At 38.0% G+C, this 72,089-nt stretch overlaps 1 protein-coding gene across 3 annotated transcripts; it reads left to right on the top strand.

Moving 5' to 3' along the window:
• The first annotated feature begins 25,619 nt into the window (after positions 1-25,619).
• Positions 25,620-65,619, top strand: LOC128203554 (uncharacterized). Of its 3 annotated transcripts, none has more exons than XM_052905014.1 (5): positions 25,620-25,635; positions 50,274-50,859; positions 53,222-53,380; positions 59,077-59,134; positions 62,297-65,619. In XM_052905014.1, the coding sequence occupies exons 2-5, from the start codon at positions 50,302-50,304 to the stop codon at positions 64,573-64,575; spliced, it is 3,054 nt and encodes a 1,017-aa protein (XP_052760974.1). In that variant the 5' UTR covers positions 25,620-25,635; positions 50,274-50,301; the 3' UTR covers positions 64,576-65,619. The 3 variants fall into 3 exon arrangements, with proteins under 3 accessions (XP_052760974.1, XP_052760972.1, XP_052760973.1); XM_052905012.1 differs by lacking the exon at positions 25,620-25,635 and adding an exon at positions 27,368-27,422; XM_052905013.1 differs by lacking the exon at positions 25,620-25,635 and adding an exon at positions 48,528-48,634.
• The last annotated feature ends 6,470 nt before the right edge of the window (positions 65,620-72,089 follow it).

The following is a 72,089-nucleotide window of genomic DNA, read 5'->3' as shown; positions in this document are numbered from 1 at the left end:
AACACAATTTATAATATGTTAAACAAACTTATTAAAAAAAAATCCCTGTTTAACGAATTTATCAAAACAAGAATTATGAGCAGCACTTGCTTATCTATAGAAATTTGTTAAGGCGTCATATAGAAAGAATCAAATGCAAAATTCAATTTTATAATCTAAAATCATACTCTCTTAATGTAATTGATCAGGCCTCCAACCGCCCAAAATGTCAATTTTGAAGCGTTGACAACAAACTAGTTAAATTATTGTTCAAAAAAGGTATTGTCTGCATTTCTTTAGTAATAATAAATTAAAAATAGAGCATGAATATGTTTGACTATTTGTTTACCTTTTAAAGCTGCACTCTCACAGATTTAACGTTTTGACAACTTTTTTTATATTTTTTTTGTCTTGGAGCAAGCCAATTTTGGCGAAAATCCACGGAAACCAGTGATACAAGACTGGTGAACAAAATTTAAATCGCAGGTTTTTATATTTAAGCTCAAAATTGATGTTTTATGCATTTTTCTTAAACCGTTAGTAACGGGTTAAGCTATAAAACATTATTTATTGAAAGGAAATATGAAATTCTACGATCTGATTTTTTGTCAACAATCTTATATCAGTACATAGTTTGCAGATAATTATGCAAACAATTGTTTTTTCCAAGACAAAAAAAAGTTGTATAAATAGCATATCTGTGAGAGTGTAGCTTTAAAGGAAAAAACGGATTTTTTATGTATTATTTTCACAAATTTTGTACAAGTATCTCATTACTTTTCAAAATAATACCTTCCGCGCCCAGGGGTCAGTAACAATGACTGTATAAAACAATTCAAGAAATAAAGTTAATCAAGTGTTCGTATCTACCACAGCATTAAAATAACAACTATATGAACAACACCAGGTATGGACTGAACTAAGCGCAAATGACTCAATTTAAAGCTTGTTATGACAATGACCTTGGATGTAGGGCCAGAAATGTTTTGTGCGACACATCCACATACTTTTGTGATAACTTTGGCGGTTTATTCTTAAATCCAAACGTGAATGACGAACTATGTCTATGGAGCGTATACAAAATGTTCAGCATGGCTTAAAACATAAATAAATAAGTTCAAAGGATTGCTGTAACCTTGACCTGGGCCATGGGTCTTGTGCACGACATGTCTTTATACAATGGTGATAATTTATTTCATATATTTTTAATATCCAATTATGAATGATTACGATTTGGACAGATGTAGTCTATGAACATCAATGCAGCGAAAAATTGTTATATTATTGCTGTGACAATGACGTTTGAAGGTAGGGAAACGGGTATTGAGCGCGACACGTCCTCCTACATTGGTGGTTCCTTATGTCAAATGAACTTTATTTGAAATCAGGAATGCCAAATATATGGACCGGACACGAAATAAGGACAGGATTGGATGGACGGACGGGCCTCAAGGCGAGCGTGACCCCTATATATCCCTTGAATCACATTATTACGCGAGTGTATAATAAACTGTAAAAAAACCCTTTTAATATACCGCAATTTCACCTTTGACGGCAATGAGCAATGGTTAACATTTTGTTTTGACAAAAAAGGTGTGAAGTTTTCAGATGAGCCATATTATGAAGTACTACGACTTTTCATAAACATGATATTTGAACAGTGCATACAGAATAAATTCACAGATTAACACAAAGAAAACTCGAAACGAACAATGAAATAAACAATTGAACAATGTTTGTTTATGTTTCTGCGGTTTGCCCTAAACATGGAAATATTGTTAAATGATTACGACAGTTTAAATAAACTATATTTGAAGTATCGGGTCCCATTCTCTTTTTTTTTCGAAATGCAATGAAAGATACACAATTCTGAACATTAAAGCAGAAACAAAACAAAAATAAAAATAAATAAATAAAATACATTCATGAACGATTCAATTCACAAATGGAAGATGGAACATAAAGCAAGTAATACATGAACCTTGTGTACTAATGTCTGTAATAAACACGTTGCAAGACAAGCGTGAACTAGAATTGTGTCCACGATATGGATCTCCCCAAATTGCCCCTATGTCAATTCTCTAAACGAGAGCAAACTGATATTATATTATAAAGAGATGAGCATAACCATCATTAAATAATGACAAATGCTGACTTAACACCATTGCCCGTATCAAAACTAATCTAATGGAACATTTACAACAATGAACAACTGCTTTTTTCAGCTGAGTTTAAAGACCACTAATAACGCTTTTATCTCAAAAGTATGAAATCACCAAACAAAGGATGAAATCAATGAAAACATATAAACTGATCTTTTTGACAGTATAGGATTTCATAATATTTGTGGTGACAAAATCACTTAAATAGAAACGTTGACTCAGATGTTTTATGAAAATGATCCCTGGAGTGAAGTCCTCACCCTAACAACTTCCCCCCAACGATTTAATGGCTCTCGGAACAAAAGTTGTGCAGTTATGTGCCATACAGAATAGAAAGTACGAATTATGCAGAAAAGGGCCACATTATTTAACAAAAGATGACCAGCTGCATAACCACCAGATGCACAACTTTAACGACTTTCTACAAATGTTTGATGACTAAATGTGAACGTGTTTTCCCGTAATGATCGACAAAGGTTGCGAACGGAATAACACACCCAAGCAAGGACGGTCAAGAGGAAATATGTTGGGGGGGGGGGCATAAAACACACGGTTCAAATATTTTGCTATATGTACTGTAAGGGGGCATTAACGGTTGCTAACATTACATACAATGACCACTTTCCAAGTCAGTTCCTGAATGACACTGAAGTGAATGATGGAAATAATGAAATAATGGAAATTATTTTTAACATTTGAAATGAAAATTACAATAGAAATAATATCAAACAAAGGGTAACTAGGCCAAAAATCTCATTTGTATGTTTCTGTTATATCCAAGTTATCAAACATGACAATAATTTACGAGCGAGCAAAAAAAAAAATGAATATACTTTTTTAAATTTAATCAAAATATATCGGCTGTTTAGCGGTTAACCGGATCTGATTTTGTCCTGACTCGAGGAATTTTGCTGGCGAAGAATGTAAAGCATGAAAATACCTTCCAAAATTCGACATCGCGTGTTTAAATTCTAGGTAAAAGAACTTCAGAAAATAGAGGAAATTCAGAACTAAGCAAAAAAATGCGCTGCAAAATAGTATGTGCGGGCGCAAAAAAAGTTTTTTTTTAATATTTATTCGTTTCTCGAATTTTAGGTGCGGCAGATCTGACGAACAAATGCTCAATTTGTTGTGACATTATGTATAACACATATAAATTCAAAAGATTTGCGCTCGCTGGGTGGAGAATGAAGCTAAACAAGTATAGCAATCACGCTGAAAACTAATTTTACCAGAACGGCCGTCAGCGTGTACACGGATTGGATTCTTCCCAGTATCAATGCTCTGAAAAGGAAAGTTGTTGCTATTAAAGGTGCTGTCTCACAGATGATAAATTAGCGAAAAAAAAGAAAACTTACTAACTGAAGTACCACATAGTTAACAATTTATTTAAGTTCAGCAGTTATTTCGTATTTTCCATTAAAAAAGTTTAGTGGGTATGTCTACCAGGTAAAATTCACTTCTTATGCGTGATTGGCTAGTCGGTTTTATCCAGTGATATTAGCGTGGTAGGTGTATAGATTAATTATGTCATCCGATTGGAGTGAGCCTTAATAGCTCAGACAGGAAGACGATAAATATCAATTTTGGCGACGTGGGTTCGAACCCGGTCTCCGACACAATATTTATTTTACATTTTGGTACTTTTTTTTACAATTATGATATCAAAGCGTAACACATTATATCAGATTATTGTCCTGAGATTCGTTACAGAAAAAAAACTTTTTGGTGTCAATCTGTGACACAGTCCCTTTAAGAGTAAAACACACAATAACATTGTGAGCATTTAACATAAAATTAACAAGGTCCTTTATCGTATAGTGACATATTACTGCTGTAAGATAACCAGATAACGTTTACGCATTTTTATGATAAGATTCGCGTTCATCTATACGTGCTTACTGGTAAATTAGATAAGATTCGTGTTTGATCTATAGCTGCTTACTGGTTGCATAGATAAGATTCGTGTTCCATCTATAAATGTATACTGCTAAACCGGATTAGATTTGTTTATCATGTATAAATGCTAACTGGTTTACTAAATACGATTTGTGTAAGATATATAGATATTTACTGGTTAGCTATATACGATTTGTATAATATCTATTATAAATCCTTACTGATTTACGAGCTAAGATTCGTGTTACATATAATATTTATACGTGCGTATTTGGTAACTAGATAAGATTCGTGTCCAATCTATAAATGCTTACTAGTTAACTGGATCAGATTTTTGTAACATATATAAATGCTTACTAGTAAACTAGATAAGATTCGTTGATCATCTTTATTTGCTGACTCGTTAACATGACAATATACTGGGTTTTTTTCTGGCATTTTGCGCTGATTGTCAGTTGTCCTAACTCACATCTTTCATGAGCTTTTTCGTCTAGCTTTTTATGATTTGCACTCTATTATATAATAAAAAGCTTCTCTACGCCCGAAAAGTTTGTTATCTAGTTAAATGTTTTTGTCTGTAGTCTGATCATTTTAAACCTTTATCATTTTCCATTATTAATATCTTTCTAAAATATGATACTTAGGCTATGCTGTATTCTTTGACAATGTTGAGCGACACTCAAGCAGAGAGATTAATTAGACTGTAAGTTCCTCCACACTAATGAGCATTTACGGGTTTAGAATAATTAAGACATCTATGCTGAGAATTTTTCAAACGAATTTCCATGAAAGTATACAAATGCAAATTGTTTGAGATACAAGCAACATAATAGTTTTCCATGTGACGTGACGTTTATAATATCTCTGAAACCAGGACATTTTGGAATAGACGCAACCATGCATTAAGTCAATTGGTTTACCTGTTAATGAATATCGGTGTCATTAACTTTTCGATATGCTGGTCATTGCTGTTCATCTCAAATCTCTTAAGTTGAATTGCTAGGACATCAGGGCCATTCTCCAAAGCATATCGCTTCGTGTGTGACCGTCCGGATTGGTACTGAGCGCACCACCTGTGTACATATGTTATTAAACCTAGTACACATGTCACGTCGAAATGGTTTCAATACTTCGTATATATAAATATATATATAAATGGCAAACAAGTTTTGTAGTTCACTGAAGCATGTGTGAAGTAGCTGTCTAGAGAGATGTGACGTGTTCTCTTCTACATACTTATGAAGCGTGAGTAAAGTTAGTTAACTTAATATTTAAAAGTTGACAGGTTTTACCGGCGTTTTTGAACACGATATTTTAAGCAACGCGGAAGTAGTTCCGAGATTATACACGGTACTCGCATGTATTTTCACTGTTGGGTATGGAAAAGGAATATGATACGCATATAATAAATAAATATATATGTATTAAGTGTTCAAGTGTAGTACTTACAGATCGTCGTCCGACTGGATAACTTCTTCCTTTTCGAACTCGGACCAGCACAAGGTAACTGTTACATGCCCCCGTCTTGGAAGTTCCAACGTTATGACAGACATGGTTTCTTCTATGCGTCTCTCCTATTGAAAGTGAAGTGAAGCCTTGATGGTTTTAGATACATACACATGTATACATGATTTTGATGAACTATTGCAAAGCATAATATAACAATTTTAGTTACTAACAAATTCAGTTATGCTATTATTTAACAATTTGATTGCGAGACAAATCAAAGAGTTATGACCTGTTTAATGGAGAAGCCGGATAGAAAGTTGGAGATAAAAAGAGACAAGTGATAAGAAGGGAGGGAGGGTATGGAAGGAAGAAAACAGAAGGGGAGAGGAGGAATAAAGAGGGCAGGAGAGCCAAAGGGAGACGACGGGGCGGGGGGAGGATCTGACCTGTTCGCAGTTTAGGCATTTCAATACGCTGTGGATTGTACTCGTGAACATTTCGTTTCCCCATTGATTGGCAATGCGTAAGATGTTGTTCAAAAATGCCGCCGCATCTTGTTGCTGGCCGATCACTAGGTCATCGAATCTGCCAACTAATGATCCCTGAAATACATCGCATATACATGGCATAGACAATACATATATCTCTGTTTGAAATAAAATCTAATAGTTTGGACAATTCCGTTAAATTAGGTCATAATAAGTTAATGAAAAAGAAATATTTTTGAAATAAGACAATATAATTGCAGAGGAACATAATATTTCCTTTTCATTTATTAGTATCGTAAGCTCTTGCATTATATTCCTATACATTTATATAATGAATGTCGACTTATTTGCACATTCCAACAAAAGAGCTGCGGAGGAAACGTCACTGCTCGTGTGTTTCATGAAGAAATTGTCATGCAAATAATAATGGTCATGGTTATAAAAAGATTTTGGTGAATTGATATATGTAGCAAGTTTCTTGGATTGCATATTTATAAAGTTATAAACATGGATACTTCTATGCGCCATGACTTATATTATTTTCAACCTATGGCAATGTCTCGGTGTATGGGTAGCATAAAAACATAGGTAATTTTGCAATATTTTTCTGTATCATTCTTATGGCCAACATTCATTATACAATTGTAAACGACTGTAAAAACGGACCTTATTGGTAGGACACCAAGTGTGACACCCTATGGTATTTTCAACTTACCAAGAGTTCGTCGATTTCCAGAATAGTTCCCTTGTCGGATCTCTTCTTGAGGCCCATAATCGTGTTCTCGACCAGCTGTAGCACACAATCCTCGCCTGGTTAATAGTTAAAAACACATGTAGTTCATAATATGTGTTCATTTTTGCACACCACACTTTGTTTATGTGCACAGAATTAAATGAAATATTTTACGTGTATACTTTAATTTTGATGTCATTTACTTGAATATCATTATAAAATGCTATGTACTGCGTCAATGATGTTTCAATTTTAATAGAACATTTTGGCTGGCGATCTCATACCATGTCATACGTCATAAAATACCTGTCGTTCATTTCTCAAAATATACGGCAACATTGAACGCGCCATCTGCCAAGTTGGCGGTCATTGACAACGTTCAATTAACTCTTATGATTGAGAATCAAGAAGCGGAACTGCATATATGATATCATTGTTGTTTAACGTGAAACCAGCCATGTGTTTTGATCAACAATACCTTTCGTTTGTAATATAATTTATCTTAACACGAAAAAGTAGTTTTTTATGAATTTAATAAAATAAAGGTACGCATAATAAGAAAATAAATAATAATTTGGGTCGACACCACCTGCGTTCAAGTTAATATTGATCCAGTTGCAAATACATTGAAAACTGACCCGACCGTCATATATTACCCACACTCGTATAAACTTTTAAAATATCGCCTTAATCCGATTAACTTTTTAAGGTTGGATTTCTTTGAAAAATAACCCGCTCTCAATGTCATTTAGAGTCTCGGTTTCGAGTTTCAATTATGAATATGCTTGTTTTCTATACATCCTACAGAATGTTTTATAATTCGTTTTAGTGTTTTTCAATTTCACCGCCCCCTAATATTCTTTCTGATTTGTTAATAGAATCCTGCTGCACTTTTTGCTAAATGATTCGACCCATCCCCATCTACGTATATAACCTAAAGTTTATACGGTGTTGGGGCTCGTAGGGTCTGTGCCCCATCCAAGTTGGCCGATATTTAAAAGAATATTTCTATTAGATGTCTTTGAGAAAAAAAGTATTGGAATACTCCGAAAATACACTTATTTCGACTTAAACTGAATACATTTCTTTTTCAAGAAGTACCCCAAACCACATACCAACACTTTAGCCATCTTAACTCCATGTCAAAGGATGAAAAATGTGTCAATAATTGGGCTCATAGGTAAAGCGCCACCTCTTACTTTAGTTTCTGTTCTTTCCCAACCAACCTAAGAACCCTTAATTGTACGTCATGTAATCTAGTTTTGAATATCGAGAGATTTCGGCCCACAAAATCCCTTTAGGATTTTTAAACAGCTTTTACACCATTCGGAACAGCTAATTTCCCATCGAAAATAATCTCGGATGTATATCAACGGTTTACACTGTTATAAATCTTTAAATTAAACTGCGCTGCAAGTAAATTGCGAATTAATTCCATTGTTAAAGGAAAATTTATGACATTCGTACCGGAGTCTTAATTATTTACGCATTGTTTTAATGGCAATAAATTAAAACGAGTAATTCCAAATATAAGCTCACACACTTAAATTACTTAATTATACTAAAATGTTTTCTACGAACTACTTCCGATGTCACGGATACATCCCAGGTTGTTGTTTTTTTTACGTCTAAGTGATATGCTTTAACGACAACGTTAAATGTTATTATGTGAAGCTGACGCTTTATCATTGGTCGGCGCCCAGAAGGGCGACTATATTTGATATTACTTTAGAAATATTCCAACTTGGGGACTAGTTCATAAATTGCAGAACGATGCTTTCAGTAGATTCCACGTTGCATGATAAAATATGAAGTTAAGTATGTTTTATAAAACTTAACACTTTAATTGATAATGAAACTTACACGGTACTATTACATCCCGATGACCCGGGAAATATTCTGTGCGAATCCCGGGTCAAGTCAAACTATCCTTCACCCTGGTTAAAATAATATTTTGTCTTACCTTGAAAGGATATATCAGTGATGCCGGAAAGAGCCTGCAGTATCGATATCACCCAGCATGAATTGCTCTTATTTCGTACTCCAGGATACGTTCCTGATTCTGGTTGGCTAGATTTCGTACGCTGCTTTTTAGGCGTCGGAAAGTCTTTTGTTGGGGTATAGTGGAAACTTTTTCTTTTGTTCCTTTTGTTTGGCTTTTCCCAACTTTCCTTTGCATCGTATTGGCATTCGCCATCATTATCCCTGCATTTCGACCGTTTACTGCCTTGTTTCTGAAACTTCGACTTCTGGATATTTTCGTCTAAACCAGATAAATACCCGGTAAGCCTTCCAATTAGGACAACGTGTATTCGCCGAACAAATAATCCAACGCGTAGTTTCTTTTTGCCTTGCAGAGAATCGCATTTTACAATTCTGAACCAGTTTTCAACTGTATTGTTGGTGTCTCTTGTCAGTTGAATGCCTGACTTCATATCGGCTTCTAACATTATCCCTGTCCAAAGCGGAGCCAATGGCATGTATTGTGTATGTAAGAGCGTTATTGCTTCTGCACAGAAATATTCATTCTCGTGTTGTCCTTCTCCTGAGGCCACTTTAACTTCAAACAGTCCAAAGAATGGCGATCTTCTGCGAAGCGATGTCTCATCGTTCGTAAGGGCAGTTGTAAGGCTGTCTGCTTCCACATCGAGGTCAATAGATGAAGCTTCTGTAACGATGTGCCTCAACTTCGAAAGGGAATTCTCCATTTCTGACGACTTTGATGGGCTATTAAATACAGCCACTATCAATTTCCAGATGCTTTGTAACGCAACTAACGACGTGCAGTTTTGCATCAGTGCAAAGCACCTAATTGTCAACTCTTTCATTCCCTTATTCTTGATTATCGCAGAAACACTTCCAACGAATGATTTGATCATGTGTGCTGCACAAATATGTAGGACGGTGACATTCCGTTTCTCATTTTGATTTCGAAGCACTCCAAAACACACTTTAATGTACATTTCCAGGGACATGTGGTTAAAAGCTATTGTCACAGCATGTAGAAGCGCCCAACTGAAATCAATTTCTACTCGTTTTGGCTGAATTGATTTGTTTGAGTATTTAGCCAAAGTGTGCTGAAAACTCATGAGTGCTCTTGTCACCATATGTGGTGTCTGCTCATCCGAAATGAATTCAAAGACAGGTATTGGAGGTGTGCCTGGGTATTTGCCTTTAACTACTAGTGCATAATATAGTGTTCTAGCTGATCTAATGTTCCTAACAACTGACCCTGTGGCGTCGAAATAAAACACACCGTCTCCAGTTTTCACATGTTGTTTGGCAATGTCCAATTGCTCTTCCGTGTACAGAGTGGTCATGAATGGGCAGTAAGATATTTCGTGTATATATCCTTTGATGCGTTTGCTCTTCCTATCTTCATCAAATAAAATGTCCTTGGTTAAGATAAGTTCTGTAAATGGATCATCATGTAAGACGTCATACATCTGGAAGTCGCTTTTTGCCTTTCGAAGAACATCTTTAGATTGGCACCTCGTTATGTTTCCAAATAGAATTTCGTCTTCGTTCATTTCGCCCATCTCTGTATAGTGGAATGTGCTTGGGCCCACATCATTGACAATGCTAGCAACTTTTCGGCGTCTTTCGCCTTTAGGAAATCTTTTTGCAACTTCCCCCTTTTTGTGCTTGATTAAAGGCTTTCTAACGTGTTCGTTTACCTTTACATTTGTGTTTTGCTTCGGCCTTGTTTTGATAACAAAAACGAACTCGGAACAGCCGGGCATCTTGCATGCTGCCTTGGAAGTGAAGTAGTGGTGGTTACGTTTTGAATCTGTTATTACATTATGATACTTGAATGCTATCGCACAGGTCGGAACAATGTGGTGAAATTTATCGAAAAACAATTCTGTCCAGCCTTTTTTCATTTTATTGGCATCTTTCTCAGGACACACCGTTTCCCATTCGTCTTTTGATAATTCAAATGTAAATGACTGTGGGATTTGTGTTGTTAATGTATCGTATGAATTACTGCTTTCCTCGCCATCCGTTCCATTTTCCTCTCTCTGTGGTGTGCGTTTGTCTGATGAAGTATACATCTCTTCATTATGACTTTCATTGAGATCCGGTGGACAGTTGTTATTTATCGAATCTGTTAAGCAAGTGTCGTTTTCTGACGAGTCATCTTGTTCATTCCTTTCTGATACATTTGCGTCAGAGTTTGACATGTCTGCGATATCGTTGTCGTTTATGAAATCATCGCTAGGGTCATGCGTACTTTTAAATGTGTTTGGCGGTGTTAAGTTTGTATGAGGTTCGAAGGTGTTTGGCTGGTTATCTAAAACACTTTTTGTAGTTCTGTCTTTTTTTCTGCTTTGTTTGATAGTTTTGAATACCTGTCGAATGTTTTTTTCTCCGATCAATTTGCTTAGCTCTTTTAGATGATTTCATTGGGGTATTCAATCGTTTGTATCTCTTAGTCGCATACTCCCAAGAGCGTCTTTTTAACCAATGCGGCAACTTTTTGATTCGACCTCTTTTTGACACATTAGGCCTTTGGGTTTGTGCCTTTGGGGCTCTAGTGTCCCAGGACCTTCTTTTGATCCAGGCAGGCCTGTTATATCGTCTGCCTTTGTGTGATACCCCTAAAGGGGATTGTGGTTTAGATATCTTATCTGCTTGATTTCGCCAGTAGGAACGTACTTTGCTTCGGATTCTATAGTTATTTATTCCTAATACGCTCTCGGCTACTATTCCCCATATGGAGTCCGCTTTGGAAATACGTTTGTTACCAACAAGTTTATTTTTTTCCATGAATTTCGCTACATCTTTCTTTTGATCTTCATTCAGAGACATACGTTTTTTTCCTGGTCTACCCATTCTGCATGTGTTCTGTAATGATAATGCGTACATGATTACCGATTAGTACAAAAATTATTTTGATAAATGTATGACACTGTAATATCCGTATATGTTGCATATACGGGAGTAAATGCACTGCAGTACATTTTGAGACTAACAGAATATGCCATTCTGGTGCAGAGTACAGGGGAGTGTCCTTTTATAACGGCAATATATAAGTTACTGTACGTTCTAAGTGTACGGAAACGTAAGGATTCCCGTACACTATGGATATACAGAAATGTATTTTCGACCGTTTACCCATGTCATAAAATTATTGCGAAATATATTATCAAACTAGGTTATATATGTATATAACTATAACTGTACTAACACCTTCCTGTAATAGTACACACACACACACACACACATATATATATATATATATGTGTGTGTGTGTACTATTACAGGAAGGTGTTAGTAAAAGCTGTGTTATGTTGAAACATTAACACTTTGATGCAATTAGTTTTATTTCTGTGTATTTTGTGTAAAAAAGACGCAGTCTATGTGTTACAGAGTACGGCAATGATTGGTGGATTCATTAACGGCTAGGATTCGGGAATGTTTAGTACAAATCTTAATTCCGTGTCTATGATTAATATAACCGTGGGGCATATTCAGCATGAGGGAATGGGTTCACCCCTATACGATAGAACTGAGCTTTAGATTGTCTGTCTGTCTGTCTGTCTGTCTGTCTGTCTGTCTGTCTCTCTCTCACCCTCTCGTTCTCCTCAGACCCTCTCTCTCTCTAAATCTCTCTCTCTCTAAATCTCTCTCTCTCTGTGTCTCTCTCTCTCTGTCTCTCTCTCTCTCACTCCCTCCCTCTCTCTCTCTCTCTCTCTCTCTCTCTCTCTCTCTCTCTCTCTCTCTCTCTCACATATCTCTCTCTTTCACATCTCTCTCTCTATCTCCCTCTCTCACACACACACACATCTCTCTCTCTCTCTCTCACCTCCCATATCTCTCTCACACCACCCACATCTCTCCCATACCTCCTCTATCTCTCTAACACCTCCTGCATCTCTCTCACACCTCCCATATCTCTTTCTCACCTCCTCTACCCCTCTCTCTCTCTCACCTCCCATATCTCTCTCACACCTCCTATATCTCTCTTTCTCACCTCCTCTAGCTTTCTCTCTCTCACCTCCCATATCTCTCTCACACCTCCCATATCTCTCTCTCTCACCTCCTCTAGCTTTCTCTCTCTCACCTCCCATATCTCTCTCACACCACCCACATCTCTCCCATACCTCCTCTATCTCTCTAACACCTCCTGCATCTCTCTCACACCTCCCATATCTCTTTCTCGCCATCTCTACCACTCTCACACCTCCCATATATATCTCTCTCACCTCCTCTATCACTTTCTCACACCTCTCATATATATATATATATATATATATATCTCACCTCCCATATCTCTCTCACCTACTCTATCTTTCTCTCAACTCCTCTATCTCTCACACCTCCCATTTCTCTCTCACACCTCACATATCTCTCTCTCTCACCTCCTCTATTTCTCTCAAACTCTCTCACCTTCCATATCTCTCTCTCACCTCCTCTATTTCTATCTCACCTCCTCTCTCTCTCTCTCTCTCTCTCTCTCTCTCTCTCTCCTCTATCTCTCTCTTACCTCCCATATCTCTCTCCTCCTCTATATCTCTCTCTCTCTCTCACCCCCATATCTCCCTCTCACCTCCCTTATCTCTCCCTCTAACATCCCCTATCTTTTTCGCACCTCCATTATCTTTATATCTACATAACATCGGCTTTGAAGGCAATTTTGAATGCATCATTCTACGCAAGAGGAGGAGATAAATTTGCAACTTAAAATAAATCGCAAAATATCACTTAATTTAGTTCGTATATTTATTAAAGTAACTGTGCACCAGATGATCAATTTGCATGAAAAAAAGAAAATTGTCGAAAACTGTCATAAACTTAAGTATTAATGTGTAAAATGCATTGGAACTCACTAACTGAAGTACCACATAGTTTAACAACTATTTAAGTTTACCATTTATTTCGTATTTTTCCATTAAAAAATACTGGGTATGTCTACCTAGTAGAATTCATTACTTATGCGTGATTGTCTAGTCTATTTTATCACGTAATATTACCAAGTGAGGTCTATAGCTTAATTATGTCACCCTGAAAGAGAATGCCGTCGTAGCTCAGTGGATACGACGCCGGACTGCAGTTTTTTAGCGAACCAGTTTGAACTCGGTCTCAGACACATTTTTTTACATTTTGGTACTTTTTTACAATTATGATATCAAAGAGTACACATTCTATTAAATAATTGTCTTGAGATTCAATACAGAAAACAACGTTTTTGGTGCCAATCTGGTGTACAGTCCCTTTATAACTGCATCCCTATGTAACAATGGAACAGGCAACAGGTTTAACATCATTTCATGTGCACAGAAAAAAATCTGACATTTTTCAATATTTCAAAAAAACTAATATTTTTTTTTTTAGTTTTAGAAATAATTCGACAGCAAAAAAGCCTTACTAACGGTTTAAGAAATATGCATAAAGTAGTTAAAATAATCATTTCTTGAACTTACTTATAAAAACCTGCGATCTTATTTTTGTCAGCATTCTTATATAACTGGTTTCCATGGATTTTCGCAAAAATTGGCTCGTTCCAAGAATAAAACTGAAAAGTTTGTCAAAACGTTCGATCTGTGCGAGTGCAGCTTCAACTGTCCCATATTGAGTATCATTATTTCAAATAAATAGCATTTATATAAGAAAATAGTGCAGTCAAGCATAAGTCACAAATGATTGTCGAGCAAACAAAAAAGCGAAAAAGTTATTGAACAATTTTATTACTATAAATGCCATACCCAAAGTGTAATAAAGTTGTCATGCTGTGATAAGCCGCACGAGGGGCAAAACAACCAATTACTCGTACAGTTGAATACACAATTTCTTGGCACCAATTTTCCAACTTATTTAACATTAATGTTCATAGAGAGACCAAAATGATTTTTTTTATTTATTTTTTTCAAAAAGTGCATTTGAAGAGAAAAAGAAATCTGCATTATAATCCACTGGAGGCTAAGCAATCGGATGTCTATAAATAACCTTAAACAGCAAGACAATTTTAGCTCCTTCTGAATTCAGTGTAACTTTGGGTGAACAACAAAACCCTAAGAAAAGACCCAAATGTAAATGTATCATCAAATCTGGAAATGAAATGTTGAATTGCCAAGAGCTGACCGCTCACATATTGACCGTTTTGACCAAATTGTCACCGATTAAGATTTTGAACAATTTTTTTTAATTCAAGCTTAAGGAACAGAGTATAACATATATTTATTGTTTTAAAGGGGCTGTACTCCGTATGATAAAATAGCGAAAAAAATGAGGAAAACTGACATAAACTTGGCATCGATTTGTACAGTGGATTGAAACTTACTAACTGAAGTACAACATAGTTTACAATTTATTTAAGTTTAGCAGTTATATAGTATTTTTCCGTTAAAAAAGATTACTGGGTATGTCTACCAGGTAGAATTTATTCATTTTGCGTGATTGGCTAGTTGGTGTTATCACGTGATATTAGCGAGGTAGGTGTATAGCTTAATTATGTCACCCAATTAGAGTAAGCTTTCGTAGCACAGTGGATACGATGCTGGACTGTAATTTTGGCGACATGGGTTCGAACCCGATCTCCGTCCCATTTTTTTACATTTTGGTACTTTTTTTACAATAGTGATATCAAAGCGTAACACATTCTATTAGATAAATCTCCTGAGATTCGTTACAGAAAAAAACTCTTTTGGTGTCAATCTGGTGTACAGTCCTTTTAAAATCAAGTCAAGGACTTCAGTTTTAATGCTTCGAGCGTGGCTTTTTAAAATTCTAGATTTAGGTACATAAATTTCGTCATATTTTGTAATTAAATGTTTGTTTTTCTTAAGCTTTTTGCATTTGTATTATTTCTTTCCGGTGAATCGATGTCCGTGCACAAGTTGAACTAATGCCTGAACAATTGACATCGTATTATGAAACTCATACTCGTGGAGAATTTCTTTCTTGATCGAATAGCATAATGTATAAATTGTTGAATGGCATAATAATTAAATCATGCAAAAATTCGTTTTATGAAATGATTAGGTTACGGCAGATCTAGTATGATTACCATTGATAACATTGATTATTCAAACATGCTATTTTCAAATCTTATGAATTCATATACGAATTCGTACTTAGTTTAGTTAAGTTCTATAAAGAAAGTTTTATGACAAAGCCGTATGTATTGTTTTCAGCCATTTACCCACGGTTACTTTCTAAATGGCAAGACCCAAAACTTCTTTCCAAACTCCTTTGTTATGAGAAGAAATTAGTTTTCAAAAGGCTTGGACACACAAATTGAACAACACGACTAATGACGATATCTATGCATCATTTTCACTTTATGTTATGCACCAGTCAATTGTAACCACGCCCCCACCCCTAGGGCCGGGGGTATACCGGGGATGGCCGGGGAAAGGGCCGTGTTTTTACTTTCCAGTTGGCCTCGCAGGGCCGGGTGACCGCGGTGGTTTTGTCATAGCGCCAAATTTAGCGGAGATTGGGCATTATATAGAGTCTCTGGGGTGCGGGGGCATTTGGCCGGGGTTTAACCATCAGTTCGTCCCCGCAGGGCGGAAATTTTACCCGGGGTTGGCTGGACCTACCGAAAGTCAAAGTCCCGTCTATTCCCCGGACCTGGGGGCCGTGGTTACAATTGACTGGTGCATTATTGAAACAGGGGAATTCAAATATATACATTGATGCTTTCTTCTGCAAATTATGTGCAATAGTAAAATGCTGGGATGCCTTTATTTAACTGATAATCGGCAAAATTGCTCATTATCTCAAGGCTGGTAAACAATAAGAAGGATATTTTTTAATCCCGATAAAAATGATACGGTACTTTCCACAAAAGATTCGTTGTTAACTATTGTGAATTATTTTTAGACCATGAATTATTCAGTGTGAGCATACCACGTGATAAATTACATCACAAATGCAACTTCGGAGGGCACATTTTGCTTCGAATAAGGTTTAAAAAAAGATAACATCACTATTTCTTCAGCAATTTAATACGGATCCCAGCCTTCGGTCTTTACCAGAGTTTGACTAAGTTTAGTTTCTTAAAACACTTTAACAAACCTTTAAACAAAACGGCCGTCTAACGGAGCATTATTTTTGGAATAGATTTGTCGAAATAATTGATGAAACTAATCACCTTATCAAACTCAGGTCATAAAACGAAGGCGGTGCTCAGTAAGCTCCAAAACTTTCCTTTATTTTTATTTTAAATGGTGTTGTAAAAGAAGAGTAAGTTTTGTCTTAAGTCTTCAATTTAAGCAAAATGTTGTCTTTCGACATATCATTTAGGTTGCAATTTGTCACGCGGCACAAACAATAACACACACACACTCAAACATACATACGCACGCACGCACATACGCACGCACGCACGCACGCACGCACACACACACACACACACACACACACACTGTTAAGCAAACAAGAATATATATTTTAATTTACAACAGGTTGAATATCTTAAAGTCGTTATATTCAGGACTATGATCAGTACATCTTCATAACATATCACTAACACCTTTCCTTCATAATATGTCTACTACACTCATCTCTATCCTTTATCTAAATGTCTTTACATATCAAACAAATCAAATATATTTAGACTGTTAAATCAATATACACATCTTATCGTAAACGATTTTTGTGAAAATGCCATGCTTTCTGAGTGTGATAATTGAACGTTGCGAACTATATTTATAGTAAACAATGTAAATTCAACGTGGAAGTAACCGTTGAGCTGGGAACCTTGCATTCACTTTTGAATGAATGCTTTACAAGTTGTTGCCTGGACAAGTTAAAGTCAAGATTTTATTCATCAAGGCATATAATATGCATGTGACATAACAAAACAATGAAACACATATTAATTAACATCAAATAAAACAGTTACCAAACATGTCAAACACAAGAAAAAAAGAAACTTAACTAAACAACATCAGTGAAAATATGAAGTAATAAGGCACAATGGAATGGTATTGTAATTATCAATAGATCTTTGGTTAATCGGGGTATGGAGAGTGAGTCATCTGAATTTCAGTATGATGATTTTACAGAACAATGCCAGCTTAATTAATTTAGGTCTATTGTTACAGTTCATAAGTTCATCTAACTTAAAAGAGTTTGGGTGACGAATGTAATAAGGAACAATAAGTTTTTTTTTACGTATGATTGAAAAATGGTTACATTAAAGTAAGTAGTGAAATTCATCACCAATAACATTCTTAGTACATAACTGACATAATCTTTGATTTCTCTCAATGTTCAAATGCCAGCTTTTTCAATTGGCAAAGAATGGTGTGTGGTCCTAAACTTACAAAGTATTTTACAAAGGTTACTAGGCAACAAGTCAAGATAATCTTCAAAACAACGATTACTTTTAAACATTCTATATACAAGACATTTGGAAGAGCTATCAACAGTACTAGTCCAGTTTTGTAAGACACATTGTTTACGAAGAGACATAGGGTAATACCGTGCTAAATAATTTAATTAATAGATTTTTAGTTCTTATACACTGCAATAACGAGGGATGATTGCAAAGTTCGTGTAACTTAATAATAACATTTTCACTTTATTCTAATACATCTGAACGTGTATAACCCACAAGATAAACTTATTAAGAGATAACATATGGAGCGAAATAATAATCGGCCATCAATAGCAATAATAAACGGTATCCTTGGCAATGCAACAGGCCCCAGTCAGCGCACGACAATATGTGTATACTTTTTATTATTATTGCGCCTTAAGAAATGAAATTATTTACTGTTCTAAACGGCGAAAATCACGGAAACCTTTCACGTTCAATTTCAACGTCATGACATCATTTCCGTATAATCCAACGGTGTTTACTACATCCGGTTAGAAAATGGCAGCTTGTTTATTTGAACAGTCAAGGAAACCATGCCAGCGTGCGTCATGACTAAAACTGCAGACGCTGAATTACGGAGCGTTTTATTTTTTTTATCGGAATGGGAATGACACCAGCTGAAACGATTTCAATGATAAAATGAACAATACCGTAGATTTAATAAGTTAAAAACATTGATTGCCGTCAAACTGAATATATCCCCTTAAACGGTGCAAGGGATTCTTACGAAAGAGTTGGGTATGTCGAAAGTGAGTGCGCGCTGTTCTACACAGTAAGAAATTATATTATTGCAATTTGAAGATTTAGAACACCTTCTCTTCAGCCCTGACTTAGCCCCAATTAATTTCAGGACCTTTCCCGGTGATAAAGACTTCCCTCCATGTACAACGCTTCCAGAACGTTGCTGGTGATATTGGCAACCAACCCGTCGCAGTGTCACACCTCAACACGGACTGGTACCGGGAGACATTTACCAAGTGGATTGAGAGACACCAGGAATGAGTAGCTTTGCGCGGTAGAAGAAGAAATTGCGCACCTTTCATTGAACATGGATGAGGTGTGGCGCTCATTGACGCCATTGACGTTTTAGGCGTGCGTCAAGTGTTGGACTTCATGTAACTTTTCATTAATTTAAAATTTTAATTTATTTAAAGGTCATAGAACAAAAATATCATTAGCAATCATCCCTCGAATTTAATGGTTATTTACCGCTCTTTAGAGTGTTATCAAAATTCATACAGTAGTTTTCAGGTATTTCTCTAGACAAGAAATGTAAGTTTAAGCATTTTGCTGTAATTAGCTAAAATAGAGATGAGTGCACTCCTGTGATTTACCAGTGTATTACGTTCTTATCAAATTCCATCTGGATGTTTTAGTAATGTTCTGGACAAGTAGACTTGCAACGGACACAAAATGGTATTATAACAACTTCATACACCTACATTACCTTGCTTGTTGTTGCTGGGACTAAAGACATGTACTAAACACTCTGTCAAACGTGAATGATCCTGGCCCCGTCATTGACGTAACGCCAATGCCTGACTTAAGCATTCCTCATGCGTGACTGGAAGTATAATATGAATCTTAAAATAATGCAAAACAGTCATTCAAAGCTGAGCAATGAATACGATAGTTAAACAGGGCATGTAATAAAAGTTTTAATTAGTTTTTAAAACTTTTTACTTAATGGTAATGCACGTATAGAAAATATGGATATTTGACTTGCTGTTGATATCTACAATGATGGCAATACAATAAAATAATAATAACTCTGACAAAAGGAACATTTCTGTGATATATGTTTGAAATTGTCCCAATGATGAGAAGTTGTTTGAAGGTAAATGTTGACGACAGATGGACGACGGAAAATCACCCTATCAAAATAGCGCATGATGAGCACTTTGTGCTCAAGTAAGCTAAGAGTAGTTTTTAAAACCATTTACAAAAATATTGTATTAGAGCCAAAGTTTAACTTAAGGTTTTGATGCAATTCTTTAAAACAATGTATCTGTAATAACATTTAATTAAAAATCACGAAACACTTTGTTTCCGATCAGAAGCATTTGTCTATTCAAAACTTCCAATTATTCATCATATCAAAATCAAGAGCCAAAAGGTTGAATTAAAACAACAACAAAAACACATTAATGCAAAACAGCTTAGCCTTGTATCGTATTGTGACTAATTCTATGTTCATCTTAATTATATAACGTATTGAGAGACGTACGCATAGGTAAACAAACAGAGAAGTATCTAAGAACTAAAAATATACCTAGTCGGATAAGGATAGTTTCACCATTCACTGAAGCACTGGAGATAGATCCATCATTCCCTAAAGATAGGTAAACCATTCACTGAAGCACTGGAGATAGATCCATCATTCCCTAAAGATAGGTAAACCATTCACTGAAGCACTGGAGATAGATCCATCATTCCCTAAAGATAGGTAAACCATTCACTGAAGCACTGGAGATAGATCCATCATTCCCTAAAGATAGGTAAACCATTCACTGAAGCACTGGAGATAGATCCATCATTCCCTAAAGATAGGTAAACCATTCACTGAAGCACTGGAGATAGATCCATCATTCCCTAAAGATAGGTAAACCATTCACTGAAGCACTGGAGATAGATCCATCATTCCCTAAAGATAGGTAAACCATTCACTGAAGCACTGGAGATAGATCCATCATTCCCTAAAGATAGGTAAACCATTCACTGAAGCACTGGAGATAGATCCATCATTCCCTAAAGATAGGTAAACCATTCACTGAAGCACTGGAGATAGATCCATCATTCCCTAAAGATAGGTAAACCATTCACTGAAGCACTGGAGATAGATCCATCATTCCCTAAAGATAGGTAAACCATTCACTGAAGCACTGGAGATAGATCCATCATTCCCTAAAGATAGGTAAACCATTCACTGAAGCACTGGAGATAGATCCATCATTCCCTAAAGATAGGTAAACCATTCACTGAAGCACTGGAGATAGATCCATCATTCCCTAAAGATAGGTAAACCATTCACTGAAGCACTGGAGATAGATCCATCATTCCCTAAAGATAGGTAAACCATTCACTGAAACACTGGAGATAGATCCATCATTCCCTAAAGATAGGTAAACCATTCACTGAAGATGGTTCAACCATTCATATATTATTGTTCCAATATTTAGTGAAGATTGTTCCACTAATCACTGCAATCAACTAGAAATGACTACCAAACTTGTACGTTGGAATATCTCAACCATTGCTAGGTGACCTAAACAGTAAATGTTTAAGCATGTATAGGGCGGGCCATTACCTCATGACATCTAACTGACATAGACTGTACACGTTTCATTGGCTGATACGCATTCGACTAGAATGTATTTTGACATTGATTTAGCAGTGGGCGGAGTCTTGAAAAACCTTTTAATTTGAAACTCTTTATGACTGAAAGAAGGCAGACCTGCCATTCAATTTTAAATAACTAAGTGAACAGCGGTTCCATTAAAACAACGATTGAAGTCTATAGTGTTAGTGTTGAAAGCTATAAGCCTATCCAATGTCAGCATACGAGTTATAGCCAATTTGATGTGCAGGTACTTTGCTTTTGGTAAAATTTGGCGTATGACTAGATGCATTTATAGAAATTTGTAGCACGAATCATATCTAGTGGATTTACAAACAAGTTAACCTGTTTATGTTGTACAGGTAAAGAAGGTAACATATCGCAATTCTGGGCACTTTCAAGACTGTTTTAGTCTTATGATATTTATCTTACCAAAAACGTATCGCGAATATAAAACGATAGCTAGATAACTATCACGAAAATTAAGTGGTTAACACGAAACAATTCGCGAACGTTAACAGATTATCTAACTGCAGTTAAATAGCAACATACACATTATTTAAAGTTAACAAGTAACGCCCAAATACAACGTTATCAGATTTTCAATGATAAACCGTTTGGTTTAAGCCGAAAACTTATGCTAGCATTCATTGGAAGGGATGAATGTTGAATGTTAAGAGCTCCCTTGGGACTTCTTTTGAGGGGATGGGGGGGGGGTATCAATGTGAAGGACACTGTTAATAAAAATTAAAAAAAAACACACTATGTCCGCCTAATTAATAAGGTGAAGCTAAATGGATTGTGATGAAATTTTGGTATTGGTAGTTTAAGTTTGCTTTTGAGGGTTTGTGGTCAAGGTCAAGGTCATTGTAACATAAGATAAAAAAAAGTTTTCGCACAAATGCATTTAGCTAGTACTTTTTAATTCACAAGTAAATAAATGGCTTAAATTTCTGATTGCCCATTTTAAAAACATGGCTTCCTATTGGGGCGTTTCAACTTAAAAAGTACATTTGAATTTAAATAACATACTGGTATGAGAACTAAACAATTTAGATTTTAACATATCTGGACAAATTTATTGTTTATTGATGTACAATAAGAGACACGATGTAGGCACACACCAATACATATCTGACAAACGCTAAATATCCCGAATAGATAATGATGTTTAGCGTTTCTCAACCCATATCCCGGATTACAATGCTGATTTGTGATGCATACATATTTTTATATTAGAAGTATGCTTAATTATGAAAGAGTCTTTAATAACGCATCAAGGATATGATACTAGCACATTCATAACTTTACAAAACGCATTTTATTTCTTATTTAATATAGTTTATTCAAAAATTTACATATCTGTCACATACGTTTATAGACCTAAACATAAAGGTTACGTCACTTTAAATATGAGTTAACATATAGGATACTCAACACTACTTAACGAAAACACCATTCATAAACCCCTGTTTAATCTCGGATAGACCAATCTCCGATATACTCTTACAACATCCCAAATGTTAACCCTTGTATACTTCGTTGAAACGGATGTTCCGAAGTAGTCAATAGTTTGATTTCATCGTCAGATGCGAATCGGGGATCCCAATTTTCTAGAAATAAGACCTTTCAAATAAATTTTGGTATATTCTCACTCTAAATTTTATCAAGGCATTGTTTTTGTTGAACAGGTACAATTAATCTACTTTATTATTTAGTTCATTTATTGTTTATTTTTTATCCGAAACTGTGCTGTAAAGGCTGTGACACACGTTCAAAGTTGACCATACTCACCCCGCATTTTGGCTCCTGGGGCCCTTTTCGCCCCGTACTGCTGGACTCGTATATCATCTGATTCCTAATGTGCTTATATCCAGATGCTCTACTAGTCACTGGCTTTCACCCAGTATATCATACTGCTGGGGGAAAACTCGTTAAAGGCTGTGGCACACGTTCAAAGTTGACCATACTCACCCCGCATTTTGGCTCCTGGGGCCCTTTTCGCCCCGTACTGCTGGACTCGTATATCATCTGATTCCTAATGTGCTTATATCCAGATGCTCTACTAGTCACTGGCTTTCACCCAGTATATCATACTGCTGGGGTAAAACTCGTTAAAGGCTGTGGCACACGTTCAAAGTTGACCATACTCACCCCGCATTTTGGCTCCTGGGGCCCTTTTCGCCCCGTACTGCTGGACTTGTATATCATCTGATTCCTAATGTGCTTATATCCAGATGCTCTACTAGTCACTGGCTTTCACCCAGTATATCATACTGCTGGGGGAAAACTCGTTAAAGGCTGTGGCACACGTTCAAAGTTGACCATACTCACCCCGCATTTTGGCTCCTGGGGCCCTTTTCGCCCCGTACTGCTGGACTCGTATATCATCTGATTCCTAATGTGCTTATATCCAGATGCTCTACTAGTCACTGGCTTTCACCCAGTATATCATACTGCTGGGGGAAAACTCGTTAAAGGCTGTGGCACACGTTCAAAGTTGACCATACTCACCCCGCATTTTGGCTCCTGGGGCCCTTTTCGCCCCGTACTGCTGGACTCGTATATCATCTGATTCCTAATGTGCTTATATCCAGATGCTCTACTAGTCACTGGCTTTCACCCAGTATATCATACTGCTGGGGTAAAACTCGTTAAAGGCTGTGGCACACGTTCAAAGTTGACCATACTCACCCCGCATTTTGGCTCCTGGGGCCCTTTTCGCCCCGTACTGCTGGACTTGTATATCATCTGATTCCTAATGTGCTTATATCCAGATGCTCTACTAGTCACTGGCTTTCACCCAGTATATCATACTGCTGGGGGAAAACTCGTTAAAGGCTGTGGCACACGTTCAAAGTTGACCATACTCACCCCGCATTTTGGCTCCTGGGGCCCTTTTCGCCCCGTACTGCTGGACTCGTATATCATCTGATTCCTAATGTGCTTATATCCACATGCTCTACTAGTCACTGGCTTTCACCCAGTATATCATACTGCTGGGGGAAAACTCGTTAAAGGCTGTGACACACGTTCAAAGTTGACCATACTCACCCCGCATTTTGGCTCCTTGGGCCCTTTTCGCCCCGTACTGCTGGACTCGTATATCATCTGATTTCTAATGTGCTTATATCCAGATGCTCTACTAGTCACTGGCTTTCACCCAGTATATCATACCGCTGGGGGAAAACTCGTTAAAGGCTGTGGCACACGTTCAAAGTTGACCATACTCACCCCGCATTTTGGCTGGACGCAAGGTGTTTAAACATAGCAAAATCGGCTGTATTTTGCCCATGTTAGTGCACTTACCTTCAGAAAGAAAAAAACATATGCGTAAAATCAATGAAAAATAGCTATAATAGGTACAGGAATGGTGCACATTGACTAAAACTAACAGTTTCAAGTCAGGCATGTTTCTATTTTCACTTTATAAACAAGCAATCGTTCAGCTTATACATTCAAATATTTTTGTTAATGCCTCTAGAAACATATGTTAAAAAATAAATAGAAGCTTACACGTGTGGCTTCCGGGTAGGCGTATCTATATTGCGAGAAAAATGATAAAACTTACTTACCAGGTGAAAATATACTCCCAAAACACCAAAATCTCTTCGAACACCGCCATTTTATTCCGCATCACACATTTCCCTCACTTAAAATTCGGAAATCACAATATACGTAGGACCCCCTGCATAGATGGTGACATTTTGTAAGGTTCGTGACTGTCGTCGGACGAGTGTTGACTATAAAATGTATTTTCTTTCTTAAACCCGTTATTTTCCAGAATTTTGTTTTTACTTTATTTAATTCATATATGTTTCTATGTCATGGAAAAATTATTTTTAACCTGTTTCAATTCATGCACTAAAAGCAAACACGTATAATTTGTATGTCGCCAATGTCAGCTTATTCAATAGGCAGTTTAGTTATAAGTTCAAACACAAACTTATCTATAAATACATTTATACAACTGGTTATCTACTTATGATTTGCGAATTTCACTAAGTAAGTGGTCACACGAATCTTATTACGTTAACCAGTTTTTATGTTACTTCTTAAGTGGAATTCGCAAACCATGACTAGTTAACCTGTTAGCGCCTGAATCTGGAATGTATTTATAGCTAAGTGGTGACACGAATCTTATTACGTTAACCAGCTAGTATGTTACTTATTAAGTGGAATTCGCAAACAATAACTAGTTAACCTGTTAGTGTTGTACAGCTTAAAATGCCGCCGTAGGTTCGTCTTATAAGGTTCGTTTTTGAAATTTCATTTTGTCAATTATGTATTTAATTGGATCTTCAGGCGAAAATGTGAGGTCTTCGCTTAGCAGAATTTAAAGTCGTGAACAGTCTGTCTGTATGTGTACTGCCCGCTTTGCCATAGATCCATTTGCGTTTTTTGACAGAAAATTAAGTTTAAACTTTTTGCTACTGAGCTTGTTTCTGTAGTATTCACGTAAGTAATGGTATTGGTGGCTAAATTGTACATGATGGTCTCAAATCGAGTGGAAGTTAATCATTAATAGTCATCTGGGCGAAGTTAAGTTTTATCACTTATAAGTAATTGATGTAATAATATAACAATAACTGTCAAGTGACATTTCAAGTGGATTTCAAAGTTCATAGAAACTGAGTGTAAATATATCTCATGGGATCATGTTTTATGCTTTAAACTTCCCTTAATATTTTTATATTTTTTTGATGCATCTTTTATAGCATACGGAGTATTTGGTGTTCAGATAATAACATAGAAGATATTTACATTCAATAATTTCGCATGACTTTTAATCATTTTGAATTGTTTGGTTCAAAATTTAAGGCTAAGTACAAATTTTCGCTTCACTGAAATGTTTAAGTAGAATAATCCGCCCAAAAGGTTGCATAATAAAAACAGAAGTACGAAATTCCGAGTCACATATATGTTTAAGTATTAAAATGCGCCCGTTATTTGTTCACACCTGGAAATTTTAAATAATGTTAAGCCCTGAATCTTCCACAAAGATGTATAGTTTTTGGGCAGAATAATAATTCCGTCCATACATCAGGCAGAATTTACTGATTCCGTGCCAACTCCGCCTCAATTCAGCCCTCTCAATCCGCCCCTTTATTTCGTACGGGTGGGTCCATACATGCTAATCTATCATAAAACTCTCGTACTTGTGGTCAACTACTTCTGGAACTGTTTCATAAGCCTTTCATCACGAGTTAATTGCACACATGATTTCATGTTGTGGCCTTATCAGAATGTCTGTCCATTCAATAATGGTATTATTGTCGCCTTGAGTTATTCTTTATGGCCGGAGGTTTTCTATAATTGCACGAAGTATGCGGGATACGTTTTGTTCTGAATGCCAATAAAGGGTATTCATGATGATGGAAACAAATGGTTGAGTTTTGTATGTTGGTCGACTGTAAAAACTGACTAGCATCAGGAATTTTTAATGTATATAGCATTGGTGATTAATTCCTTTAATCATTATACCGAACAATTTATAACGTTTATATCGCAAACCGAGACGTTGGCGTTTTGATCAATATAAAGAGGTTGTCGATGTGATTAATACGTTACGGGGTTAATTGGTGATATGGAATTTACGGGGCGCCGGCCACCATATCCGGGTTTGAGCTCTACAAACCTCGTAGCTTTAAGTGTTAACCAATGTCCATTAAATTGACCAAACATCACGAACAAGCATAATTTTCTTCATTTGGCCTAGCGACAATGCCGGTTGATGAGACTGCTGAATCATCCCAATTAATCAGAAAAGTAGTCCCATGTAAACAATTTGTTCTCAATACTAGATTTCATGAACATGTTAAATATAAAGTCAATAAAGATATTTGGTGCCAGTGTAAATCAGCAAAGTATGTTGTTTTTCTATTTGTATTTATTTCCTTTATATACTTTTAAATATCACTGTTATTTGTTACGCGGAGAATTATAAGTATCCTGTATTCATGCGTTAAGTGAAGTAACGGATATCTGAATCATTACATGAAACTCTCGATAAGGACGAACAGGAGGTCATTAGAAAGCTGTAAGTATTTATGAGTCTATTACTATTTAAACAAAAAATGTGTTTTTCATTTCGTGTTTTATTTCGTGTTATTCTTAGTGATATTTTCTGATAACTATTCTACGACAATGACAAGACAAATGTACAATGTAGAAGCTAAGCATCAAAGACGCGGCTAAATTGGTTTTATTGAATTTATTGAATTCGCATTGTTATTTTTCATTTCCGGAAATATCCGAACTATGACGGAATCATCCTATTATTGATTAGTTCGTAGAATATTTTTCACATATTTGTCAGTCGTAGTAACTCCATCCCACGGAAACGATTATTTTTATCACGACTAATACCTTGCGTTATCACTAAAAACAATCAGTGTTGTCAGGTCAACTCCGCCTAGTTATTATTTCGGGATAGATTTTCATCATGTATACTTCTTTTAGTGAATTAAGCATTGACTTTTCTTTTGATATCAGTATAATTTAAATTTAGTCTACTTATTTCGTGTTTGGCACTTATATTTCTTGTTGTATATTTTACATCATGTGGCTTAAAGCTTTGAACTTTTTTATTTTACCAATGAATTTAAATGAAATCAGTCAATTAATTTCGTAATTAATAACTTTATTTTTTAGCAAATACAAAATCTATTAGCCACAATATGCCCGTATATTCCACTATACTTATTTACAGCACAACGAGTTTATTAATCGTTGTCATAGGCAGTGAATATTTCTAACTATGCGAACTCATACGACCGGCGACAAGCCAAAATAAAAACACAGTCAATAACTTTTTAAATTCTCTTTTTAAACGTTATATTATTCATATATTTATATGTCGTTTTAGTTGACGGTGAATGAGAATTGTTATTTTCATTGGGAAATCATTGTTCTTATATTGCCAAAATGTTTTCCATAGACACTTCCTCATTGAAAATTGCAAACATGACTCATTCAGTCAGCGTCTTACAAACTCTAGTTAATATATGATAGAGAATAGATTAATGTATGCATCGATACTTATGGTATGTTTTCTATCAGTGTAAATATAATTATGTTGTATAAAATGGTGCACGGGTCTGTTTTATTCAAGATCTTAGTCGTGAAGTGGAATTATTGTGTCATTTTTTTATTATTTTGCAAAATTTAAGTGCGCAATGAATTTCAATCGTGATTTAAGATGAAAACACAGCAGAAAGGAATATATAATTTAATGCCATCTATGACGTGGCTATGAATTGAAGATTTTCGAAGTGACGACTACAATCAATTATCGAAATAAGCTCCTGTGTTTTGCGGTTTAAGAAAAGAATGTTTTCAAAGATTTTACTATATAGGCATTTAGAAAAACTTCAGACCCGTGGGGTGGGACCACTTTTGACCCCAGTGACATTACAATACCGAAAAGTGTTGCTTTGTAAGTATTTGTCATTACATGGCGAGTGTGTTGTATTTGCAAGTATCGATACCAAAAGGTCTAGAGAGTCATTGTCTGTCTCTTATCCGTTTGCTAGTGGATCTTAATAAGAAGTGAAAAAAAACATAATGTAAACCACTAATCTACTTGAAGTTCTTCCAGGACTAGATGTCCACATTTGTATTGTGAATGTTGTGTTTTATAGTATGAAAAATATTCGCATGTGGCCGGTATGTACGGTGGCATAGAGGTGTGGGTTCCTTTATCTCGTGACCACGTGTACTTATCTCATTCCCACGACTAAATTATATCTTTCCGTGGTTACGACATAAATAAGCATTTGTCTCAAGATTTTAAGGATCTTCCATGACCGAGAGTGTAAGACCAACCTGAGCGTAGGGTGTTTTGCGGAAACGAGGTTTACTGAGTTTCCGCAGAACACCCTGCGCTAGAGTTGGGATGAAACAATCTTACAGGAGCCGTTATTAAAGATGCTTTTTCTCCCGCCTCAGTTAAACGAAATAACGTAAAAATGAATGTTTTCTGCTAGAACTTGGTTGTGCGTAGTGAGAATAATGTGCGTATAGATATGTCATAATTCGTGGTTGTCATGGACATGCGTGCAGTGATTCAGATTATGTAAATAGCTAAACCGTTCTTTAAATAGATATGAGAAGAGTGTGCAGCATTATGTCTTGAATGGAGCGTAAAAAATTATTAATGGTGCCATTTGAAGCGATAAATAATTAATTTGGATTTTAAATATTGCCACAAGACAAGGTTTCCATTAGGCTACAGACGACGTACCTCAACAAGGGAGGTTATTGTGTGATTTAAAAAAAGGAGTTCCATATGGGTTCTTTTTTATTTTTGCCCTAGGGCAAGCTACGAATTACCAGCATTGCCATTTTTGTATTTACTTTATAATCTGAGGTGGGAAAAAATAATTTCCAGCATGGCCAAATATTTATATCTACTTATCTGAGGTGGGAGAAAACTAAGCCTTTGGAACGAGATAGTTTGTGGCCTAAGATAAAACGAATACGTACACCTAGTTGCTATCGCAAATATATGACTCTGACTTGTTACTGTTGTTATATATTGATTATTGTGTTGTATTTATATATGTACGGTTTGAACTAACATCAATATTTCGAACTTACGGTTTCTGAAAATTTAAGCCAGTCGAAAATTCTGCAGACGACTCGAATTCGAGAAATTCCGACAAGCGATATATGGTGATATGATAAGGTTTCATGTAGGCTCCGAGAACTACATGAACTTATGGCGCACAATAAAGAATGATGTTTAATTATTAATCTTAATGCATTATTATACTTAACTCATTTGACTTTACTGATAAAAAAACAACATATGATATATGTACAGAAAGAAATAGCCTTTATAAAAAATAATTAATATCTACGTGGCCACATAATTCAAGGTTAAAAAGCACTAAAACATGTAGTTCAGTCATTTTGAAGAGGGCACTAAAACATGTAGTTCAATTATTTTGAAGAGGGCAAATACGAGAAGGAAGAAGGAAGTATAAGCTGCATGAAGTTTCAAGATCAATCATATGACTACATTCTATTGTCTAGTTCACGTGACTATGGGAACTATATCATGACCTCACAACACGGGCTTAAGTACTGATTTCTACTCAGAAACAGATCTAGGCTCGAGTGTGATTCAGCAAGGTGTCAACTTACGTCACAGTCGAGCGAAATTAAATAAAGATACACCCTACCATGCAGATTTAGATGCAGTCTCGCAAATAGACATAAAAAGGGTGTTTTTTTCTTAATACAGTTTGAAAAAACACACACAAATTAACTGACATAACTGCAGTTGTTTTAAAGTTAGGACATCAAGATGGTTTGCACAATATATACATTATACAATGGCAAACCGGGAATTTATATCTCTTCCGCACTCATTCATTCTGAAAGTGGCTTTATCCGGCTTGTTTAAGGATGATAAGTTAAATACACAAACAACAGTCTTATTCAGCAGTTTATCTCAGTTGGCATGTATACATTAATTCGGCATTTTGCCAGGAATGTCATGGGCCGGTCGTTGCAGCATTTTTAAGTTGGCCATTTGTTTGTAAAATTACTGGTTTCCCCTTTGTTTTCATTTATATATCCTACTCAACATTTTTAATACAACACCCAAACACACACGCGCCCGCACACACACGCGCGATTACGTTTTTACACACACGCGTGCGCGATTACGTATTGAGTAAAATCAGTCTTGACCCTGAAAATAATAATAAAAAACAACAACATTTCATGGGCTGCTTATCACGTCATGGGACACACTACATAGTGGTTATTATGATAGGACGTTTTTCTGGTGACCTGTTTCACGTCGAGTTCGGTGTGTAAAAACGTACCTGCGGTCTGACGGATACATGTTTACACACGGAAAGAGACGTGATGCCGGTCACCAGAAAAGCTTTTTAATGTCTTGTATGCAAGGAAGAGAGGGGGTTACACAAAATGTCTGGAATGCATGGAAGATAGGGGGTTACACGTAGTGTTTGGTATGCAAGGCAGGGAGTGGGTTACACGTAGTGTTTGGTATGCAAGGCAGGGAGTGTGTTACACGAAATGCCTGGTATGCATGGAAGATAGGGGGTTACACGTAGTGTTTGGTATGCAAGGCAGGGAGTGGGTTACACGTAGTGTTTGGTATGCAAGGCAGGGAGGGGGTTACACGTAGTGTTTGGTATGCAAGGCAGGGAGGGGGTTATACGAAATGCCTGGTATGCAAGGAAGGGAGGGGGTTACACAAAATGTCTGGAATGCGGGAGGGGGATACACAAAATGTCTGGTATGCAAAGAAGGGAGGGGGTTACACAAAATGTCTGGAATGCAAGGAAGGGAGGGGGGTACACAAAATGTCTGGTATGCAAAGAAGGGAGGGGTTACACGAAATGTCTGGTATGCAAGGAAGGGAGGGGGTTACACAAAATGTCTGGTATGCAAGGAAGGGAGGGGGGTACACAAAATGTCTGGAATGCAAGGAAGGGAGGGGGGTACACAAAATGTCTGGTATGCAAGGAAGGGAGGGGGTTACACGAAATGTCTGGTATGCGATGGAGGGCGTGGGTTACACGTCGTGTCTGGTATGCAAGGAAGGGAGGGGGTTACACGAACTGTCTGGTATGCAAGGAAGGGTCGGGGTTACACGAAATGTCTGGTATGCAAGTAGGGAGGGTGTTACATAAAATGTCTGTGTCTGGAATGCAAGGAAGGGAGGGGGTTACACAAAATGTCTGATATGCAAAGAAGGGAGGGGGTTACACAAAATGTCTGGTATGCAAAGAAGGGAGGGGGGTACACAAAATGTCTGGAATGCAAGGAAGGGAAGGGGGTACACGTAGTGTTTGGTATGCAAGGAAGGGAGGGGGTTACACGAAATGTCTGGTATGCAAGGAAGGGACGGAATTACACGAAATGTTTGGTATGCACGGCAGGGAGGGGGTACACATATGGTTTGTTATGCACGGCAGGGAGCGGGTTACACAAAGTGTTTGGTATGCACGGCAGGGAGAGTTTACACGTAGTGTTTGGTATATACGGCAGGGAGGGGGTTACACGTAGTGTTTGGTATGCACGGCATGAAGGGGTTTACACATAGTGTTTGGTTTGCACGGCAGAGAGTGGGTTAACATATAGTTTGGTATGAACGGCCGGGAGGGGGTTACACAAAGTGTTTGGTATGCACGGCAGGGAGGGGGTTACACAAAGTGTTTGGTATGCACGGCAGGGATGGGGTACACAAAGTGTTTGGTATGCACGACAGGGAGGGTGGTACACATAGAGTTTGGTATGCAAGGCAGGGAGGGGGTTACACAAAGTGTTTGGTATGCACGGCAAGGATGGGGTACACAAAGTGTTTGGTATGCACGGCAGGGAGGGGGGTACACATAGACTTTGGTATGCACGGCAGGGAGGGGGTTACACAAAGTGTTTGGTATGCACGGCAGGGAGGGTGTTACACAAAGTGTTTGGTATGCACGGCAGGGAGGGGTACTCATATAGTTTGGTATGCACGACAGGGAGGGGGTTACACAAAGTGTTTGGTATGCACGGCAGGGAGGGGGGTAAACGAAGTGTTTGGAATGCAAGGCACGGAAGTTGGTAGACATATAGTTTGGTATGCATGGCAGGGAGGGGGTACACGAAGTGTTTGGTATGCACGGCAGGGAGGGGGTTACACATTAAGTTTGGTATGCAAGGCAGGGAGGGGGTTACACGAAGTGTTTGGTATGCACAACAGGGAGGGGGTACACGAAGTGTTTGGTATGCACGGCAGGGAGGGGGTACACATAAAGTTTGGTATGCACGGCAGGGAGGGGGTTACACATAGAGTTTGGTATGCACGGCAGGGAGGGGGTTACACATAGAGTTTGGTATGCACGGCAGGGAGGGGGTTCCACGTTGTTTCGGTATGGAATGCGGGGAGGGGGTTACACGAAATGTTCGGTATACGAGGTGAGGGGTGGGTTACACGAAGTGTTTGGTATACAAGGTGAGGGGTGGGTTACACGAGGTGTTCGGTATACGAGGTGAGGGGTGGGTTACACGAAGTGTTTAGTATACAAGGTGAGGGGAGGTTACACGAGGTGTTTGGTATACAAGGTGAGGGGTGGGTTAAACGAAGTGTTTGGTATACGAGGTGAGGGGTGGGTTACACGAAGTGTTTGGTATACGAGGTGAGGGGTGGGTTACACGAAATGTTCGGTATACGAGGTGAGGGGTGGGTTACACGAAGTGTTTGGTATACAAGGTGAGGGGTGGGTTACACGAAGTGTTTGGTATACGAGGTGAGGGGTGGGTTAAACGAAGTGTTTGGTATACGAGGTGAGGGGTGGGTTACACGAAGTGTTTGGTATACGAGGTGAGGGGTGGGTTACACGAGGTGTTCGGTGAGGGGTGGGTTACACGAGGTGTTTGGTATGCAAGGTGAGGGGTGGGTTACACGAAGTGTTTGGTATACGAGGTGAGGGGAGGGTTACACGAAATGTTCGGTATACGAGGTGATGGGTGGGTTACACGAAGTGTTTGGTATACAAGGTGAGGGGTGGGCTACACGAAGTGTTTGGTATACGAGGTGAGGGGTTGGTTAAACGAAGTGTTTGGTATACAAGGTGAGGGGAGGGTTACACGAGGTGTTTGGTATACGAGGTGAGGGGTGGGTTATACGAAGTGTTCGGTATACGAGGTGAGGTGTGGGTTACACGAAATGTTCGGTATACGAGGTGAGGGGTGGGTTACACGAAGTGTTTGGTATACAAGGTGAGGGGTGGGTTACACGAAGTGTTTGGTATACGAGGTGAGGGGTGGGTTAAACGAAGTGTTTGGTATACAAGGTGAGGGGTGGGTTACACGAAGTGTGTGGTATACAAGGTGAGGGGTGGGTTACACGAAGTGTGTGGTATGCAAGGTGAGGGGAGGGTTACACGAGGTGTTTGGTATGCGAGGTGACGGGTGGGTTACACGAAGTGTGTGGTATACAAGGTGAGGTGTGGGTTAAACGAAGTGTTTGGTATGCAAGGTGAGGGGTGGGTTACACGAAGTGTTTGGTATGCAAGGTGAGGGGTGATAGGATTTGCAATGGATTGCCTTGTGTTTCTCGCTACATTGGCCGATCTATATTATTTCTGACAACAGGTTGTTTCCGCACTAGTTCGAGAAATTAATTTTGCAAATTTCTGTAAAATTAAACTTGATTTTGCCGATGCATGTTTGCGGACTTATGGGAAAGCGGCCTGAATATGTATAGTGCTGATATAATAGTTGAATACGTATATTATTGTATTCAAATGCACATGCAATTGTACATATCAAAATTGTGATTGATCTAAGAAATTGTCGACATCAAACAATATATATTTGTCATTGCTTCTCAGAGTTCCCCAGATTAAAGGTGCTTCGGAATTCATAATATATTTCTGTCTCGTATTTCAATGGTCATTGCCGCCTGAAATGACTTCCTTTATGTTACATGATAACTTTATCATCTAAGGGCTATCTGCCCTAGTGAGTTAAATACCTAGGCACAGCCACATGCTTATCAGTTCTAGTTAAGATATCGTACAATACATGTCGCAATAAATAGTTAGAGCACATTAAGTATCGTTCTTATATTTATATGAATTCCTCCATAAAATAACACTTTAAGGTCCAAAAAGTTCTGGAAAAATAATCTGGCATCATTTCAAAGTGATATACGATGCTCAAAATCGATCTTGTAAGCAAACAAATACATTTTTTCAGTCATTTCTGGCATATATTAGTTGGAATATTTGTGTAAAATAATATATAATACAGGCTAAACACAACGAGAAGAAGGCTTTAAATATAAAAGCAAATTCGGAATTGATCTGGCTGACCGATAGTTACTGGTCAAGGTCACACTACGTCTTATGGGATCTGGTCATTTTCCCCATCATTTTGTCAACTGCATGCTCGCATTGTTGCTACAGTTAAATTGATTTTATCATAAAAACTGAGATTGAGTTTCAAAGAGACAATGCATAAAAACATTTCAACAATACACTAAATGATGGCATTGTGCATGATGAGATTCTAGCACATACCGATATTGCATGGAGCCTTGGGCCATATATACACATTTCACACGAGTACATTGCGTAAAATTCTCTAAATATATTTCGGAGTAAACATATCACATGTAGTATGAAACAGCATTATAACTTAATACAAGATCAGGGGCGTAGCCAGCGTTACGCACTTACGCATGTGCGTAACATCAATTTCAAATAAAAATATGGCCATAAATGGTATGACCACTGTTATTAGTCAACTGACCATACACCTTCATTCTGGTGACTATGACTGAGGTTAACAATATGGACCACTGTTGTTAGTCAACTGACCATACACCTTCATTCTGGTGACTATCACTACGGTGTCTGTTCTGGAGCACTGTTGTTAGTCAACTGACCATACACCTTCATTCTGGTGACTATCACTACGGTGTCTGTTCTGGAGCACTGTTGTTAGCCAACTGACCATACACCTTCATTCTGGTGACTATGACTGAGGTTAACATTGTGGGTCACTGTTGTTAGCCAACTGACCATACACCTTCATTCTGGTGACTATGACTGAGGTTAACATTATGGGTCACTGTTGTTAGTCAACTGACCATACACCTTTATTCTGGTGACTATGACTGAGGTTAACATTATGGGTCACTGTTGTTAGCCAACTGACCATACACCTTCATTCTGGTGACTATGACTGAGGTTAACATTATGGGTCACTGTTGTTAGTCAACTGACCATACACCTTTATTCTGGTGACTATGACTGAGGTTAACATTATGGGTCACTGTTGTTAGCCAACTGACCATACACCTTCATTCTGGTGACTATGACTGAGGTTAACATTATGGGTCACTGTTGTTAGCCAACTGACCATACACCTTCATTCTGGTGACTATGACTGAGGTTAACATTATGGGTCACTGTTGTTAGTCAACTGACCATACACCTTTATTCTGGTGACTATGACTGAGGTTAACATTATGGGTCACTGTTGTTAGTCAACTGACCATACACCTTCATTCTGGTGACTATCACTACGGTGTATGTTCTGGAGCACTGTTGTTAGTCAACTGACCATACACCTTCATTCTGGTGACTATGACTGAGGTTAACATTATGGACCACTGTTGTTAGTCAACTGACCATACACCTTCATTCTGGTGACTATGACTGAGGTTAACATTATGGATCACTGTTGTTAGTCAACTGACCATACACCTTCATTCTGGTGACAATGACTGATGTTAACATTATGGATCACTGGTGTTAGCAAACTGACCATACACCTTCATTCTGGTGACTATGACTGATGTTAACATTATTAACCACTGTTATTAGTCAACTGACCATACACCTTTATTCTGGTGACTATTACTGAGGTTAACATTATGGGTCACTGTAGTTAGCCAACTGACCATACACCTTCATTCTGGTGACTATGACTGAGGTTAACATTATGGACCACTGTAGTTAGCCAACTGACCATACACCTTCATTCTGGTGACTATGACTGAGGTTAACATTATTAACCACTGTTGTTAGTCAACTGACCATACACCTTTATTCTGGTGACTATTACTGAGGTTAACATTATGGGTCACTGTAGTTAGCCAACTGACCATAAACATTCATTCTGGTGACTATGACTGAGGTTAACATTATGGGTCACTGTATTTAGTCAACTGACCATACACCTTTATTCTGGTGACTATGACTGAGGTTAACATTATGGGTCACTTGTGTTAGCAAACTGACCATACACCTTCATTCTGGTGACTATGACTGAGGTTAACATTATGGGTCACTAGTGTTAGTCAACTGACCATACACCTTTATTCTGGTGACTATGACTGAGGTTAACATTATGGGTCACTGGTGTTAGCAAACTGACCATACACCTTCATTCTGGTGACTATGACTGAGGTTAACATTATGGGTCACTGTTGTTAGCCAACTGACCATACACCTTTATTCTGGTGACTATGACTGAGGTTAACATTATGGGTCACTGTAGTTAGCCAACTGACCATATACCTTTATTCTGGTGACTATGACTGAGGTTAACATTATGGGTCACTGTTGTTAGCCAACTGACCATACACCTTCATTCTGGTGACTATTACTGAGGTTAACATTATGGGCCACTGTAGTTAGCCAACTGACCATACACCTTTATTCTGGTGACTATGACTAAGGTTTACAATATGGACCACTGTAGTTAGCCAACTGACCATACACCTTTATTCTGGTGACTATGACTGAGGTTAACATTATGGGTCACTGTAATTAGCCAACTGACCATATACCTTTATTCTGGTGACTATGACTGATGTTAACATTATGGATCACTGTTGTTAGCCAACTGACCATACACCTTCATTCTGGTGACTATGACTGAGGTTAACATTATTAACCACTGTTGTTAGTCAACTGACCATACACCTTCATTCTGGTGACTATGACTGAGGTTAACATTATGGACCACTGTAGTTAGCCAACTGACCATACACCTTTATTCTGGTGACTATGACTGATGTTAACATTATGGATCACTGGTGTTAGCCAACTGACCATACACCTTCATTCTGGTGACTATGACTGATGTTAACATTATGGATCACTGGTGTTAGTCAACTGACCATACACCTTCATTCTGGTGATTATGACTGATGTTAACATTATGGACCACTGTTGTTAGTCAACTGACCTTACACCTTCATTCTGGTGACTATGACTGATGTTAACATTATGGATCACTATTGTTAACCAACTGACCATACACCTTCATTCTGGTGACTATGACTGATGTTAACATTATGGGTCACTGTTGTTAGTCAACTGACCATACACCTTCATTCTGGTGACTATGACTGATGTTAACATCATGGGTCACTGTTGTTAGTCAACTGACCATACACCTTTATTCTGGTGATTATGACTGATGTTAACATTATGGATCACTGGTGTTAGTCAACTGACCATACACCTTCATTCTGGTGATTATGACTGAGGTTAACATTATTAACCACTGTTGTTAGTCAACTGACCATACACCTTCATTCTGGTGACTATGACTGAGGTTAACATTATGGATCACTATTGTTAGCCAACTGACCATACACCTTCATTCTGGTGACTATGACTGATGTTAACATTATGGATCACTGTTGTTAGTCAACTGACCATACACCTTCATTCTGGTGACTATGACTGAGGTTAACATTATGGGTCACTGTTGTTAGTCAACTGACCATACACCTTCATTCTGGTGACTATGACTGAGGTTAACATTATGGATCACTGTTGTTAGTCAACTGACCATACACCTTCATTCTGGTGACAATGACTGATGTTAACATTATGGATCACTGGTGTTAGCAAACTGACCATACACCTTCATTCTGGTGACTATGACTGAGGTTAACATTATTAACCACTGTTGTTAGTCAACTGACCATACACCTTTATTCTGGTGACTATTACTGAGGTTAACATTATGGGTCACTGTAGTTAGCCAACTGACCATACACCTTCATTCTGGTGACTATGACTGAGGTTAACATTATGGACCACTGTAGTTAGCCAACTGACCATACACCTTCATTCTGGTGACTATGACTGAGGTTAACATTATGGGTCACTGTTGTTAGTCAACTGACCATACACCTTTATTCTGGTGACTATTACTGAGGTTAACATTATGGGTCACTGTAGTTAGCCAACTGACCATAAACATTCATTCTGGTGACTATGACTGAGGTTAACATTATGGGTCACTGTATTTAGTCAACTGACCATACACCTTTATTCTGGTGACTATGACTGAGGTTAACATTATGGGTCACTGGTGTTGGCAAACTGACCATACACCTTCATTCTGGTGACTATGACTGAGGTTAACATTATGGGTCACTGGTGTTAGTCAACTGACCATACACCTTTATTCTGGTGACTATGACTGAGGTAAACATTATGGGTCACTGGTGTTAGCAAACTGACCATACACCTTCATTCTGGTGACTATGACTGAGGTTAACATTATGGGCCACTGTTGTTAGCCAACTGACCATACACCTTTATTCTGGTGACTATGACTGAGGTTAACATTATGGGTCACTGTAGTTAGCCAACTGACCATATACCTTTATTCTGGTGACTATGACTGATGTTAACATTATGGGTCACTGTAGTTAGCCAACTGACCATATACCTTTATTCTGGTAACTATGACTGAGGTTAACATTATGGGTCACTGTTGTTAGCCAACTGACCATACACCTTCATTCTGGTGACTATTACTGAGGTTAACATTATGGGCCACTGTAGTGAGCCAACTGACCATACACCTTTATTCTGGTGACTATGACTGAGGTTAACATTATGGGTCACTGTAGTTAGCCAACTGACCATACACCTTTATTCTGGTGACTATGACTGAGGTTAACATTATGGGTCACTGTAGTTAGCCAACTGACCATACACCTTTATTCTGGTGACTATGACTGAGGTTAACATTATGGGTCACTGTTGTTAGCCAACTGACCATACACCTTTATTCTGGTGACTATGACTGAGGTTAACAATATGGACCACTGTAGTTAGCCAACTGACCATACACCTTTATTCTGGTGACTATGACTGATGTTAACATTATGGGTCACTGTAATTAGCCAACTGACCATATACCTTTATTCTGGTGACTATGACTGATGTTAACATTATGGATCACTGTTGTTAGCCAACTGACCATACACCTTCATTCTGGTGACTATGACTGAGGTTAACATTATTAACCACTGTTGTTAGTCAACTGACCATACACCTTCATTCTGGTGACTATGACTGAGGTTAACATTATGGACCATTGTTGTTAGCCAACTGACCATACACCTTTATTCTGGTGACTATGACTGATGTTAACATTATGGATCACTGGTGTTAGCCAACTGACCATACACCTTCATTCTGGTGACTATGACTGAAGTTAACATTATGGATCACTGGTGTTAGCCAACTGACCATACACCTTCATTCTGGTGACTATGACTGAGGTTACCATTATGGACCACTGTTGTTAGTCAACTGACCATACACCTTCATTCTGGTGACTATGACTGATGTTAACATTATGGATCACTATTGTTAACCAACTGACCATACACCTTCATTCTGGTGACTATGACTGATGTTAACATTATGGGTCACTGTTGTTAGTCAACTGACCATACACCTTCATTCTGGTGACTATGACTGATGTTAACATTATGGGTCACTGTTGTTAGTCAACTGACCATACACCTTTATTCTGGTGATTATGACTGATGTTAACATTATGGATCACTGGTGTTAGTCAACTGACCATACACCTTCATTCTGGTGATTATGACTGAGGTTAACATTATTAACCACTGTTGTTAGTCAACTGAACATACACCTTCATTCTGGTGACTATGACTGAGGTTAACATTATGGATCACTATTGTTAGCCAACTGACCATACACCTTCATTCTGGTGACTATGACTGATGTTAACATTATGGATCACTGTTGTTAGTCAACTGACCATACACCTTCATTCTGGTGACTATGACTGAGGTTAACATTATGGGTCACTGTTGTTAGTCAACTGACCATACACCTTTATTCTGGTGACTATGACTGAGGTTAGCATTATGGATCACTGGTGTTAGTCAACTGACCATACACCTTCATTCTGGTGACTATGACTGAGGTTAACATTATGGATCACTGGTGTTAGTCAACTGATCATACACCTTTATTCTGGTGACTATGACTGAGGTTAACATTATGGACCACTGTTGTTAGTCAACTGACCATACACCTTCATTCTGGTGACTATGACTGATGTTAACATTATGGATCACTGTTGTTAGTCAACTGACCATACACCTTCATTCTGGTGACTATGACTGATGTTAACATTATGGGTCACTGTTGTTAGTCAACTGACCATACACCTTCATTCTGGTGACTATGACTGATGTTAACATTATGGGTCACTGTTGTTAGCCAACTGACCATACACCTTCATTCTGGTGACTATGACTGAGGTTAACATTATGGGTCACTGTTGTTAATCAACATATTGTTCTTTTGTACTTTTGACTCTGACTGTTAGACACTTGGCATTTTCGCCTTGTAACCGTATGATATATAGATAACAGTTCTATATCATTATGATTTCTTTACTATGTATTCCAAGGAATATAATGTAGAACTACATGTTATAGGTACGTTGAATGTTTTTATTTACTTCTTGCAAAAATATAAATGTTAATGAAACTGAAAGTTAAAGCGAAAACATTCGATTTTGATAATAACGCATTGGTTTGGATGCGGAATTCCTTTCTGTCTCGAACATTCTTTATAAACAATAATACATGCATCTTCACCAGTGGATGAACATAAATTGTCCTGGTTTTGACTCTTAGAATTTTATAACCACCTCTAAATAACCAAATAAGGCATTACCTCGATCATTTTTTTTAAAGTTTCGTTTTTTCTAGAATGGAATTAGAACTTATACCAATACAGTAGATCTTGAATCTAGAAAAAATGGCACATATCTCTTTTAAATCGCCTTTTGACGCTTTAGAATAAGGTGCATTGACACATGGATTTTTGAACGTTCTAAAACCTACGATCCCGGTACTTGTGTTGTATGTGATGGGTTGGTAGTGTGATTTTACGATCTCAACGCTAGCAGGGTATTTAGAAAATACAACAATATCTTAATATTAGTTATAAATACAGAACTTGAACTATTCATAATATTCCGAGTTGAGTTCATTATTATACAGCGTATTGGCTCAGCCTCCACGCTTTGGCTCAAGCTCACTGGCTTTGGCTCCAGCTCAACCCAGAAAAAGAGTAACATGCTTATTTCGGTAAACAGGCGGTCATTATTATTACCGACAAAATAAAAGTACTCGATAATACTGGTTTTATCTCATATGTAAGCTTCTTGAGTGAAATTCAGCTGAAAATGTTTCTACTTTCGTTTGTAAACATACATGTGTTTGATGGGAGAATCGGACTTATAACTCTATAAACAATACGTTGACAAAATATCCGAAAAACGTGTGAAGATTAAACATATTTATATGACACTGCATTCCCCGATTTCTCAAAAAAAAAACCATAAGTGTGATATTTGATCAAATAACGAGTCATAATTATGTTTTATGATGTTGTCCGTTCTTTTGCTCTAGGTAGGAAGTGTAATTAGCTCTTTTTTATATACAGCTCCTTAAAGAGCTGGAGCCACTGTTTCGCATCCGTGTTTATACCCAACCCGATTGGATGCCTGTTTACTAATATAGCTCTCTAGCTCTCGCCCAACAACCACGACACACAACCCACGAACCATGAAATTTTTAACCCCGGCGTACAAATCATCTCGCATACTCTATTGTATATACTAAAAGTCCTAATTTAAGCCTTCTTAAAAGACCTCCCCCCCCCCCCCCACAAACTGTACACAGTACACAACCTCTGTTTATTGGTCTTTAAATCAACTTGCATTGATCCCTCTTATTTGATATCTGATCGATGTATCCTGCTGTGCCGTTTTGGAAGTTTTATTATCGTCAGAGCTGTCGTAAGACAGCGCGCTCGACTTCGCCGCTTTGACTTAAAAGTGAATACAATAACAATACATAATATTACCACGTTTGGTCTATTTATGTCAAACCTAACTAAAATTATTCAATACATAAGGTGACTTTGATGCTGCCCTCCCATCACCCGAAAAATGACGCAAGTCATTCAAATAACTTGATTTTCCATTATGAAAATGTGGTAAAGAATATACAAATATGCCTTTCAAAATGAATTAAAATAAAATTGAAAAAAATAATAATAATAAAAATTCAAGAGCCATATAATATAGCCCTCCTTGTTTTCCCTTGGTAAAAAAACTTGTTAAGAATGTAAAAAAGTGCCTGTCAATAGAAATTAAAAAAAATAGTATTTAAGGGACATAATTTGTATTTAGGGTTAAAATGGAGTTATGTTTCTTATTGTAAGATGGTCATATATAATTTTGAATTTTATTAAGTGCATTGAATGAAAAGCATAGTAAGTTTTTTTTATTAAAATCCCAACTTGTCCTTAACTTTTACTTGCCTAAAACTTTAACCTAAGTCAATCAGGGGCCATAACTTGTATAAAGGATATGGAGTTATGTAACCTCATTGGGTGATGGTCCTGAACAATTGTGTGAAGTATTAGGTCAATTGAATGAAGGGTATAGAAGTTATTAATGAATATCCTATCCTGCCCTAAAACTTTAACCTAAGTTCCATGGTCAATCAGGGGCCATAATTTGTATAAAATATCATATGGAGTTATCTAACCTCATTATGTGATGGCTCTGAAAAACTGTGTGAAGTATTAAGTCAATTGAATGAATGGCATTGAAGTTTTAAGTGAAAATCCCAACTTGCCCTAAAACTTTAACCTGCCCTAAAACTTTAACCTAAGTCAATCAGGGGCCATAACTTGTATTTAGGATAATATGAGTTATGTAACCTCATTGTGTGATGGTCCTGAACAACTGTGTGAAGTATTAAGTCAATTGAACAAAGGGGATAGAAGTTATTTATAAATATCCCAACCTGCCCTAAAACTTTAACCTAAGTTTCATAGTCAATCAGGGACCATAATCTGTGTAAAGAATAATATGGAGTTATCGAACCTCATCATGTGATGGTGCTAAACTAGTATTAACTCAATTTAATGAAAGGTATTGGACTTATAAGTGAAAATCCCAACTTGCCCTGGACGCTGACGCCGACGCTGGGGCGAGTAGTACAGCCCACCTATTTTTCGAATAGTCAAGCTAAAAATGGACACTAAATGGTCCTGTGTATTCGTTTATTCGCTCAGGGCCATTTAGGGTCCATTTCTTAGGCAATTAGATTAAGATCAATACACAGAGGTTGTTTCCTATACACAGTTGTTGTTGTTGTTTTTTTTTTTTTTTTTTTTTTTTTTTTGGGGGGGGGGGGGGTCACTTATAGAAGGATTACACAAGGCCTGACAATTTATGGTGTTTCCGGATCTTCAGTAATTCCACCAACCACCACACCCCACAAAGTTCAGCAAAATGCAAGCAATACTTTTTACAAAATAGTAAAGTTTTTTTAAAGGCAAAGAAAGTTGAAAAATAAGCAAATTATGCCTTAATTAAAACTCATTAGGGGAATCCTAAGCTGATTGAGATAATGCCGACATTAGGTGCATGATAAAATGTACCTGTTATGTAAAGAATTGTTTCATGCATGTCATGAACTCTGTTCATTTATTACTGTCAAGTACATTTTCTGTGTGCTAACGATTTGTTTAGTGGAAACAGTGTGCTTCAGGTATAAGAAAAACATCTAGAAATATTTGCGAACATTCTTTGATGTTACAATTAATATCTTCTCTTTAACCAGCACATTTAATTTAACACAATCCATTTCTTTGTTGTTACAATGGGCCTTCTTTACGCGGATGGAAAAGGGTATTAATCGCCGGCGGCCGCATCGCACTTTCGTATATCCTTACTGCAATTTACGAGGTCTATGGTCCAGTTGTTGCAATTAAAGTTGTCCGCTATCTTGAATCTTGCCGGAGAAGGCCGAGTTGTTACGGTTGACGCCCAAATGTTATCGCGCATGCGCTTTGTTCAATGTTCGTCACGTATTTGCTTTAATGGCGGCCGTAAATGTGAGTTTTGATTTTTTTAACACAATTCAACAACTTTTCAGATCAGCATCACATTATGTGTGTAATCAGAGACATTTAGGAAATGCAAAACCATATTAATTGAGTTTAATATTTGAAAATCATGTTTCATTTCACGTATAATCTCATGATCCTGTTACTAGTGTTAGACCTGTTTATTACGCTTCTAACTCATGTAACTGCTTTTGTTTTACGTGTATGTATACTGCTCAAACCTTGAAAGTCATTATCCCATTAAAACCTCCAAATAAACAATTACATATGAACATACATACTGGTTAAAGAGGGGGAAAATATTAGATAAGTTATTAAAGGGAAAAAGGCTTAGAATTAACAAAATACGTTCTGATTATATCGCATAGATTCTATTGTACTCATTCATCCATAACGGTTGCACAAATGTCATGAATAGATGAAATTAGACTTGTTTATCATACATGTAGTTATACATATATGAATTGTCATTCTCTATGACAAAAGTATTGCATTTTGGTTCTATTTATATTTTATTGTTTTTATAGTAGGAAACCAGCCTTTCTATTATTAATGCACCAGCAGCGTTCAACACTAACGGGAGTCCGGTAGTCCGAGACTCCTAAAATTCGGCTCGGACTACCGGATTTTCCGTCTAGGCAGTCCGTCGGACTCCTTCATTTCAAAATCCAATTGTACACAAATCGTATCCGAAAGCTCGTATATAATTATTTCTCTCGTCAAATCGTTATCATTTTGACGCTCTTTAAAGTAGTAAGTGACGTCATAGACCGGTATTCATGTATCTTTTAATGTTTGTAATATGGTAACTAAATCGATAAAACCCGTCAAACGGTGTTTACAAAAATATTCCTCGTTGATTTTAGATGTAAACAATATTTATGTCAACGGTAAAATGGATTTCGCCACCGGCAGCAAAAATTAAAAGAACTGAAAAAGAAAAAAAGATAAAGAGTTTGTAATTTATAGAGAAAGGAAATTCAGCAAGCATGGTTAAAACAATTGTCTTGGCTGATGTTTGAACTGACATCTGTATATGAGAACCTGACTGTAGGGAGCTTTGTCACTGTGCGCTCTAACGTGCGATTGAAAGCCATCAAAAAACTTTTAAGGGCCATGATAATATTATAAGCTAAGAAAATGCAAAAAAGGGAAAAATAATTAAGTTAGTCACCAGCTGGCTGCTTGTTAATTCAGCTGAACAAAGCTATCTTTGACAGGTAGTGCATTCTGTTTATGGATGCTGAACATTATTCAGAAATAAGGACAGTCATACACAGACTATGTCACCATGTCAAGCTTATATTGCAAAGTCTGTTAGTATTGGCACAACATATATGGCATGCCAGTGTCTCATTGCACTGATTGCAGATGAATGTTCCAATTAAACAAAATTCAGTATTTGATAATGCCCCGTTCAATTCCCTTATAGCTGATGGCTCCACAGCCACTTCACAAGAGGCCAAGGTTCTAAATGCTAGATCCTCAGTTCATGGCAATTTTTTCAAGTCATATTAGAATCTATTAGATAAATAGTTTCAGTCATGTTCATGTTATTTGAATAAAACAATTAAAATATAACTTTATTGTGCTCTCAGAATACAAATCTCTAGTTTGCCCTTCAGAAATGAAATACCAAAGGCTCTGTGAAATCATTGAATAAATAGTCATCATTGCTCCAGCCAGGGGGTAGGTCAGAAATGACACTTTTGATGTGAATTAAATTAGCCTTTATGGGACACTTGCAAGGGCCAGTACTCAACTTTTTATGTGATTTTACTTCTTTCAATACTTACAGTTTGTTACCTCAGCTGTTAACTTTAAGTTAGTGTCAAAAGTATGTACATTTATAACTCATTCCTGGACATTGACTGGCAAACAAAAGGGCACAGCAGGGTGTAGTAAAATGGCAGCTGGGTACTTGAAAAGGGCAGCGGGTGTCCCAATCTGTTATTTAGGGCTAGCTGGAGCATTGAGTCAATAAATTTGAATAAATGTTGTAATTATCCTGGACTCCTTAATTTTATGCCGGACTCCTTGATTTTGGAATTAAGGAGTCCAGTGGACTCCTCAAACACTGACCAGTCAATTGTAACCACGGCCCCCCCAGGTCCGGGGGTGTACCAGGGAAATGGGCCATGTTTTTGTCCTTTCAGGTGGCCCCGCAGTGCCAGGTGAATGCGGTGGTTTTGTCATCGCTTTAAATATAGCGGGGAATTGGCCTTTCCTAGGGTCCCTAATGTGCGGGGGCAGTTGGCGGAGAATTTACCATCTGTTCGTCCTTGCAGAGAGGGGAATTTAGCCGGGGTTGGCTGGACCGAAAGTCAAAGTCCTCGCTATTCCCCGGACCTGGGGGGGGGGGCGTGGTTACAATTGACTGGTGCATAAATGATAAGCTTTGTGAAAAATCATCTTGGTATCCCAGCGCATACTTATTTATAGGCTGTGAATCATAGTATTACTAAGTAACACATAATCATCAATTTGGTGTATGATTACAGGGCTTTTTGTATAGTACCCACAGGTCCGACTATCAGACCCATTCCCAAAGCAAAATATAAGGATTTTTTTTCCAATCTTCAGAAAAAAATACCAATAATTTTTTTTTTTTTTTTAAAGTCTTTTTATCTGTATTGGTTCATTTGCAACATCCTAATAATTCATGTCATGTAAAGTTTTTCTGATAATATATCTCGGAAATCATTGATTTTCATCACATTCAGAGATCAGTATGAAATATTATCTGTCATGATTTATTGCAATAGATATTTACAACCCAAGGATTGATATTTCAGCCATTTTGGGTCCTTTAAAAGGAAAATAAACTAATATTAAATCTTTTTCTAATTCTAGAGACTACACAGCTTTTTCTATTAACTGTAAAATTTCCCAATTTCGGCATTTTCACGAGGCAAAATGTCCAGGGTCTTTTTCCCAAAATGGCCAGAGAAAGCCCTGGATTATTCAGATATTAACGGTGACTCTGTGAGCTAAAAGGCTGTACTGTACCTTATTTTTACCACAATCGCATTAATTATTCTAACATGTCATGTAGATAAGTAAAGAGGGATTCTTTATTTCCTCCAATATGAAGAAACATGACACTTGATAATCAGAACATATACAAAGAAACATACAGTCTTAGAGAATAAAACTTTACGTAAATGTTATACAACAACACAGAAGGATAACTATAAATACAATGAATAATACTGTACTATAACAATGCATCTACACATGTACTGAAAAAAAAGTGAATGAATCATAGTTTTATAATTTCATTTACCTTTATATCTGCTGATACCTGATACTACTATATATTATAGGCTGTAGGCCTGCATGGGAGTCGAACCTCCTACCCATAGATTGACAGTCAAGTGCGCTACCACTAGACCACGGATCAGCATCAATTCAATCATTCTCGTTCACCAGAGTGATGATGCTATGGGTTCCATAGATTGGATTTATAACGAGAGGGGTGAGAGTGGTCTAGTGAAATAGGTGTCCGCCTCTCACCCAAGAGGTTGTGGGTTTGATCCCCATCAGGGTGAGAATGGTCTAGTGGTTTAGGTGCCCCGCCTCTCACCCAAGGGGTTCAATCCCCACCAGGGGTACTTTCTCATGGCCTCTCAAAATGGACACAGTACTGGTTTCTGCCCAGGAAACGGACCCGGGAGCGATTCTATAAGCTTAACTTTCGTCACAATCAAGCTAAAATAAATTTGTATATACTAATCAAACCTGCGATTGGAGGTCGAAATAATATTTTTGCCCAATGGGATGACAGTATTTTTAAAATCTGCAGTACATTCACTTAAGTAAATTAGCAGTCAGCTGTTTTAGGGGCTGAACCAGTATACAAAATATTATCTCGAATACTAAGCTGATTTAAAGCTGCACTCTCACAGATTGCTGACAAAAAATTAGATCTTAGATTTTTATATTTAAGTTCAAAAAATGATTTTTTATGCATTTTTCTTAAACCATAAGTAATGGTTTAAACCATAAAACACAAGTTTTTTTAGCGGAAATATAAAAATCTACGATCCGATTTTTTGTCAGCAATCTTGTATCATTGGTTTGCAGATAATCACGCAAAAAATGCTATTTCCAAGACAAAAAAATGTAAAATTGGCAAATCTGTGAGAGTGCAGCTTTAAGGGTTATGTTAGTATGTATTACCAAAATAAAGAGTTATGCGACTGCATCGCATTAAATTGATTATTTTGGTAAAAAATATAATAACCGTGAACCGTTACAATGGTTATTACTTAAATTCTTTTATGCTGTATAATATGTAATAATTTTAACCCCCTACCGATTCCACCGTAGGGGATGTCTGTCCGATATCATGCACATCATTTTATTTTATTGGTTGCCATAGCAACATAAAGAATCAGTTTAAAGTAAATACTACACTTTAAAAGGGTCCTATAATAACAGCAAAAATGTTATCCAAAAATTATAAAAGCTGCTGTGTATAGCACATGATACATTTGGCTGGTATAGCAGTGAATACACCAATCCCTTAACTGGATCTTTGCCCTGTATGATGAAGTATTAAAACTTGGTCCATGTAATATAATATGCGGATAGAGGGCAATAGGGATATTATGCAGGCCAATAAAAAAAAAAAAAATTACGTCGTGAAAAATGTTGTGGCTATTTCAACATTTTCTTAAAGATGCACTCTCACAGATTGAATGTTTTGACAACTTTAAAAAAAATTGTCTTGGAACGACCCAATTTATATCAAAATGAATGGAAACCAGTGATATACGACTGCTGACAAAAATCAGATCGCAGATTTTCATAGTTTAGTTAAAAAAATGTGTTTTTCTTAAACCGTTAGTAACTCTTTTAGCCATAAAAGATAAATTTTCGATGGAAATATGAAAATCTGCGATCTGATCTTTTGTCAGCAGTCTAATACCACTAGTTTGCAGATATTTATGCAAAAACATGGCTCATTCCAAGACAATAATAAATAAGTTGGCAAACAGTAAATTTGTGATAGTGCAGCTCTTATTTTAATGCTGGTAATTTCAATTTGTTTAAGAATCTGAAGGGGACTTTTGTAATGTAAGTAATACTCAGTGACTTGTTTCTTTTACCAGGTATTGAATAAGATCTAATGGCAAAACAATGGCCTCATATAGAGAATTATTAAAGAAGAAGGAAGCCCAGAACTGGGTAAAGGCCGCCTTCGCCCTCAACATCACCAAGGACGGATTACAAGATTTTCTGGAGGACGTACTGACATGCGTTCACCAGGACATCTATAGCGCCGTTAGAACATCCAAGGGTCTTCCATCCGGGGCAGCATGTGCACATTGTTTCACAGAAAACGTGTTGATGTGCCCAACTCGTGGGATATGCACCAGTACTAGAAACTGTAGATTTCATAACTGTCCTCAAAAACTGTATGCTCCTTGTCCAAATGGGATTTGTGAAGGCGTCCGTGATGAAATAATCAAACATCACAGGTTTTCGGGACCATCATGGAAGAATACAAATGCCGACAAATGGAGCACCACATCCTGGGAGATAGGCAAGTGTTTCCTGCCTCCTGATGGCTACAAGACCGTGTCCTCCATCAAAGACAGTGACTTTAACGGAATGATCAGCGTCATGATAAATTGCGAGGATTTCAAAACCAAACTGTCGTTTAACGTTGCGACACAGCAAAATTTATTAACAGAGGTAAACATATTAATCACACTATGGTCATATTAAACGATTCCGTTGACTTTTTAAAGCTGCATACTCACAGATTGACAGTTTTGACGTTTATTATATTTTTATCTCAAATTCAGCTGATTTCGCACATCAATACATTTAATTTAGTCATATAAGACAACTTACTTAAGAACTGCCGGGAAACTAATTTTTTACTAACGCTTTTTTCCATACAACATCTCACTGTATTATTATGCCCCCCTTCGAAGAAGAGGGGTATATTGCTTTGCACAGGCATGTCTGTATGTCCGTCGGTCGGTCCGTCGGTAGACCAAAGCTTGTCCGAGTGATAACTCAACAATTCCTGGACGAATGGTCATCAAACTTCACATGAAGGTTGGGCCTGACCAGAAGATGACCCCTATTGATTTTGGGGATCATCAGGACAAAGGTCAGGGTCACAGTGACCTTTAATGGTAAAATAATTTTAAAGCTTGTCCGAGTGATAACTCAACAATGCCTGCACCCATGGCCCTCAAACTTGACTTGGAGGTTGGGCCTGACCAGTAGCTGACCCCTAATATTTTTTGGGCTCAATGGGGCAAAGGTCAAGGTCACAGTGACCTTGAATGGTAAAAGGTTGTTCGAGTGATAACTCAACCATGCATGCACCCATGGCCCTCAAACTTGACTTGGAGGTTGGGCCTGACCAGTAGATGACCCCTATTGTTTTCGGGGGTCATTGGGCCAAAGGTCAAGGTCACAGTGACCTTGAATGGTAAAAGGTTGTCCGATTGATAACTCAACAATGCCTGCACCCATGGCCCTCAAACTTGACTTGGAGAATTGGCCTGACCAGGAGATGACCCCTATGGTTTTTGGGGGTCATCTGGCCAAAGGTCAAGGTCACAGTGACCTGGAATGGTAAAAGGTTGTCCGAGTGATGACTCGACAATGCCTGCACACATGGCCCTCAAACTTGACTTGGAGGTTGGGCCTGGTCAGAAGATGGTCCCTATTGATTTAAGGGGTCATTGGGCCAAAGGTCAAGGTCACAGTGACCTGGAATGGTAAAAGGTTATCCGACTTGACAATGGCTGCACCCATGGCCCTCAAACTTGATTTGGAGGTTGAGCCTGGCCAGAAGAGTGTCCCTATAATTTTAGGAGTCATTGGGTCAAAGGTCAAGGCCACAGTGACCTTGAATGATAAAAGGTTGTCCAGGTGATAACTCAACAATGCCTGCACCCATGGCCCTCAAACTTGACATGGAGGTTGGGCCTGACCAGTAGATGACCCCTATTGATTTTAGGGTCAAAGGTCAAGGTCACAGTGACCTTGAAATCAAACTCGACAATTCTTGGACCTATGGTCATCAAACTTGACATGAAAGTTGGGCCTGATCAGTAGATGACCCCTATCGACTTTGGGGGCCATCAGGCCAAGGTCAATGTCACAGTAACCTTTAACGCAAAAAAGTTAACAAATCTTCCCCCACTGATATCTCAACAATGCCTGAACCTATGATCATTAAACTTGACATGGATGTTAAGCCTGACCAGTAGATCACCCTTATTGATTTAGGATTCATAGAGCCAAAGGTCAAGGTCACAGTGATCTTGAATGGTAAAAGGTTGTCCGAGTAATAACTCAACAATGCCTGAACCCATGGCCTTCAAACTTGACTTGGAGTTGCATCTGACTTGAAGATGACCCCTTATGATTTAAGGGGTCATCCAGTTAAAGGTCAAGGTCACAGTGACCTTGAACGAAAAAAACTTGTCTTGTGATAACTTGACAATGCCTGCACCCATGGCCCTCAAACTTGACATTTAGGTTTCTGGTGACCAGTTGATGACTCTGGATTTTGAATTCATAGAGTCAAAGGTCATGACGGTCATAACACACTTTATCTTCACACTTTAATGGTCATAATCTTAAAACAGCAACAAATCAGCTGTCATTTCGGTCCATGCATAATTCATTCAATTGTCCATATAATCCTGACAACATGGCGCTCAGGGGGGGGGGGGGGGGGCATAATGTTTGACAAACATCTCTTGTCATTATATCACTGGTTTCCAGACATTAACGCAAACATTGGCTCATTCCCAGACAAAACATAAAAACGTGGCCTAAACGGTCAATCTGTGAGAGTTCAGCTTTTAAGAATGTTCATAATAAGTGTAGAATGTTTCAGTATTCACTTGAAGTTGCTCTGATTATTTTGTACATTCATTACTCTAATCCAAACAACCAAGAAGTCTTAAAGTGCATATATAGTTTAGTTACTACATATTGCATGATAGTATGCATTTCCATTTGGGCCATGTTCACCACAACTACAAGCTGTTAGTCAAAACTTATTTCAAACATTACATTTAAGGTTCGAGACATTGGTCGACGCGTACGCCATTCCCATGACCAGAGGGTCAAGGACACAGAACTAGTGGACTTCCTGTTCAAGCTACGCATCCTGCTGGAGGATAAGACTGAACTAGCAAACCGACCCGAGGCACAACATGCTGTGGAACAGCTTAAGAAGGTACAAATTTACATGATAGCGGACTAAACAGATTATACAGGTATGACTTTACAAGAGAGATGGCAAAACTGAACTAGCATACTGGCCAAAGGCACAACAAGCCGCGAAACAGATTAAGCAGGTATGGCTTTCCATGATAGAGGCCCTAGGTATGAAACGCTGTGGAACAGAACAAAAAGGTATGGCTTTCCATGATAGATGACACAACTGAACTAGTATTCCTACTCAAGGCACAACATCCCATGAAACAGATTAAATAGGTATGCTTTTACATGATAAAAACCACAACTGAACTAGCATACCGGCCCATAGCACCACACTCCGTGGAATAGTTTAAACAGGTGACTTTACAAGATAGATGACACAACTTAACTAGCATACCCTAGGCAAGACATGCCGTGGAACAGATTAAACAGGTTTGACTGTATGCGATAGATGACACAGCTGAACCAGGATACCGATGTAAGGCACAACACGCCACAGAACAGGTATGAGAAAGGGTATGAGTTAACATTTACTTTTTGTGTCGCCTGAAAAGACGACATATATAGTGGTTACTTTTGTCGGCGGCGGCGTCCGCGTCCCATTTTCGCTTGTCCGGGGTATGTCTCCTAAACTATTAGTGGTATCAACTTGAAACTTCATATGTAGATAGATCTAATTGAGGGCAAGTGCAGTGCACAAGAACTGTTACTCTTGCTTCCATATTTTTAGAGTTATTGCCCTTTGTTATTTTTCATGCTTAAAGTTTTGTCCGGGGCATATCTTGTAGAATATAAGAGTTATCAACTTGAAACTTCATATGTAGATAGATTTCATGGAGGGCAAGTGCAGTGCACAATAACAGTAACTCTTGCTTTCTTAGTTTTAAAATTATTGCCCTTTGTTAATTTTCATGCTTAAAGTTTTGTCCGGGCATATCTTGAAGAATATAAGAGGTATCAACTGGAAACTTCATAGCTAGATAGATCTCATTGAGGGCAAGTGCAGTGCACAATAACAGTAACTCTTGCTTTCTTAGTTTTAAAGTTATTGCCCTTTGTTAATTTTCATGCTTAAAGTTTTGTCCGGGGCATATCTTGAAGAATATAAGAGGTATCAACTTGAAACTTCATAGCTAGATATATCTCATTGAGGGCAAGTGCAGTGCACAATAACAGTAACTCTTGCTTTCTCAGTTTTAAAGTTATTGCCCTTTGTTAATTTTCATGCTTAAAGTTTTGTCCGGGGCATATCTTGAAGAATATAAGAGGTATCAACTTGTTTGTATTAAATTCAGTCAACGCGTGTAGAAATACATAGTAACTTGCTGGAAGAGTAGTTTTAAATTATAACGTGTGTACTATTTTTTGTGTAATTCAGGCATGAGTATTAAAAATAATTTTATAATGCATGGTGAAACTGCGCAGACGACTTGACTGCCAACTTCTGCACATGTGTGCACCCGGAATTATTATGTTATTGGACACAATTAAACTAGCATACCTTAAGCTCAAAAAACTGTAGAAGTGCTTCAACAGGTATGAACTCATATCCTAGAGGACATAACGAAACTATCATACCGACTTGAGGGTGCGAGGCCGTGAAACAGCTGAAAAAAGGTATGATTGCAAGTGTCCTTTTTAGCTCGACTATTCGAAGAATAAGGAGAGCTATACTACTCACCCAAGCGTCGGCGTCACCCCTTGGTTAAGGTTTTGCGTGCAAGCATAGGTTAATATCTCAGCAACTACTTCAGGTATTGCATTGAGATTTTATACAATGGTACTCAACCATCCAACCTACTTAATTAACCAAGTTTGATAACTCTACTTTGCATTTAATGCCAATAATAGGCCTTTATTATTTGACTTAGAAATTCTGGTTAAGGTTTTGCGTGCAAGCACACATGGGTTAATATCTCAGCAACTACTTGAGGTATTGCATTGAGACTTGATACAATGGTACTCAACCATCCAGCCTACTCAATTAACCAAGTTAGATAACTCTAGTTTGTATTTAGTGCAAATAATAGGCCTTTATTATTTGACTTAGAAATTCTGGTTAAGGTTTTGCGTGCAAGCACACATAGGTTAATATCTCAGCAACTACTTCAGGTATTGCATTGAGACTTGATACAATGGTACTCAACCATCCAACCTACTTAATTTATGAAGTTAGATAACTCTAGTTTGTATTTAGTGCAAATAATAGGCCTTTATTATTTGACTTAGAAATTCTGGTTAAGGTTTTGCGTGCAAGCACACATTGGTTAATATCTCAGCAACTGCTTCAGGTATTGCATTGAGACTTGATACAATGGTATTCAACCATCCAACCTACTTAATTTATGAAGTTAGATAACTCTAGTTTGCATTTAATGCAAATAATAGGCCTTTCTTATTTGACTGAGAAATTCTGGTTGAGGTTTTGCGTGCAAGCACAAATAGATTAATATCTCAGCAACTGCTTGAGGTATTGCATTGAGACTTGATACAATGGTACTCAACCATCCAACCTACTTAATTTACGAAATTAGATAACTCTAGTTTGCATTTAATGCAAATAATTGCCCTTAATTATTCGACTCAGAAATACTGGTTAAGGTTTTGCATGTAAGAACACATAGGTTAATATCTCAGCAACTACTGGATGAATTGCATTGAGACTTTATAAAATGGTACTCAACCATCCAATCTACATAAATAACCAAGTAAGATAACTCTAGTTTGCATTAAATTCAAATAATGGCCCCTTTTTATTCAACATAGAAATTCTGGTTAAAGTTTTGCATGTAACCACTTTTAAGTCAATGCTTCAGCAAATACATCATGTATTGCATTGAAACTTTACACACAGGCTCCCAACCATTTAACCTTCTCATTTAATCAAGTAAGATAACTCTATCTTTCATATTATATAATTTGTGCCCCTTTATTATGCTTCTTAGAAATTCTGGTTAAGGTCTTGTTAGGCCTAAAAAAAAATACATTTGGTTCGGGTTACCCGACCCTACCTACGGAATAGGTGCCGACCCTACCGTTTTTATAGTAACCCTAACCAAACAATTTTTTTAGGCCTTAGCACACATAGTAGTTGCTGAGATATTATCCTATGTGACGTAGGATAATATCTCAGCAACTACTTAATGTATTGCATTGAGACTTTATACAATGGTATTCAACCACCCAACCTAATTGAATAATCAAGTTAGATAACTGTGTTTTGCAAATAATGGCCCTTTATTATTACACTTAAAAATTCTGGTTAAAATTTTGCATGTAACCACATTTATGTTAATATCTCCGCACATCACGTATTGCATGGAAATCTAATCTAACAGTGATCCATGCATGTTTCGCCAAAACTTTTCAATCCTTACACTGAAAAGCGGCGGAATAGTCGAGCGCGCTGTCTCTGTGACAGCTCTTGTTTTATATCAGATTCGATAAACTCGTGCAAAGATATTTCTGTACTCTTGTGTAAGAGGAGCGATTGGGAATTATATCGAGTGGACTACCTTTTGTGCGGATCAGGTATGCGTTTATTGAATACAATTCAGAATAGTATGGTTTGACCTCGTCACCGGACTTTAGACCCTACTTGACCATGCACCTAATCAGATCAACGGACTTTAGTGTAGGTGGGGGCCTCTATTCGACCTTGCACTTAATTATATCAATGGACTTTACTGTAGGCGGGGGGGGGGTCCTATTTGACCTTTCACTTAATCAGATCACCAGACTTTAGTATGGGTGGGGGCCCTATTTTACCTTGCACTTAATTAGATCAACGGACTTTAGTGTAAGTTGGCGTACCTATTTGACATTGCACCTAATTAGATCACCGGACTGTAGTGAAGGTGCGGGTCCTTATTTTACCTTGCACTTATTTAGATCAACTGACTTTAGTGTAGGTGCGGGTCCATATTTGACCTTGCACCTGATTAGATCACGGGACTTTAGTGTAGATGGGGGTCCGTAATTGACTTTGCACCTGATTAGATCACCGGACTTTAGTGTAGGTGGGGGTCCGTAATTGACTTTGCACCTGATTAGATCACGGGACTTTAGTGTAGGTGGGGGTCCGTAATTGACTTTGCACCTGATTAGATCACCGGACTTTAGTGTAGGTTGGGGTCCGTAATTGACTTTGCACCTGATTAGATCACCGGACTTGAGTGTAGGTGGGGGTCCGTAATTGACTTTGCACCTGATTAGATCACCGGACTTGAGTGTAGGTGGGGGTCCGTAATTGACTTTGCACCTGATTAGATCAACTGACTTTAGTGTAGGTTGGGGTCCGTAATTGACTTTGCACCTGATTAGATCACGGGACTTTAGTGTAGGTGGGGGTCCGTAATTGACTTTGCACCTGATTAAATCACGGGACTTTAGTGTAGGTGGGGGTCCGTAATTGACTTTGCACCTGATTAGATCACCGGACTTAAGTGTAGGTGGGGGTCCGTAATTGACTTTGCACCTGATTAGATCACCGGACTTTAGTGTAGGTGGGCGTCCGTAATTAAATTTGCACCTGATTAGATCACGGGACTTTTATGTAGGTGGGGGTCCGTAATTGACTTTGCACCTGATTAGATCACCGGATTTAGTGTAGGTGGGGGTCCGTAATTGACTTTGCACCTGATTAGATCACCGGACTTTAGTGTAGGTTGGGGTCCGTAATTAACTTTGCACCTGATTAGATCACCGGACTTTAGTGTAGGTGGGGGTCCGTAATTAACTTTGCACCTGATTAGATCACCGGACTTTAGTGTAGGTGGGGGTCCGTAATTGACTTTGCACCTGATTAGATCACCGGACTTTAGTGTAGGTGGGGGTCCGTAATTGACTTTGCACCTGATTAGATCACGGGACTTTAGTGTAGGTGGGGGTCCGTAATTGACTTTGCACCTGATTAGATCACCGGACTTTAGTGTAGGTGGGGGTCCGTAATTGACTTTGCACCTGATTAGATCACCGGACTTTAGTGTAGGTGGGGGTCCGTAATTGACCTTGCACCTGATTAGATCACCGGACTTTAGTGTAGGTGGGGGTCCGTATTTGACCTTGCACCTGATTAGATCACCGGACTTTAGTGTATGTAGGTGGGGTCCGTATTTGACCTTGCACGTAATTAGATCACCGGACTTAAGTTTAGGTGGGGTCCCTATTTGACCATGTATCTAATTAGATCACATGACTTTAGTATAGGTGGGAATCCCTAATTGACCATGTACCTAATTACTAGTAGATCACCGGAATTAAGTGATGGTCGGGGACCCTATTTGACCTTGCATCTAATCAGACCAACGGACTTAAGTGGAGGTGGGAGTCCCTATTTGACCTTATTAGAAGCGAGGCCAAACCAAGGTTGCGTACCGATGGGTCACGATACTTGACAGACCCATGACACAAATCGTCAACTGGTCTGAACCCTCCCACGTCTTAAACGTACGAAGTGGTGGCCTCGAAATTATTAAGTCGTGGCAACAACATGCAAGTCGTGGGAACGAGTAATTTAGTTGAGATCCCGAGGTAAAAAATAGTTTTATTTACACATGTCACCTTTATGACAACGTACATACACTTTCTGATGTAGTAAAACTGTTTTCTGTTCAAATTTGTCTTTATAATATAAGTTTATAGTTAATATTATTTTGTAAAATAGCCTTTGAATTATTGGATGCTTAATGTCTTGATCTGTTTTGTTGACAGCTGCAAACAGACGATTTCAAGATCAGTGCTGAGAACGAAGGGGAGATATTGAAGGAAGGTAAGAGACGCTTTTGATCAAATTGACGTAAATGGATATGGATGAAACTGTGTGTATGGTGGCTTATGTAATGAGCTAGCTTGGGGCTGTGATGAGTAGTAGGGTGTAGGTCACTGTTTCTAAGAAAGAAAAATGGTTTCCGCCCACTAACTTTCGTTATAACTTTCGTTAAGAAAGATAAGATAGTGTTGAAACTCTGCATTTCTAGCACACCGGATAGGCATTTCCGGTGACGTCAGCCGTGCTGGAATATAAGTATCATGTGTTTCCGGTACGGATAGAAAATCCGACCCGAGGGCACGCGCGTAAGCCGGTAACGAGGCTTTCCGAGTTATCGGACACGCAGCGTGCCCGAGGGTCGGAATTTTCGATCCGGACCGGAAACACATGATTTTTTTTTTTCACTTTTGTGCATTTCACCAAAGCGCGCGAATACTTATATATTTAATTGCGCTTTTTTGAAATGGCATAATTTACTTTTCATATTCCATACAAGAAAAGAAATAAGAAGTGGCGCGTTGTTGCGCGTGACTCCTCTTACATGGGGTGTGTAAGACGTTTTTTTTTCCACCACTGGTCACATGACCGGAAACACACGTCCGGTGTGCAAGAAAATTCCATCTGGCACCCCTGTCATGCCAGATGAGTCACGCGCTGTGACGTAATACTTTCTATTTCTTTTATTATACACTTAATGTAACTATAATTATGAGATTTCAATAGAATAGTGCGATAAACATAAACTTTACTAAAATATACCTTCAAAACAAAAAGTAACCCTTAAAAGACGTGATACTCAGAAACTTCTTGACGTGTGCCGTGAATAAAACTTACTGCGCGTCATGCCGTGAGTAAACATCATCGCACGCCCTTTTTGGTAAAATGTACAAACATGCGCTTTTCACAAAATATTGTAATTCAAGGTATGCTAGAAAAATGTCTATCATATGTGTCAGTTTCTCGGTTCCAGATCGAAAAATCCGACTCTCGGGCTCGCTGCGCAGCCGGTAATCCGGCAAGCTTCGTAACCTGGCAACGCAGGTGCCATCGAGTCGGGTTTTTTTTCTATCCGGACGTGTGTTTCCGGTCATGTGACCGGTGCTGGAAAAACTCATCTTACACCCCCATGTAAGATGAGTCACGCGCAACAACGCGCCATTTTTTATTTCTTTTATTGTATGGTTTATGAAAAGTATAGTATGCAATTTCAATAAAGCGGAATCATAGATATAAGTATACAATACTTTTAATTAAAATTGAAAAGAAATAATCGTAAAATCGCGATTTTTAAAGGAACTCTTTGACGTCGATAGTGATTTAAAATGACTGCGCTTTATGAAGTCAGTACACGACGTCGCACGCGCTTTTTGCTGAAATGTACTAAAGTACGTTTTCTACGTCAATTTTCCATCTAATTCATAATTTTAGGTATGCAAGAAAAAACATCAATCATGTTTTTCCGGTCCGGATCGAAAAATCCGACCCTCGTGCACGCTGCGTGACCGGTAACTCGGAAAGCCTCGTTACCGGCTTACGCGCCTGCTCTCGGATCGGATTTTTCTATCCGTACCGGAAACACATGATAGATACTTATAAGAACGCATACAACTTTTAACTTATACAACCATAACACTATTGCTGCCTTTCTTCTTACCAAGCGTCTTGTGATATTTCTGCTTCTTATCACCTGTACCAAGCGTCTTATGATATTTTTGCATACCGGACGTGTGTTTCCGGTTATGTCACCAGTGCTGGAAAACCCCGTCTTACACCTCCTATGTTAGATGAGTCACGCGCATCCACGTGTCACTTTTTATTTCTTTTATTGTTTGGTTTATGAAAAGTATATTTAACCATTTCAGTATGGCGCAATCAAATATATAAGTATGCAAGACTTTTGATTAAAATTGGAAATAAATAATTATAAAAAACGCAATTTTCAGAGTAACTATTTGACATCAATAGTTATTTAAAATAATAAGTTGTCCGGTTAGCGCACTCGCTTCTCACCTAAGCGACCCGGGTTCGATTCCCGGCTTGGGCGAATGTGAGTTTGGTTTGTGGTCACCAAGCCGGACAAGTGGGTTTCCTCCGGGTTCTCCGGTTTCCTCCAAAACACAAGACCACACTCTCGCGTAATATCGTGCCAACGAGAGTGATTAATATAATGTTGTAATAACTTGTTTCACAATCGTTGTAAAATAAATATGTTTAAACTAAACTAAAATAATTGCGGTTTATGACGTCAGTAAACGATGTCGCACGCGCTGGTTCGTAAAATGTACATAAGTGCGTTTTCTATATCAATTTTACCACAATTTGATAATTTTAGATGTGCAAGAAAAAAATATCAATCATGTTTTTCCGGTCCGAATAGGAAAATTCGACCCTCGGGCACGTTGCGTGGCCGGTGACTCGGCAAGTCTCGTTACCAGTTTACGCGCGTGCCCCCGGGTCGGACTTTTCTATCCGTACCGGAAACTTGTGATATATACTTATAATGTTGCTTCTAATCGTCTTATGATAATGCTGCTACGTATATTCTGCAACAAGCGTCTTGTGATATTGCTGCTACTTATCTTCTGTACTAAGCGTCTTGTGATAATGCTACTTCTTATCTGATGAACTGAGCGTCTTGTGACAATGCTGCTTTTTATTGTCTGTAACAAGCGTCTTGTGATAATTATACTTCTTATCATCTGCAACAAGCGTCTTGTGATAATGCTGCTTCTTATCTTCTGTAACAAGCGTCTTGTAATAATTCTGCCTCTTATCTTATGTACCAAGCGTCTTGTAATAATGCTTTTACTTATCTTCTGGACCAAATGTCTTGGTAAAGGCTGCTACTTATCTTCTGTAACAAGCATCTTGTTAAAATGCTGCTTCTTATCTTTGGTCCCGGGCCTCTTGTTAAAGGCTGCTACTTATTTTTTGCAACAGACGTCATTTGATAATTCTGCTTCTAATCTTCTTAACAAGCGTCTGTTGATATTACTTATCGTCTGCATCAAGGGTCTTGTGATATTGCTTATTTTTATCTTTTGTACCGAGCGTCTTGTCACAAAACTAATTCCTGTTTTCTCACCAAGTGTTTTGTGATAATGCAAACGTATATGTTCTTATTTTTATGTTTTTAATGATATATCTTTACATTTACTTCAGGATTACGACTACGTTTGGCAAACCATTACCGAACCACGTTGGCCGACATGCCGATATCTCCCATTCTCGGAGAAAAGAACGCCAAACTCAGGAAATTCTACGTGGCACCGAAAATTGTGGAGAAAGACCATCGAAAAATCGGCAAAATTGACAACAAAGAAAGCGGTCAAAAAATTGCAAAATTTTCAGATGTTTTTATAAAAGAAATTCAGTTGCTCAGAAATGTTTTCCTTGTTGGAGAACCGGGCAATGGCAAATCTACATTCTCCGTAATGTGTGCCCTGGATTGGACTCACCAGTATTTACCAGCGGAGGAAAACGTCGGTATTAAAACAAGCTTTGCCGACCCAGAATTCTTCAAAGAGTTTGCATTTTTGTTCCATGTCACCCTACGAGATTCAGGTAAAACGTGTGATCTAGCACAAATGATCAAGGATCAACTTATACGTAAAATCTACCACGAGAAGGATGCCGATGATGGTTACCGGCTATTACAGACGGTGCTGGAAAGTGAAACATGTTTAATCATAGCTGACGGCCTCGACGAATGGACCCATCCGGAAAACGTAAACTGTACCTGCAAAACTGAGGAAAAAGTCATCCCTTTCCGAAATTCGGCCAACAAGGCCACACTCCTCACGACAACGCGTCCCTGGCGAATGTCACAGTTTAGAGTGCAGGATTCAAAGATCGACAAATATCTTGAAATAGAAGGAGCAGCAGACACAGAGCAACTCGTGGAAAATATCATCAACATTCTTAATGAGGGAAATATGGATGAACGGACAACAGAGGCTTTCATGGAAATGGTGTCAGAGAAGGATCTTGAAGGATTATTGTCAGCACCTATCAGCATCACCCAGCTCGTGTGCCTGTGGTTCGAGGGCAAATCGTTAACCGATTCAAAGTGTGACATTTATGCTGGCGTGATAAACATGCTATCATGTAGACTAAAATGTATGCAAAGCGGGAATAACATTCCGGAAATTGAACTGCCATCTGTATTAAAGGAACACGAATGCTTCGTGCAAAATCCCACGGTTTACCTTGCGCTGGCAAAGTTAGCATACACAACTTTGTTTTCAGAGTGCAGAGATTCGTCTGTTGTCTTCAGCAACAAAACAGTCAACGCTTTATTAAGCAGGGAGCAGGTTGAATTTGCATTGAAGTCAGGCTTACTCACAGAGAAGAAATCCAACTCATTGATCAAGAGATCATCTCACTTTTCATTCTTTCATAAAACACTTCAAGAGTTTTTAGCGGCTCTTCATTTATGTTTGAATGAAAACGACTTCAGTCAGCTATCAAACAAGTACGAACAAGATAATAAGGAAAATATCTTGAGAGATGTTTCTCAGACATTTATTTTCATATGTGGAATGAAGCCCGAGCTCGGTGTACAAATGTCTTCATGGATCAATAGTTCTATACCACCATACCAACCATCAATCTACAGTGGAGAGGCTAGACTACTTCAGGACCTGATTTTCTCCGGACACCGTGAAGCCAGGGCGAACAACTATGGTGACATACCGCTCTATCTCGCACACTTCTGTATTTATATATTGGAGGATATCGTAGTGTTAAAAAAGCTGATGATGATAAACAAGGAACGTATTCAGTCACTAGTCATCCAGGAATACAATGATCAAATTAATGGGGAAGAGCTGCAGGAGGTGATCACATCCTCCTCCGACTCCCTCAAAGCAGTGACACTGTGGAACCGTGATGGGGAGTATGACCTGTCCCAGTGTCACAGGCTGAAATATCTGCGTATAGAGGGAGACAATACAACACGTGTGCAGGTTGATCCAACACATATTACAACATGTTACTTACAGAGTGTATCATCGAATGTTGAAATGTACATATTTAGATTATTTAAACACGATCAAAGGTGGAGTAAACTACAACGTGTTAAGTTAGAGAGCGTTAAGAATGTCCAGTTACTTGTGGATACACTACCAAGTCTCCCTCAGTTACAACGCCTTGACATATGGGTTACAGATCTAGGTGAGCTCCACCTCCTCCCTCCAGCCTCCATCACCGATATTACACTATGGTTTGTGACAATGACAGCGGGGGCGGTGCGGAGTCTGATAGAGACGATGAAGAACATACCACACACCATTACATGCAACATGCGGACCTGCAGGGTGAAACCTGACAGTGAGATGAAAGACATCCGAGAACATATGAACAGTTCGCCGTCATTCGAGGTTCTCGAGTTTGACGATACGATTATAGGGATTCATAATTTCAAATTCACCAAAATGTGAACAATAAGTTAAATGTTAGCATCGATTATGGGAATTCATATTTGATGAAAAACAGTGGGAAGTGTCATTCTATTTATAGAAATATATGTCACTTTTCCCGGAACTAATTATTATCAACCACTTTCTATGTGTATTTAATTAATTTGATTTATGTTGTGTATTTGCATGCATCCTGAGTCCTTAAAAAATTGTTTGGTTAGGGTTACATCCTTTTCAAAAATAGGTAGGGTAGGTAGGCTTTTTATTTTTTTATTTATCTTTTTTATTTGGCTTTATATAAGAATGTCATTTTCATCATTGGAGAATGTTGTTAAAGTTATCTTCTATATAAGCAATTAAGGTTTTAAACTACATATTGAAAAGCAAAAACAAGAAAAAACATTTTTTTTTTTTTTTTTTTATTTTTTTTTTTTTTTCAAACTGACTATAAAAACGGTAGGGTCGGCGCCTATTCCGTAGGTAGGGTCGGGTGACCCGAACCAAATGTATTTTTTTTAGGCCTAAAATAGATTTAACTGGACACAGCAATGTCGTTGTGGCAGACGTTATTAAATATATCTGATGGGGATGAAAACTTTCTTTTTTAATTATAACACAACAGTCCGTAATCAACACGTGCAATAGTCGGTTTAACTTGATCGACATTTTTTATAAGAATCTCTTAATAAAGTAACTCATTTCCTAGTTTAAATCGATATCATTTGATAAATGTTAGGTATTTACTTCGCTTATGGATTATGAATTAATTGGAAATATTTAGTTTTTTCTTTATTTACAATGGCATCCTTGCTCAGCTGTATTTTATATTCTGTATTAGAGGAGTATACCAATAACACGTTGACTTTTTATGTTTATTATCGATTACATAAATTTCACATTATTATGAAATCTACAAAATGATATTATGTATCAACAAATACTACAAAAGAAATAACCAAACATTGAGTAGATTTAGTTACCTAAATAATATATAATTGCCTATTATTTAACATATCGCACAATTTGATTATAATTGAAGAATATATGATTAAACGTTGAAAGTATTATTTGATTTGTATTTAATACAATGAGGGTGAGGATGTGTTAGAATGATGATGATGATTGTGGTGATGGCGGTGGTGGTAACGACGACGATGATGATGATGATGGTGGTGGTTAATACGATGAGGATGAAAATGTGTTAGAATTATGAGTATAAGTATGATGATGATGACTACAACCACGACGTCGATGATGATGATGATGATGAGATGATTATGATGATGGTGATGATGATGATGATTCTGATGGTTGTGGTGGTTGTGGTTGAGACGATGTCGATGATGATGATGATGATGATGATGATGGTTGTGGTTGAGACGATGACGACGACGTCGATGATGATGATGATGGCGGTAGCCGTGGTAACGACGGCTATGATGATGATGACGATGATGGTGGTTGTGTTGGTTAATACGATGAGTATGAAAATGTGTTAGAATGATGAGTATAAGTATGATGATGATGACTACAACCACGACGCCGACGTCGATGATGATGATGATTATGATGATGATTCTGATGGTTGTGGTGGTGGTTGGGGTTGAGACGATGTCGATGATGATGATGATGATGATGATGATGATGATGATGGTTGTGGTTGAGACGATGTCGACGACGTCGATGATGATGATGGTGGTAGCCGTGGTAACGACGGCGATGATGATGATGATGATGGTGGTGGTTGTGGTGGTTAATACGATAGTATGAAAATGTGTTAGAATGATGAGTATAAGTAAGATTATAAGTATCTATCATGTGTTTCCGGTAAGGATAGAAAAATCCGACCCGAGGGCACGCGTGTAAGCCGGTAACGAGGCTTGCCGAGTTACCGGTCACGCAGCGTGTCCGAGGGTCGGATTTTTCGATCCGGACCGGAAAAAACATGATTGATATTTTTTCTTGCATACCTAAAATTATGAATTTGTTGAAAATTGACGTACAAAACGCACTTTTGTACATTTCACCAAAAAGCGCGTGCTACGTTGTGTACTGACGTCATAAAGCGCAGTAATTTTAAATCACTATCGACGTCAAATAGTTCCTTTAAAAATCGCGCTTTTACGAGTATGTATTTTCAATTTTAATTAAAAGTATTGTATTCTTATATTTATGATTCCGCTTTATTGAAATTGCATAATATACTTTTCATAAACCATACATTAAAAGAAATAAGAGGTTGCGCGTTGTTGCGCGTGACTCATCTTACATGGGGGGTGTAAGATGAGTTTTTCCATTACCGGTCACATGACCGGAAACATACGTCCGATATGCAAGAAAATAATGACTTCAACCACGACGCCGACGTCGATGATGAAGATGATGATGATGGTGGTGGTATAGCTTGAGACGATGTCGATAATGATGGTGGTAGCCGTGGTAACGACGGCGATGATGATGATGATGATGATGATGATGATTATGATGAAGTTAACTTAATATATTGAGTGGGATTATTCGCAGTCTAGGAGGAAAAGTAAGCTCTTGCATGATCTTCCGTGAACAATTAATATTTGGCCTCATCGCACTTTCGCAAATCCTTACTACTAAACGGATGTAAATAAAAACGCTACAGTGGTTTAATTAAGGCTGTATTTAATAACCAAACCACAAATGAATAAAATATGAAACAACAATCCTGTGGAAATCAAATTATGCAGAAAGTCGCAAATTAATCATAATGTTGTAAGGTGAAATTTAATTTAAATTGATTGCCGCCACCCAAACGGATATATTGTAATATGCAGTAACGTTCGTTGCGTTCATGACGCCGCCTGTATAAACGCAGTCCCTTGTCAGCATTGGTGATATGAAGTCGTGATACATCACTAAATGTCACGAAACGCCATCGACGAGCACGATTGTCGACCGTCACCTGACGACAAACTTGACGGTGACGCCACGTGAGAATCATGTCACGATAGGTCTCGTGCAGCGTATCCCCCGCTCTATAAGCCGATTCCTCACTGTACGGCGGTTGTAATGTCGTAGTGCTGATGCGGACGGCATCTGCGTCGTTGCGTATTCGTAACCTTTGTGCCGTTACTGAACATCGCTCAAGATATTCAAATAAAACTCTCGACAGCCATAAGGCCTACAAGTATTGATTTTTCTTGAGTTATGCCCGTTTTTAGAAATACAAACACAGTTGTTGGCGTTCGCCGTGCATCGTTTTTGTTGCGCCGCTCGTGTTGGATAAATGTAATGCATTGGTAGGGATACTTAACAGATAATCAAATGTATAAAAATCAGAGATCAGATATTTATAAAGACACTATATAATACATTTGCAAGAAGAGGAGAATTTCAAAATGTCAAAATCTTAATATTGATTTTTGAATACAACGCATTGAATCTTACTTACTGCAGATATCCCATCGCTTACGACACTATATACACGTATATAGATATGTAGCTTTCGCAGTGATGACGTATTTTTCCAATTTTAAATTTACTGGGTTGGTCTTCCACATTAATACCAGTTATTTTAAAAATAGTGTTTATAGTCGAAACCCATTGGCTCGAACTCATCGTTGGCTTGAACTGTAGGTAAAGGACCGATTTTTTTCTACTTAATGTAAGCATTTACGCTTGGCTCGAATTTCCCGAGGCTCGAGGTATTTTCGCCGGTCCCTGGGAGTTCCAGCCAACGGGGTTCGACTTTGTATATATATGTATTGCCCAAGGTCAAGGTACTTAGTCACAAGCCGAGTCTAACTCGTATGGATATAGGGAAAACGTAAAACAAGCTTTGAATGAAAATACGACACTAATGAATGCCATAAAAGTATTTTTACGAAATATCGTAAACCAAAACATATAAAGAGTCAATAGCATGTGTATAATAACATTTCCCGAAATACATATCAGGGTGGACAGTCAACCCTACTAGAAAAATATGATTTTGTAAATAGTGCCAGACAAAAGTGGAAAATGGAAAAGAAACAAAGAACTGTAACACTACTTATGGTAAGAAAGTATTGAGAAAAACATGGACGTTAACGATGTGTTCACCATCCAATATTGACACGAAAACAGTTAGATCGGCTCATTTCTCCAACTTTTTATACTGACGGATAATTAAACGGTAGGTGGTGGAGATGGTGGTGGTAGATTTTGTGAAAATAAAATGCCCACGCTTTCGCCAACGCTAAAAATATATCAGTAATGGCTACATGGTACCGCGATTGGATGTTCAGTGACACATGAGATAAAACTCAAAGGTGCTTGGCTGAGGCAATAATCTATGCGATAGTTCGTCGCACGCGCTTTTTGATGAAATGTACAAAATTGCGTTTTCATCGTCAAGTTTTCCACAAATTCATAACTTTAGGTATGCAAGAAAAAATATCAATCACGATTTTCCGGTCCGGATCGAAAAATCTGACCCTCGGGCACGCTGCGTGACCGGTAACTCGGCAAGCCTCGTTACGCCGTGTGCCCTCGGGTCGGATTTTTCTATCCGTACCGGAAACACATAAAAATAGTAATATTCTCCTTACTGCCTCGATAAGAGTAGCATGACATAGCAGAGCACGAAACAACACAGTAATATTTTTTATAATGCAACCATAGTAACGCGCTACCGGCCCATGTGACGTTTTGTTCTACGCATGCTGAATTTAAAAACTTAATGAAATAAATATCAGCTGCAGAAAATCTTAAAAACTCCGCGATTTTGTTTGACGACGTTTGCGCAACGTCTTCTTAACATTTGACGTCGATCGGCCGTTGCATTTTGAAATAAACAACGTCTGCTCTTAGACTGTCAAGCTTGCTATCAATCTCATTAAAATCATATCGTGACGTTCACTTTATTTCATTACGTTATGTAACGTCGTCAAGCGTGTATTGGGGATCTGATTTTAATGAGATTGGCTTGCTATGAAATATATCGTCACAAGAACGTTTTGAAATTCGCTCAAACATTTAATTTTCAAAGAAATAGGGAAAACACAATCCGAAACGTATAAGCTACTAAAGCTGACACGGGGAGAAAACTGCGTTTCCGTGCGCTTGTTTTCAAATGGCACCGTTAGTCGTGACGTCAATTGAAGAGAAACTGAAAGCGGACTGCACAGTGACTGTACGGGAGCTGTGCAACGCCGCATAGCGGCATCGCCGCATAAACGTGTTTTTTTTTTCATTTATGCGGTGATTTCACGCATAAAAAAGGATTTCTTTATGGGGCAAAAAGGCACCCTATCGCCACATAAAAAGCAATTAAAACACATACTAGTACAATAGTGGTTGATAAAGTTTCATCAAGATCGGTCTTAGTTTTTTATGTCCACTTAACATGCTTTGAACTAGACTTTTAGAGACGTAATTTTTGACAAAGATTTAGTAAGATCGGTTTAAATGTGAACCAAACCAATTGATCTTTCTGCGAAAACGTTTGAAATGACGTTTAACCCGACTAATGGATGGAATAAATGTTACGACAAAGCACAACACCGTCATTAGGGACATTCAGAAAACTGAATCGTCCTATGACGTAACATATATTCTTGCCTTATAGTCAGACTGACGAAAATTCAAAATGTCGATAAAGTAGTCAGCTAGTTTAAAGCATACACATGCATGTTCTTCTAAAACAATGATATATTTACTGTATTGTGCTCAAATAATCAGACTTAAGCAACTAACTTTCTTTTTCAAAATAGTCGATCAAGCAGTTCAGCGGCCTAGCGGCCTAAAATTGGTTTCTAATATAAACTATTTATGCATGCCTTCGACAAAGTTATGGTTTCTATCACAAATCACCATCCTTTAACGAATGTCTGCATTTCGCCTAAAACTCGACCAAGCTGCCTAAAAAATCTATTATAGCGAATATCAGCGTTTTTATTTTTTGTATTTAGCAAAATTGTTAAGCCATAGATTTAACATTGTTTTGGAAGAAAACGCATGTATACATACCATTTTAGGCTGCTAGGCCGCTAACTTCACGCCGCTAGGCCGCGGAAGTGCTCGATCGACATTTTTTTTTTTTAAAAAGGTTTATAATTGCTTAAGAGTGATAATTGGGGCATAAACACAGAAAATATATAAAAAAATAGAAGAAGAGTCCGCTAACTACATACTTTCTACGTCATTTTAAACTAATAATAGGGTCATCATGGACTTCTTTCTTTCATTGATTGTGTTTTAATGCACAAGTCATTTGAACACTCTAAGGGTTTATTTTCAACTTCCATTTTGGCTCAACTTGCATGCCAACTTTTCTCATATTTTCTTTAATCTTAATCATCATCATAATCAACAACATCATCACAACCACTATCATCATCACCACAATCACAACCACTACCACCATCATCATCCCCACAATCATCATCATCATCATCATCATAATCATCATCATCATCATCATCATCATCATCATCATCATCATCATCATCATCATCATCACAACCACCATCATCATCTCCACAATCACAACCACCACCATTATCTCCACAATCACAACCACCACCATCATCATCATCCCCACCATCATCATTATTACCAACGCTAGCATCATCATAACTATCATAAATATTATCATCATCATCTTGATCATCATCATCTTGATCATCATCATCATCATCATCATCATCATCATCGTCATCACCATCGTTTTGTTGAAATATTTTTTAGCTTTATAATTAATGGTTAGGTTAATCCTCTTTATGTGGCAAAAAGGCACAGTTGCACCCCATATAAGCAATTTCTGCTTTATGCGTTGAGCGTCGCCGCATAAACGTTGATGCGTTGAAAATCACCTCATAAACGAAATAAAAACACGTTTATGCGGCGATGCCGCTATGCGGCGTTACAGAGCTGTCAGAGGCAGCCAATGACGGCTGTGGAACCGCACACAGAAATCTGACCACCGACCATTTTTCTAACTATATAAGGTAACAGTATGACTCGTAAAACATTTTTAACATTGTGAACAGGTACTCGGCCGTGATCTCATCCGGGCGCTTAGAAGAGAAGAGGAGTGACATCCCGGTCAACCTGAGGGCACCTGTGTTGCCAGGTAACGAGGCTATCCTAGTTACCGGCTACGCAACGTGCCCGAGGGTCGAATTTTTCTGGAACAGAAACTCATAATTGATTTTTTTCTAGCACATCTTGAAAAGCGCATTTTGGTACATTTCACCCAAAAAGCGCGTGTGATGATGTTTACTGACGTCATGACGCGCCGTATTTTTTATTCACTGCTTATGTGAAGAAGTCCCGTCAGTTTCACGTCTTTTAACGGTTATTTTGTTTTCTTTTCGATGAATATTTTTTGAAAAGTTCATGTTAAAGAACCTCATCTATTGAAATATCATATTAATGGTTACATAAAGTGTGTAATAAAAGAAATTTACAATTTTACGTCACAGCGCGTGACTCATCTGGCAATGGGGGGGGTGCTATATGGCTGAATTCACCGGAAATGCCTAGCCAGAAAAAGTCGTCTTACACCCCCATATAAAATG

This window comes from Mya arenaria, chromosome 9 (assembly GCF_026914265.1).
Source record: "Mya arenaria isolate MELC-2E11 chromosome 9, ASM2691426v1".
NCBI lineage: Eukaryota > Metazoa > Mollusca > Bivalvia > Myida > Myidae > Mya > Mya arenaria.
This window is presented reverse-complemented; position numbering and strand designations above follow the sequence as displayed.

Bases quoted from the DNA above. Each gene is read 5' to 3' on its own strand.
- LOC128203554 (XM_052905014.1), top strand. From the start codon at position 50,302: ATGGCCTCATATAGAGAATTATTAAAGAAGAAGGAAGCCCAGAACTGG. The intron at 50,860-53,221 runs GTAAACATATTA...ATTACATTTAAG, and splicing joins AGCAAAATTTATTAACAGAG to GTTCGAGACATTGGTCGACG. The intron at 53,381-59,076 runs GTACAAATTTAC...TTTTGTTGACAG, and splicing joins CTGTGGAACAGCTTAAGAAG to CTGCAAACAGACGATTTCAA.